Source organism: Neoarius graeffei, chromosome 11, assembly GCF_027579695.1.
Source record: "Neoarius graeffei isolate fNeoGra1 chromosome 11, fNeoGra1.pri, whole genome shotgun sequence".
Classification (NCBI taxonomy): domain Eukaryota; kingdom Metazoa; phylum Chordata; class Actinopteri; order Siluriformes; family Ariidae; genus Neoarius; species Neoarius graeffei.
This window is the reverse complement of record NC_083579.1, coordinates 66,852,299-66,913,246: the sequence shown is the minus strand read 5'-3', so window position 1 is coordinate 66,913,246 and position 60,948 is coordinate 66,852,299. Positions and strand designations below refer to the sequence as shown.

At 41.3% G+C, this 60,948-nt stretch overlaps 1 protein-coding gene across 1 annotated transcript; it reads right to left on the bottom strand.

Annotated features, from left to right (window-relative positions):
- Positions 1–593: 593 nt before the first annotated feature.
- Positions 594–35,187, bottom strand: spred1 (sprouty related EVH1 domain containing 1). The gene is made up of 6 exons (XM_060934620.1): positions 34,303–35,187; positions 14,247–14,427; positions 12,177–12,345; positions 9,735–9,781; positions 4,649–4,804; positions 594–4,501 (listed from the first exon to the last, which is right to left on the bottom strand). The coding sequence occupies exons 1-6, from the start codon at positions 34,332–34,334 to the stop codon at positions 3,848–3,850; spliced, it is 1,239 nt and encodes a 412-aa protein (XP_060790603.1). The 5' UTR covers positions 34,335–35,187; the 3' UTR covers positions 594–3,847.
- Between the last annotated feature and the right edge of the window lie 25,761 nt (positions 35,188–60,948).

Here is a 60,948-nt window from a genome sequence, read left to right as displayed (position 1 = left end):
TTTTGCTTCGTTCATCACAGACTTCATATTATACTTACAGTTTATAACCAATTAATTAATTCTAAATCTTTATTCAAGAAAATTTTTTTAGGTCCTTATTGACCTATACCTACCTCTATTTCCCATTCACCAAAATCAACCACGGGCGGCACGGTGGTGTAGTGGTTAGCGCTGTCGCCTCACAGCAAGAAGGTCCGGGTTCGAGCCCCGTGGCCGGCGAGGGCCTTTCTGTGCGGAGTTTGCATGTTCTCCCTGTGTCCGCGTGGGTTTCCTCCGGGTGCTCCGGTTTCCCCCACAGTCCAAAGACATGCAGGTTAGGTTAACTGGTGACTCTAAATTGACCGTAGGTGTGAATGTGAGTGTGAATGGTTGTCTGTGTCTATGTGTCGGCCCTGTGATGACCTGGCGACTTGTCCAGGGTGTACCCCGCCTTTCGCCCGTAGTCAGCTGGGATAGGCTCCAGCTTGCCTGCGACCCTGTAGAAGGATAAAGCGGCTAGAGATAATGAGATGAGATGAAAATCAACCACTTCTCAGCACGTAAATGGGTCAAAATATACTTTTGTCACTTGAACACAACCACACAGCCAAGAATACATTAAAACTCACCTTTTATTATGGTAATGTTATTTTATATGTCAAATTACAAGTGTATGATGTAACATAAAAACAGTTACAAACATTTCTATGCATATTTACATTATATATTTATGAAACGTAACAAGCTACATCTGTATAAAGAAAATACAACTATGACATGAGTTACTGAACTATAAATATTACATCATATACTTGGTATTTTTCAAACCATGATACAAATACCTAGACGTGTATAAATCAATACAACCATAGCAAGAGCGGTTAAGTTTCGGATGGAACTTCTGATGGACGTGAGGCACTTTTTCGAGGTTGTCAGTGGGTAAAGCAGATGGCACTAAAACTCAGAGAAGCAGATAAAGAACCAGGCAGTGTTCATATCATAGTGGAATCATCAGAGTACCATTTATACGGCATTTACTAGAACACAAATGTCTTCACAACTGCAAACTAAAAATCACGTGAACTTTACATCATCAAGCGCTACGAAAGGGGGAGAAAAAGCCTAGCTACATGTCAGTGCACCAAAGCGTCAAAGAAACCACTAAACTGCTGTGAACATAGCTGTTTTTGTTGGGTTTTTTTTCTTTTTACATCACATTGAAATGACAGATTTACATTAGCATTTCTCTAAACAGTAAAGAATGTTCATCTTTTATGCATTCCCGACTTATACACGAAGTCCAAGAGTTCAAAAATAAAAGACTAGCAGCAAGTGGTTAAAAACTGAAGACGGATAAATGCTAGTTAACTGCAAAGTGGAAAAGGAGCAAAGAAAGCAGACAGGTTGCATATTAAATACAGCACATTACATGTGGAGTCACCGTGCTGCTTAATGCAGAATGAAACTAGGCATTACAGTATCTGTCTACAATATAATTGTATGGATGTGGCCTATTCTACATGTCTTCTCAGCCAGCAAGTTTTGTTAAGGTTCATCAAACCTTGGTTCAGCTTGCGACATTTAAAAAAAAAAAAGTAATCCAATACAGTATTGGAAGGATAGACTTAAAGAAAAAAAAATGGAAAAAAATAAATGGGTGTGCTTAATGAAAAGACGAACACAAGAAAACATTTGCGATCAACAAATCCAAAAGAACGATTTTTAGTTTTAACAGTCGTCTATAGCTAAATTTTATTCCTCTCAGCGCAAAATTAGTGATTGTTTCTAGCAGCTTCATATGACGAAACCTCTGAGAAGTGGACTGCCACTACTGTACCTTCTCTAGCCTTCTTTCTGCAATACAAAACCAGAGAGAATCTCTAGTAAAAAAGCTCGATCTTTTTCATCATGTACGCCCTCTACTTTCAATGTGAAATAATACTAAAAGGTGACCTATGTACATAATGCTGTCAACTCAAGCTATAGTATATACCGACAGCAGTGATAAATACAACTCTCTCTTTAAAAATTTGAATGGGATTATTATTGTTGCTTAAATATAGTGTTACATATTTACATAAGGTTTTTGAGTTTGGTACCAAGATTAACATCTTAACATCTACAATATTAAAGTGTCACATCACCAACTTTTATGTCGAGATCTAAGTGTTTCACATGGAAATATTTGCATAGAAAGTAAAGTGTGTTGATGGAAAATGCACAGGGAGGTCAGAGAACTGAAGTATGGAACGCCTCGGACTGGCCTTTAAGAAAGAAACTGGGAGCAACTTTCCTGCGAACAGGAAATAAACCATCTTGGCTGATTTTTTTTTTTTAAAGAAAATGCAGTGTCTAATACTTTTCTCTAATAATTACTGGTAGGCTTGCTTGACATTGGGTTTGCAGACCTTCCTTGAACCAGGAAGTGATTTATAGTGTTGAGAGAAATCTTGCATCTTATAAGATATCTCAGGTCAGTTTGTGTGCGGTTATTATTATTTTTTTTTGGGGGTGCATTTAGAAACGGAGAAAAAGTAATGCAGAAACTCTTGAAACTATGACAGAGACGACATACTGGATGGAATATGTGGAAAGCATGGACATGAAGCTGTAACCAAAGCTTGGAAGTGCGTGCTTTTATAAGGGCCATTTGAATGGAGAATCTCAAACGCAGGGACGTCCCATTTAAAACGAATACAAGTGCCTTGTTCGATAATAGATCTTGGGTTGAAACCCTTTTAATAACGATTATTAAAATACCAAAACGTGTCGCGTCATGTCATGTAAGGGAAAAGAAAAAAAAAAAAACACAACTTGCTGGTTGAGCACAATTTCAGCTTGAAATCAATTTAAAAGCTGAAAAAAGAACCCGGTTTCACTCTGATCAACGTGAGATGAAATTGAAAGAGAAATGTACACTTCCTCGACTTCCTGACTAATTGGTCTCTCAATCTCTTGCTGACCTTGACATGGAAATGATTCAGGGACAAACGTGGACAGCTGTATTACATCATTAATCACTCAATGCTGGAATGCACCTGTGGTGTGGTCCAAATAGTCGTGCCAATTAGAGAAGGATGCATTTTAAACGTTAGCATGATTCAATAACAAAGGCTGTGTCATCCTACCGTTTCAAAAGAAATGACATTACTGTCTCTTACAAAACAACGAAAAGAAAAGCAGGAGGGGAAGAAAAGAAAAAAAAAACCCACCCACACACACCTATTACATAAATTTAAATTTGTCCTGCTGCTAAAACTTGCCCGAAGTGTTTTAGTGTACGTACCATTATTCATGAGGGTTATCTTTCATGGGAGAACACTTAACTAGTGCAGGTTTTCTTTTGTCTAATAATTACAGTCAGCGAATGCTCCAGTTGAAAGAGAAGGCCACTTTAACCCTACTGCAAATTCACAAAAAGCAAAAAAAAAAAAAATCCCTTTTCGCATACCCATACAGCAGATCCTCTGTATGCACAACCAGTTTTGTTTTCTTTGTTATAGTTTTGATCTCTGTACAAAAAAACAACATTCCTTCACAAAGGTTACACGCTATTTGTAATGAAAGTCTGACACTTGGATGTCAAGTGATTTTTTTTCCGTCTCTTTTTTTTTTTTTTTGCTCATTTCGTGATTTGAGTTCATTCCGTAAACGCCTTCCCTTCCGTAACGAGCTCCATGACGTGAGCTCGAGAGCCCAAGAAGATCCGGTCATTGGCTTCTGCTGCTCTCGGCCAAATCAAATCTCCAAAGCCTCCAAGGTGGCGGGTGGAGCACCTCACCCACCTCGAGGGGTGAATGAAAAAAGAAAAGCGACGGCGGCTGTTGTTTCTTCACGTGGCCGTGTGTTTCTCCGCGGTCGGCTCGGCTCAGCCGGCGGCCTTGTGTTTGCCACCGCAGCAGTGGCAGGCCTCTCCGCAGTGGTGACAGGCCCGCAGTGGCGGGTAGCAGCACATGCAGGGCGCGATTATGGAGAGGCCAAGCAGCGCCAACCAGCGCACACAGAACTGCTCTTCGCTGGAATCGCATGAGCACGGGTCCGAGAAGTCACCCTCTGAGTCGGACATGCAGTGGTAGAGCATGCTCTCTGCGCACAGCATGCAGCTCACCTTGTAGATGCACTGCTTGATGGGGTCGGGGGCATCCTGGCACTCTCCGCGCCGGTTCTCCTCATGGTTGAACATCTCGCGGCAATATATGCAGCGCGAGCGCTCGCCGTCCTCCCGCCGCCTCCGAGACTTCTTGGACTTTAGCAGAGGTGAAGGCTGCTGAGTTTTGATCGAGTCCTTGGTGCCTGTGCGATGCTCAGAGCCTTCGAGAAAAGAGTACTCACTTTTCTTGCTGTCCAGTTTGGTGAATGTGGTGGAGAAATCAGAGTCATCACGCTCTGTGTCGCGCTTCCACATGACCGGGTGCCTGTAGTCCTCATACCCGCGGATGAGGACGTCCTTGCGGGGGTTGATCCGAACAACCTCTTCGTCATCCATGTGAAAGCTCACATGGCGTGTCGTGGAGAATGAGACCTAAAACAAAAAGGAGAACAGAAAATCGACAGGATTGTGTCAAGTACGGTCTGAAATACAAAAAAGTTACACGTGTAACTGCTGGAAAACAAGAAGTCGTCGTCCACCAAAGTCAAGAAATGCAGTCTGTCAAAGGCTTGGGCTGACCTGCGGCGGCAGATAGCGGTGGCTGGGGCTGGGGAACTCCTCAAACGGCTGAGCACGCACATAACAGCCATGGAAAGGCTCGGTGGACACCACTCGGCCATGCGGAGAGAATGGCTCTCTAATGGGCGTGCAGATAGAGGGAGGCTCCTGATTGACCTGCAAATGAAGAATTGGTAATTACAGCCTCTGATTACATGCACCTCCCCTCACAAACAGCAACCTTGAGTACAGTAACGGATTTATAAAAAAAAACAAACAAAAAAAAAAAAACACCACACCACACACACGTGGTGCTCTCTTTCTTTCCACCAGGTGGAGCCTGACATCCAGCAACAACATGAGCATGGGAACATTTTCACAAATACTTAGTTTCTGTTGTCCTTGCAAGCGTTCCCAGACACATTTTTATAGGTGCAAGTATGCCCTTATCAAACACAGACACCTCGAATGTGCCAGATAAAGGAGCTCCAAGAACAGGAATGGATTCTTCATCTGCAGCACCACAACTCATTGATTTCATCGTAAATGTATGGGTCCAATGTGTTGAAGATAAAAAGTACCGTCAAAACTTTGGACACCTAATTCAATGATTTTTCTTTCGTATTATTATTAAGACACATCGTGTCTTAAAGTAATGATGGATGTCGTTTCTCTTTACTTAGTTGAGCTGTTCTTGGCATAATATCGATTACTACAGTTGTGGAACAGGGCCATTTACTGTATTTTTATTATTATTATTATTATTATTATTATTATTATTAACTATTCAATCTCAAAAAACATTAAGGCGGCAAGAAATTGCACTAATTAACTTTTGACGAGGCACCTGTTAATTGAAAAGCATTCCTGGTGACTACCTCATGAAGCTGGTTAAGATAATACCGATAGCGTGCCAAGCGGCAAGGTAAACGCTGGCTAGTTTGAAGAATCTAAAATACGAAACCTATCGTTAACACTTGTTTTTTTTTTTTGTTTACCACATAATTCTACACGTTCCAGATGTTATTTCATAGTTTTGATGTCTTCAGTATTGTTCTACAATGTAGAAAAGAGTCAAAATATCAGTAATATCACTTGCAAAATACCTGCACACTCATACTGTCATTCTGTGCTCACTGTTACTTCTATTTATACTTATTATTTAAATTTACTATTCATCTTTGCACTATGCACCATATTGCACCAAAAGGGAAATCCTTTCTGTGATGAACAGCTAAAATCCAGATTCATATATCAGTAATATCACTTGTAAAATATCTGAACACTTATACCGTCATTCTGTGCACACTGTATACTTTATATTTATTTAACTATTCCATACTTGACTTACCAGGATTACTTTGCACTATGCACCTATTTTTGTTGTTTGCTTGATTTTGTGTCTACGCTTTTTTTATCTGTTTTGTACTATGAGAGCTAAGTGAACCGGAGTCAAATTCCTCGTGTGTGTCCACATACCAGGCAAATAAAGTGTTTCTGATTCTGAAAATATAGAAAAACCTATGAATGAGTAGGGGTGTACAAACTTTTGATGGTACTGTGTATGTGTAATATTTTGTTATATCATTTTTTTTTATTGCAATGTAGATATACCTTGTTGGTCAACCTTGTAAGTGTATAGTTGGAAACTACTGTGTTTTTTAAATTGCATTCACAGTTTGTAATTATTGTTCAACTTTTCATCATCAGTGTCAGTTACTAACTGCATTACTGCTGTTGTTGGCTGGACATTTTTGCTTGTTCGAGTTTTTAACCTTCTTTAAATGGTCCTTAAAATTCCAGCAATGCTGCGGCATCCAATACACTCCTTCCAACATCCATCTCTCTCTCTCTCTCTCTCTCTCTCTCTCTCACACACACACACACCACTGCCATGTCCATGTCTCTGCTGTACTACCATCTGATCAGCAGCGGTTCTGGGGTGGTCCCTTTCCACTGATGGATGGGGTCAGGGGAGCTGACAAATTGTGCATAGCAACAGATGTGCTACAGTGAGTAATTATATACCTACAAAAGGAAACTATTTGGTAGGTGTAGCAGATAAAATGGAAACTAGGTGCACCTCAAACAGGAAATGGACTGTATACAATTCAGAAACGTATGCTGTCTAACAGAAGGTCATTCATCTTCCGGATACGCTTGGAATGTTGCTGAGATGCAGCCTGTAAACATGGCACAGGCAACAAAAGAAGCGAGCAGCTTTGAGAGTCTGGTGCGAGTTAAACCCGACCACCTCCACCGCAACACAGGAGGAGGAGGAGGAGGAGGAAGTTCCCAAAAAGCTCATGGAAGTGGGGAGCTATCATGAGGCTGGAAAACTGATATCTAAATTACAGTGTGCATATCGGTGAAGCCGCACGAGCTTGCCACCGTTAGGACAGGCATCTCTCTCTCTCTCACACACAAACACACACCCACCCACCCACATGCGCGCACACACCCACCTATATCCAGGTTTTTTTTTTTTTTGCTCTCTGCATGTGGGGGAGGCTGCTGGCACTGGTTTGTCAGTGCCGTGTGTAAAGTAGCCCACGCCAGTGTTTTAACACACAGCGGAAATCTGGTTTGCTCCCAGCTGCTGCTACAGTAATTACTGTCCTGTGGTTGCTAAGAGATGCTTCCTTTGACTCCCCCCTGCCCCCCTTTTCTTTTAACGCACACACACAGTATGAAGAAGGGCAAAAAGGGAGTGAAGTGAAAAATGGAGTGGAGAAAATGTTGCATGCATGTGTATGTTTGAGAGAGAGAGAGAAAGAAAATGCACAGCCAATGGGTCTGCCGGGGGAATGTCATAAACCAGCTCCAGCTGGAGAAACGCAGTCCAGAACTTAAAAAGCCAGATGACAGCTGTGTGTGCGCGCGTGTGTGTGTGTGTGTGTGTGCACGCGGTGGGAGGAAGGGAGGAAAGTTAGGCAGTTGAAATGAGAACCAGACTTGGAGTTCCTTTTAAAGCCCTTGCTACAGAGTGGCCTGAGCCCGAGCATATGCAGGGGCAAATCTGGTTGTGATCTACCCACAGAGCACTGTGGGAGATAAGAACTGAGGCCTGGCAGCGCACCAGTAGGAGTAGAATGCACATTCGCTTGCTCTCCTTTTCTTTTTCCTCTGCTTTGCAGACTTGCTCTCTATTCACGGCATGTGTGCACAGGTCTGCTTATCAAATATAAAGTCATGTAATAGCTCTTTTTCTCATGCTCTCAAGGACTTGCAACAGTTTGAAGGGTTTCCCCCCCTCTTTTTTTTTTTTACACTGAACGTAGCCTTTTGTCTTCAGGATCAAACCACTTTAAGGAAAAGATTGAAACCCAATGCAGAGCGATCATGCTATTTACGCTGCATACCCAAGAAATCTTAAATGTGCCGCTCTACAAAAATATACTTAACAACATTGCCAGTTAACATAAAAGACAACTTTTATGGATGGGAAAATCTGCTTAATGACAGATTTGGCAAGACTTGTTCTCCTTTTCCGAGTTTACTGCCTCCCCACAAGATGATTTTCCTGTACACAACTTCCTTACTTAGGGAGGGAGAGGAGACGGCAAACAAATTCTTGGCTCAAACTAAGATGGCTGCAATCACACCAGGAAAGCACACACTCGGTTCTCAGAGGCCAAATCTTCAGGCATTTCTATCTATTCAAGACGAGGGAGCAATTTGTCTCATCTGTGCACTCTTTATTCTGAACAAGCGCATCAAGATGTATATATATATATTTTTTTATTTATCCTATTTCTTCTCTGCACCCAGAAGCTCTTCAAGATGTCTGCAGTAAATGGACAGATCCTGATCTACAACTTGGAGACAAAATAATTACAGCTAATTAACTTAAGCTTAATTTTCAGGAATACCACATAACACGTCTTTAGTTTTGCTAGTCGCAGTGGATCAGTGCAGGTTGGTGCTTTGCCGAATGTGTAATTGTTTTGTCCGTGCTGTTCTGGAGGCTGAGGCGTGTGAATGACTAAGTGTTGTGCTGCGTCCTGGCTCTGTAACCCCAGCACTGTGCTGGTGAATCACCATGGCTACATCCTCAGTGGCTCCCCGCATCCCTCCTCCACTCTCTTGCCGCTTAGCAACAGCGGCGCCATTGGAGCCGACGCATCACTGATCCCAGGTAATCTCCACAGCCCTTTTCTCTGTGAATGAAGTCAAATTCCAGCATGGTTGAGAACTGGGGCACTTAAAAAAATAAATAAAATCCCACCATAATCTGCCTAAACGTATTATGTTTGCTTGAAAATGTTTAAACACTGTAACGATGTGATAAACCTACACATTGACGGTACACAATTTACAGCTTTGTGGTAAATGGGCTGCAGTGGAAAAAGCTGCTTTCTACCGAAAATGAGGAAATCTCTTGGCACATTTCAGAAGTTCACTTCTTGCTTCGCTGGAAATAGATCTGTTTTGGTACAGAAAATAATAAAAAAGGAATTTATGATTTTATGAAGTAATACCTTGACATGCGATGGCATGAAAGACAGTCATATATTTCTGGAAGTATAAAAAAAAGGAATATTTAGGAATAACTAGATGGGGGGGATAGAAATAAATGTATCAAAAGAGAAAAAAATCCATTATTTAAAGTGGTCTTAAAAAAAAAAAATCAGGACTGTCCAACCTTTTTGAAAAATCTACACTGCAGACTTCTGAATCTGGACTCCTCCAAAATAGCAGTTACATGCGGTCTTTTCTGGAACCAAGTTGCGCAGATACAACAGAATGAAAACAGTTTTCTTCAACACACTGTACTGACCCATAACCTATCGAGCCCATAAGGAGCAATGCACTCGAGATAGAAGATTAGGCCCGTCCACGGGGAAAATTTCATCACCGCCCGTTTGCAAAAATGAGTCACGTATCTGTTGACTGCTACACGCTTCTGCCATACCAGGTGCCGATTTCGTTTCACACAACATTTGCTAACGGAGGCTGGAACGTTCTTTGATTTTTTTTTTTTTCAGATGCCGACCACTCAAAACGGGTGCCAAATGACTCAGGGGCATGAGGCAGGCATTTTCACCACATCTCAGTCTGCTAAGTAAGTCCTGGCTACTGGGCATTAACCTTGTGCTCGACTCACCTGTAATCCATCTTCAGGACCCTCCGAGTCACTGTACACCGGACAGCCTGTAAAATCAAGAGAGAGAAAAATGAGTGAGGTGTTCATGGACAGAGCAGTCCTGCTAACACGTATTCTGCAATCGTGAATGTAACGGGTAAATACGAGCTGTATTTTTGAAAAATAATTATTGATACATGCACTTTATTGAGCCCCCACATGGAAATTTGAGTAAGAACTGCTCATGTTTGGAATATGGATTATCAAAATCGGTCTGTTGAGGATTATGCCTTTAAAAATGGAGAGACAGCAAACCGGGAGAAGGTATGAAATTCAGGGAAAAAGATTTTTTGCACAGCTCCAGTGAGTAAAAACAAACATCTCCCCAGGTAACTACACAGACTCAACCTAAACCTTTGCTGTGATTATCAGATGTGTTATAGGTACTGTGACCTTCCGTTGTCCGCACCAGAACCCTGAGATATAGAGGAGAAGACGATGAGGGGGAGAGCGCAGCTTGGACGGGAAAGGCTTTGAGTTTCCTGCAGCACGACTCTGCCGGTGCCAGGCCACTGTGCTGGATGAGCCATGTGCCTGGTTGCTATAGAAACAGCACCCTGCAAAGCTACCATGCTGCGGTGCGGGCAGTGGAGCGATGCAACAGGAATACAGAGGAACCTGAGTGAGGCATTACACAACACAACCGGGCCTGAAATACATGAGAGCAGCCCACCCCATCTGCTGAGTGTGCTCTGAACCGCAGCCTCCAGAATATTCCACCAGAACCAAAGAACAGCTCATAGACATTACAAGAACGAAAGGACAGACCGGACTAACGCTTAGGTTAGTTCGGTGTCGTCTGCCGAAACAGACAGGATTCCTTAGTGCAGGCTACTTTAGGCCTACGAAGACCCTTTTCTGCCAGTGAATATCAACAGGATAAAGGTGTGTAAAGCAGTGAGGTTTACAGGAGGCCAATCTTGCTTCTTCCACCATCATATCCAAACCAAGACTTGTGTAACATCAGGCTTTCGTCTAAACGGGGGAACAGGGGCGCTGCGCCCTCTTGCTCTCGGCGTGCGCCCCCTTACCGACTCCGTGAAAACATCCCAGCAACACTACGTGACAATGTGTCTGATCATCAAATACGTTATAATTGCTCCAAAAATATTCCAATCATAGTAGATACACCGCCAGACGGTGCAAAAACAATCCGAATTGGCGTTTTCCAGACTGAGGCGCCATGTTGTTTAGTTGTTTACTTGTCGCGGCTGCTCTCGCGAGATTTGACATGGGTTACGTACAAGGTCAGCTGACTTGTAGAACGAGATTTCTCGAGACTGAATGACCTTTCACCCACCGGCGCGGGAGCTTTTGACAGAAGTAGTTCGTGAGTTGTTTTTGTTGACACTTGGGCATTTAAAGATGTCATCCCGCGGCACGAAACGGAAGAAAGCCAAAGACTGTCCGGGGCAGAAGAAGATTACTTCTTTCTTTTTCAATGTTGACAGACAATTTGTTACAATTTCCCTCTCAGACAGCCTCAGAATGTCCCATTGGAGCATTTTTCAAAGGCTTTGCACGGCGGGGGGGGGGGGGGGGGAACAACCGGCACCATCCCCCCCGCTTCGCTCCCTCGCCATGGTGAGCGCCCTCATACTAAATTTTTCTAGAAAAAACCCTGAACATGCAGAGTTTTTACTCACAGCAAGTGTCTTTTGGTTACTAAAAAGCATTATATAAAATCAAAAGCTACTGGACCAAATGCCCCTCCCCAAAGTCAAACTGGTGTTCCCCTCTCCACGCCACAGATTCTGGTCATCTCCCAGATGACCACACCTTCTTTGCCTGCCAGCTACCCTTCCCTTCATGGTTACCTGCTCTTGGCTTGCTTATATCTGATTTAAGATAACGCTGCGCTAATCAGGTTCCTGAAAGTTGTGTCATGCTCTGAAGGCATTTTAAAGTTAATTAGGCAAATTCTGCTATCTCGGGTTCCGATCTCGTCTGGGGTTAGACAATGACGCCTCCTTCCCTGCCACTGGACTGTGACACACATTCATATAGAATGAGCATGCGCACATGCACGCTCGTGTGCACACACACACACTTGTATTTGAAGGTAAAAGCTAGCTGCAAGGATGACCCTGGCCAAAATAATAAACAACCTAGCTGATTCCAGGGGAGAGAGAGAGAGAGAGAGAGAGAGAAAGAAAGAAAAAGGAGTTTACAAAGCTTTTCATAACAGGAGGACAGCTTGACATTTGGATCAGATGAAACACTGGTTCATCATTCCTGTTCTCATTTGAACTCACCGATTCCGAAACCTTATACAATAACTCGAGAACGTGAGGTGATGAAACAAGTAGTAGTTCAGAAACAGGAAGGACACAATGCTGCATATACTGCAAGTCTACACACGTTTTGTTGTTGCTAAGAGATTAGAAAGGAGCCAGGCCAAACCTTGCTTTATGTCCTCCAGGGCTCGCCGTATCCCTCGGTCAAAAGCTCTGGCATCGGCTGGACTCTGGAAAGTCAGGCCAAACTTCTTGTTGTTGATTCTCCAATGGTGGAAGATCGGGTTGACTTTGTTGTAGACCAGGTCCCTCTTTATGATGCACTCCAGCACAACCTGATAAGAGATCATGTCAGATTTAGAAAACATGCGCATGAAAACTTATGTATTATTTACAGAATGTAACAAGGTGTAATATACTGGATTAATATGATATAAGCACTCCTCATTAGGAATAAAGTTACTAGGAGCTCCAAGCATACAGACAGTGCAAGTTCTCCAAATCAGAGACAGAACACGTGCAGTCACAAAGTGCGAGTGCACAAAAAGAGTATTAATAAGGGTTTTTGCAGGAGCACCAGCCCTTCCCCTGAGCAGATTAAAGGAAATGAGAAACACCCATTAGTCTCTAGGGTTTAAGTGCCAGTGGGGGAGTCTGGGAGTCAAAGAGAGAGAGAGAGAGAGAGAGAGAGAGAGAGAGAGAGAGAGACTGTATACAAGAGGAACAGAAAAGATGTGAGAAAACAAGCAGTTTAGTGTCACAACATCTAGAACAACTCTTTTCTTAGCTCGCATTCTGGATACCCGTGGAAAATCTCCATACCAAAAACAAACAAACAAAAACAAAAAATTGCTTACAATATCATGCTACGTAGTGTTATTGTTCAAATTGGGCTGGGTTTGCAAGTCAAGGTGAGGCCGAGTCAGACCATCGCGAGTTAAATGCATGCAACGTGAGCAGAGAAGGAAGTATCGCTATTACAGGAGAAGACGCCATTCAAACTGTGCATTCCAACAGGCAAAGCATGGCACGAGACGACAGCAAGGTGAGCAAAAGCAGATAAACAGTGGGGGAGGGTCAGCGGAAGAACAGCAGACAGAAAAAAGAATGAAAGGCTGAAAGGAGATGAAAGGTAGAGTGGTTAAAACCGAGATATGGATAGAATTCCAGTTGGTGTGTGGAGGACTCGTTTTAGAGCCACCGCCAAGACACTGAGATCATTCTCTTTGCTTGATTGACATGGTGAAAGAAGAGGAGGAGGCAGATGATGACGACGACGGCGACACAAAACGCATGCGCGCACGCAAACGCACCACGAGAACTTCAGGGAAAAGAACTATAAAGCAGCTCGGATTCACTCATCTCCATTAGAAATCGAACCGATCCCAAAACGAGTCCTACACCCTGTGCGAATCCTGATCCGTTTTCCCCCAGCTTTCCGAATAGTGGTGTAATTCAGTGGCAGATTAAAGCTTGTCTGAATAGAGAGCGCAGAAGCCCATTGGTGGGCTATATTCAGCCTGTGCTGACTCATCAGGACACTCTGTACCGCATCGCTACACTTGTAGGCAGATTCTCTCCAACATCACCGTTCCTGCCATCTCTCGCTCATTTCAGACAAAATGCAGATCAAATCTAAAGTCCCAACCCGCCCCCCAACCGCACTCTCCTCCTCGTTCAGCTAGAACACGCGAAGCCTCTCACTACAGAACGGACCGGAACGCATCCAAACGACAGGAAGATAAATTAAAACTGATAACATAATAACTGCTTAATAAACAGTACTACTTTACCACACTACATAGTGCACTATTAAATACTCCTTTCTTTATATTTAAGTAATCCTATATTGACAATACTGACTTGTGAATTTATTTTTTAACTGTATGAACTAAAGGATTTTGTCTTGTCGTTCTTACTGATTTTAAAAGGCCAAAAGCTTACAATGTGTAGACAAAAAACAGGACTTCTCTAATCATCTCGGTGTGAATACACAGGACTCCTACATTTTCTCTTTCTCTAAACAGCTTGTCTCTATTACTGATGACATCAGCCGGCGTCATGCGGTGCGCTCCTATTTTGAGCTACCTGCCCTGTGGATGAGTGCTAAGCAGCCACTTCCTGTGAGCGTGGAGCATGAGGATCTCGTCTCTCAGCCCCTTTCCAGGAGGATGTGCGTCATACGGACATAAAAGTCCATAACGGACCAGGCTGAGTTCCAAAAGCGGATGCTTACCAACTTGTCTTTGAGTCGCTCCCCCTGGATAAGATAATCCATGCCGTTGGGGCTGTCCGAGTCTGGCCGGCTAACCTTGTGGACCGACACGCAGCTGAGGCCTCCGCCTCCCAGAGGCAGCCATCCACCGCTGGAGTCATCGCGAGTCATGACCACTGCTCTCACACGCGCATAACTGTCACTGCAAAGGCAAACACACACCAACACATCATTAGTAAAACATTCAAGACTGCTCCAGAATCAAGATGAATAAGAAAATGGCTGTATGAAGCATGAGCGAGGTTTGTAATCATGATAGGTCACTGTACACTGCTTCTGAATACCATTTACGACCAAAAAGTGCCTCACGGTACATTTTTTTTTACACGTGTACCATAAAAACCTGGTAAATTATCCACAGATCAACTTTTTTTTTTTCCTTCAACTTTCACCCACTACATGTGGGAAGCAGTTTGTGCTCTCCGTCTATTGCTCCTTCGATTAGATAACAATGTGAGCCCGGAAATGACAAAGGTCACCGTTTGACAAACGCAGCTCTTTATGGATCTTAGTCATGTATTAAAAGACAGCAGCTACTTTGTGTGTTTTTTTTTTTTTTTTTAAACAGCTCTGTAACATTTATACTTTCTCCAGTTAAAGCCAGTTCTCTAGCGGGGCATTCAAATGATTTAAAACAAATCCTAAAATTTGTCTCAATGTCATTTTGGACACTAAATTTGCCACTTGTGATTTCCTGGGAACAGAACTGCTCTTTTAACCACCGAATGAAACCGGTGATCAGCATTTTAAAGGAACAGTCCACCGTACTTCCATAATGAAATATGCTCTTATCTGAATTGAGACGAGCTGCTCCGTACCTCTCCGAGCTTTGCGCGACTTCCCAGTCAGTCAGACGCAGTCAGACGCGCTGTCACTCCTGTTAGCAATGTAGCTAGGCTCAGCATGGCCAATGGTATTTTTTGGGGCTGTAGTTAGATGCGACCAAACTCTTCCGCATTTTTCCTGTTTACATAGGTTTATATGACCAGCGATATGAAACAAGTTCAGTTACACAAATTGAAACGTGGCAATTTTCTATGCTATGGAAAGTCCGCACTATAATGACAGGCGTACTAACACCTTCTGCGCACTTCGGCAGCGCATTGATATCTGAGCTCCGTATCAATGCGCTGCCGAAGCGCGCAGAAGGTGTTAGTACGCCTGTCATGTCACTGGTCATATAAACCTATGTAAACAGGAAAAACGCGGAAGAGTTTGGTCGCATCTAACTACAGCCCCAAAAAATACCATTGGCCATGCTGAGCCTAGCTACATTGCTAACAGGAGTGACAGCGCGTCTGACTGACTGGGAGGTCGCGCAAAGCTCGGAGAGGTACGGATCAGCTCGTCTCAATTCAGATAAGAGCATATTTCATTATGGAAGTATGGTGGACTGTTCCTTTAAGGGGAAAAACAAACAAACAAACCCTGTCCACAGAACAAAATACAGGTTATACACATCATTAGTGTAAAATATACTCACACCAACCAATCCTCATAAGAACTAGTAAGATCAGTTACTAATGTTCCTTGAACTTGCAGCATCTCATATTAATCCTCGTTTTCTGCTTAATAAGCTAGGTGATGTAATCAACGCACAAGCATTGGTTCACCATTTAACATATTAACATCAAAGAGGTTATTATTGATCGGTCCAGGAAAAATAAATAAATAAAAAGGTTAAATAAAGACAAAATCCCCCCCCCCCACACACACAGACTGGAAATTTCTTTGAAACACTATTACCCCATTCACAAATCACGCTGAAATCTCATCTCATCTCATTATCTCTAGCCGCTTTATCCTGTTCTACAGGGTCGCAGGCAAGCTGGAGCCTATCCCAGCTGACTACGGGCGAAAGGCGGGGTACACCCTGGACAAGTCGCCAGGTCATCACAGGGCTGACACATAGACACAGACAACCATTCACACTCACATTCACACCTACGCTCAATTTAGAGTCACCAGTTAACCTAACCTGCATGTCCTTGGACTGTGGGGGAAACCGGAGCACCCGGAGGAAACCCATGCGGACACGGGGAGAACATGCAAACTCCACACAGAAAGGCCCTCGCCGGCCACGGGGCTCGAACCCGGACCTTCTTGCTGTGAGGCGACAGCGCTAACCACTACACCACCGTGCCGCCCCACGCTGAAATCCATACACTTAACAGTTATTCCATGAAATCGAGTCGTACATGAGCTGATAGCCGACGAGGCACGTGGTGCCGAGTTGGCTACAAGCCATGTACAACGAGACTGAGTGGAATAATTGTGTTATTATATCTACATTTCACTGGATTTTGAGAAAGAGCATTTTTATTTTTAGCAAATTCAATTCATAAGAATTTTATGCAAAATGTCTGACAAAATCATTTCCACTTAGAATGTAAACAAACTGGCAAAATGACAGTAGCAATTTGTGAAAAATGCTATAATTCTTGAAAAATAAATTTTATTCCATATTTTGTTGCCTTTTTTTATATTTTTTTTTTGGGGGGGTGTTCGTTTTCGAGTAGAGTTTTTATTTTGTCCTCGGTTGGTTCAGGAACATGCTCCGCCATTTTGTTTTTTTCTACTCACAGTATATGAGCTGATAGCATAGTAGTAGAGTAGCCAATCAGAGCACACGATTGCTTGTATCCAGTGAATGTGGATAGAATTTCTGTTATTATGCTGTAGTCATGTAAGGATATATCGTGTGATGATAAATCGTGATCCAAATTTATTACAAATTGAACTGATGAAATTTAAAAAAAAAAAAAAAACCCTGCTATTATGTATCTGAACAATCTTAGTTTTTCCTAGCAGAGGGCGCAATAATGTACCATAGTGTGAAATCACATGGTTTCACCATAGGCAGAAGTAACACAGCTTTAATGCTGCTTTAAAAAAATAAATAAAAATTAAAACCCACACAGACTTAAAATGGGAAAAAGCTGTTGTGCAAATGACTATACAAATAGATTTAGCAATTAAACCATAGCGCTTAACAGACTGCCGAAAGCTAAAGAAAAGAAACAAATGGTAGATAGCTGAAAGTTCATAAAAATTCATTTTTAAAAAAGTTAACTTTTTACATTTTTAATAAAAGGAATATTTTTGTGAATAGACTATTATATATTACTCCACCCTTTATAAAAATGTGGGTAAATAATTACTATTTGTTAAGGAAATTAAAAAGTTTGTTTTGTAGTTAAATTTCACAAAAAGTTGATAAAGAATAGGAAAATAAATGTTGCATTTTTTGGTGATAAATTTTTCATGTAATTTTTTTTTTCCAAAAATAACCCAATATCATTAATCATTACGTCTATTATGCAGTAATGGTGTCGTGTGTGAATGGGAGCAAAACGGCAAAGTTGAAGCGTTAATCTACTCCCGGACAAGCTCGTAACATTTATGGTAATCTTTTGTCACAGCTCCAGTGGGAATCGATACCGTTGGATTTGTGTGTTGTGCCCAGTCGAGATGTTGCTGGCAGTGATGTAAATGATGTGTGATATTGAGATGGAACTACTCATACTACCGCAACGTAAAGAAACCCGCGGCGAACTCAAAGCAACAAGCAAAGAAAACATCAGTAGATATAAGCCAAAAGAGAGAAGTTAGAAAACAGCCTTTACTTGAACAAAACAAATATTCAGAAACAGGAAGACAACTCTCAACAGAGCTGTGATGCAGATTGATGCCCTGTTGCTAACTAGCTAATGTCTCAGCTTGGGATTTTCACAACAATGCACTTGCCACCTCATGAATTATACGTCATATCCAGGCTTGTGTATTTTACGTCTCGCAGAGGTTTGCGCCCTGTAGCATTCCATTAAATACAGTCAGGTGGGAATACGCGATATCCATTACTTTTTCGTTATGTAAGAGCAAGAATGAAAATTTGTTATCTATCCAGTGTTGTTTTTACCTCATACAATAACATACCATATGCGAAAGGAGCTTATGTCTCTAAAGCGAGTCAGTAGACGAATAACAGCTGTGGTATAAGATGGAAAAAAGAAACGAAAAAAAAACCCTAAGAGGAAGAAATGGTAGTTTCAGCATCAAGCATGGTTTTCATTTTAAAACTTTCACTTTTCAATCAGACAACCCTTTATTTGCACGCATACAGAAGTGACTGTGACCTACAATGTTTCAGAAACGCATTTGTATTTAAAAGCATACGACAAATGTTTTAAAAAGCACTCAAGGAAAAGAAGTCAAGCTTGACTGGACACAAAAAGCAGAAGGCAAAAAAAGCCTGACTTAACCTAATGGGACACACTTCCTTTCAAACCCGCCCACCCTCACCCCACCTATCTCATGAGAGCAATCTTTTTGCGTTGCACCACACACACACACACACACACACACACACACACACACACACACACACACACACAGACAAAAGGTTGGGTTTTTTTCCCCCCTCCATGTTGAGAGGGCAGAGTTCAGACGGAAGAGGATCAGCCAAGACCCAAATTCCCAAAGATTCCAAGCTCGTCTGCTGGAAGAATGACTACATTTCCGAGAAAAAAGGAAACGACTATTATGAGCTGGAATATGGGCCTCTGAGAAGTCTGAAAATATTTTACACCACTGCTCCACATCCATATACTTAGAATGTCCATAGGGATCATTAAAATATTTAATAAATTGTGTAATATGTTTAAAATCCTCAAAATAGGACAACAGATTTTTTTTTTATTTTTTACAAAAGGCAAAAGGTGAGCAAACGCTGAAGTAGTAGTACGGGGAGGAGGAAGAAAAAAAAAAGTATGTACATGCTCTGAAAAGAGAGACAAAAGTCTGCAGAGGAACTTTACAGGTCACACACTACCCTGTTTTGTCCTCAGCCATACCCTAAGAAAATTATTTTTCACATATTGACAGTTTCAACTTCCCTAAAGAGCACATGTGTAATGTAGCTGAAAACGCAAAGCTACAGACTCAGCAAGAAGCGGCACAAGCCTTCTATAAAACAACCCTAAAGGAAATATGCTGGAGGTTTCACGTGCTCCATCACGGTCATTTTTATTGGGTTTGAAACAGATTGAGCAAAACAGTGAGTTTGTATAGTTTCCACCTTAACCAGCTCTAATGCACAGCTTTGGCGAGGTACATGCTCATCCTTAACAGCTAGAACTTACAGGGGGGAAAAAAAAAAAAAAACAGACACACCACCGGTGCGTGGGCGGCTTGTGTGACGCACCCAGGCACTGGTGTACGTGTTCCCCACCTAATGAGTGAGAACTGACGACTTCCTCCTTTATACAGCAAATTAAATAAGGAAAAGAAACTCTACAACGATTTTCAGTTTATCTACACGCAAAGAGCATTCGGTCTCAGCATTTACAATCATGTGCAAAATCTCCCAGCGTGTGAAGCACTGCTTGAGTGCATGTGTGTGAGGCCTGACCTGGGAGGCAGGGGGATCCAGGGCCAGCCGTTTCCTGGCCTGATTTAAAGAGGAGGAGGAGAGCAGTAGGATGTGGCCTGAGCCCTGGGTTCCTGCCAAGTCAACCCCAGCCTCTCCCCCTCCCACTCCACATCGCACAATGGCCGCTTCTCTGCTGAAATTTCACGTTATTGGATACCAGGCCTGGATTTTTGTGCTCGCACAATGTCCAGGCAGTGGAGCATGCTGCAGAAGAGACACGCTCTGCAAGCTAAAGCTGAAAAAGCTCCTCTTTTCATTAGCATCAGAAAAGGGGGGAAAGAGAAAAAAAAATGTCACCCCTCTTTCCTGCACCAAACCAAAGAAGGCCTGTTCAGCTCCGCTGGCCTATTTCCTTTATGGAAAAAAAAAAAAGGGTAGAAGAAGAAAAACACATTGAATAAAAATCACCATGAGAGTAAATAAAAGGTATTTTCAAACTCATCACCGATACTTGTGCACTTGATTTCCAAAGAGAAAACTAAACGATGACCTGCTTGATTTAAAGGCATCTGCTCTTTACACTGTGCATGTTGAGATACTAATCAAAAGACTTCCATTTTGAAATGACAGAACTGGTAGTTTATAAACTACCACTAAACAGATGTTATTGAAGGTTCCAAGCAGAACCTTTTTAGAAAGCTTGAACTGTCAACCATCAGAAAAACCCTCGAGGTACCATTTTCTTCCATTTGGTGGAGAACACGTACACACCAATGCCCGGGAGCATAAATTGCTGGTGCGTCATTCAATCTGCCCACACAGTGGTGGTGTGGTTTTGCCCTGTACGTTTTAGGTGTTAAATATGAACATGTACCTCGAGAAAGCTGTACATTAAAGCTGGTCAAGATGAAACCAATACATATACACAGTGGTTTGATTAACTGGCAGTGCCCCCCCACCACCAACCACGGTTTCCCAAGGTGCGCTTCTTTCCCACAATTCTCTAAGCTCAGGTACTTTGTGCTGCTTCTTGCTGAACATGGAACCTCCATTTGTGCTTTAGGCAAATTTCAGAATGCGAAAAATATTTTCCGAGTAAAGAAAATAATGGCTTGGACATACAGTTAAAGCTACAGCATATTCAGCATGATGTCACATAGGGTCATGTGACCTACAACCACAAAAAGTTTCATAAACTAGTGAGGAATCAGACTGGACTGTGACGCATAGTCGAGTCATGGAGCACATCCGGTCTGCCTCTAAATGATGGTTTATTCTTCTATGTTGATGCGTATTTGCATATTTGCATCGTGACACAGCCAGCGTCACGGTTTGTGTGCAAGTGTGACGAACAGAGAACTGTTCACTACACTTGGAGATAAACCAACAGGCTGATGTGCAGTCCTCCAAAATCCGAAGTGTGTCGAGCATCAGCAAGGCTTCAGGTGAACGCTGGTTTAGATGGGAACTGTGTAAACGTTGTGTGGGTTTTATGAAGGGTTTTGTAATAATATCGCCAATGTAATTCTTTAATCTGACTGCCAACCTGCCTCTAATATAACACTATAATGAGAGCAAAGCATCTGAAAAGTTCTTATGTGCAGCGAGATAAGAGAATGAGAGAAGGGTCAGAGGCTGCATTGCAGGCACAAAAAGTATGTTCACACAACTAGAAGTTATATAACAATATAAAACTAAAAAACACTTTCACTTAGGGATCATGAGCTAGCTAAAGTGTTGTAGTAGATAACAGGAATGTTTGCGGAGTTCATTAGTTAAAAACACCTGCATTTTAGAGGCATTATGCAGTACAGATGTATTAAATACTTTTTTTAAATATACAAAATTCATACTGGTCTTTAACACTCTCACACAACTAGTAATCTTCAACATTAAACACCCATTATGGTGCATGTGTTGTTTGCCTGTTCTCCCCGTATCTGCGTGGGTTTCTTCCGGGTGCTCTGGTTTCCCTCACATTCCAAAAACATGCCTTTGGGTTAACATGGGGGCGGCCTCGGGCCGAGGTGCCCTTGAGCAAGGCACCTAATCCCAAACTGCTCCCCAGGCGCTGTAGCATGGCTGTCCATTGCTCTGGGTATGTGTATGTGTGTGCGCTCACTGCTCACGCGTGTGCGCATGTGTGTGTTCACTGCTTCAGATGGGTTAAATGCAGAGAAGAATTTCACTGTGCTTGAGTGTGCATGTGATAAATAAAAGTTCTTATTTTTTCGCGGTCCGGTTTCCATCAAATCCTGCGCTCTGATTGGCTGGATCTGATCTACGGACCTCTGGCGACTCGCTCGTTCACAACAAACATAGTAGCAATTTGTGTCAACGTTTATCTTTTTTTTTAAAATAAGATTTATAAGATTTTTATCAAAAATCTTATACATTTTTGCCAGCATTTCTCAGGAGAACAGCATTAATTTTACATCATGGATAGCGATAACGACAGTCTTCACAGCGAAAGCGAGTTTTACTACCCTGAGGAAGAAGAAATAAAAGAAAACATTTCAGGAGAAAGCTAAAAACTGTAACTGCTGCCAACGCCGAGCAAAAACATGGCTGAATCCTGAATGACTCAAGTTTGTATAAATAGGGGACTACATAGGCAGCAAAATGTAGTTTTTTTTCCCCTGCCATGGAAGTGCACTTGTATACCGAGGAGGAAGCAATTTGCATTACAGCTGTGAACGAGGATTCAAAATGGCAGCTCGGCTTTCCCTTTGTTCAGCTTTCCCTTTCGGGCGCTCTTGTTTTCTTTTACAATTTGGTAAAGAAAAAAATAGATATATTATTTACCAGCTTAAGTTCGGTCCGTATGGTGAAATACCGTGACCTTGAATACTGAAGGACCTCGGTCACGGTATTTCACGATACGGACCTCCCAGCTGGTAAAGAACATGCATTTCTTCTTCTTATAACCTGATCTGCAGTTTCAAGAGTTAGACTAAGTCAAATTCAAAGCTTCTGGAGGAAATAAAGTTAAATCTTGATTCAGCCAGCAAAACTTGAAGTACAAGTTAATTTAAAGTAACGAAATGGAAAGAAAACGAGTGGGACATAAGGGTGACAGAATGGCGTTGTGAATGAAAAACCGTAAGTGAGTTCAACACCGTCGTAAAATTCCCCATTAACTATTTTACGACATTTATGATTGTTAATGTCTACCATGCAAAAGAAAAAAAAAAAAAAACACAGTAAATGTCTGAATGAAATGAAGATTCACCACAAATAGATATTTTATTGAAATATTTGAGCGCCATTTTGTCGATTTCAATATCGATCATTATATTTTACAACGTGGATTTTTTTTTTTTTTAAACACACACAGTACTTGGCTTCCCCGGAATTTTGTAAACAATAACACGGCCGGATCACTGAGGGGATTGAACTAGTCTTGTTGGAACTTCTCATCTCATTATCTGTAGCCGCTTTATCCTGTTCTACAGGGTCGCAGGCAAGCTGAAGCCTATCCCAGCTGACTACGGGCGAAAGGCGGGGTACACCCTGGACAAGTCGCCAGGTCATCACAGGGCTGACACATAGACACAGACAACCATTCACACTCACATTCACACCTACGGTCAATTTAGAGCCACCAGTTAACCTAACCTGCATGTCTTTGGACTGTGGGGGAAACCGGAGCACCCGGAGGAAACCCACGCGGACACGGGGAGAACATGCAAACTCCACACAAAAAGGCCCTCGCCGGCCACAGGGCTCGAACCCGGACCTTCTTGCTGTGAGGCGACAGCGCTAACCACTACACCACCGTGCCGCCCAACTCTTCAATCATTACTATAAAAAGACAGTGATTTTCAACAAATATTCAACTTATCCTGTTGAACAAGTCAAATTAGCATCTGCTTGACTGGACCAAACATTTGATTGTCCCGTACAGTCGGACTACCATTAATGTCGAGCCCTGCCACTGCTTCACTTCTTCGATATTCATTCTCCAGAGTGGACATATTCACGTTATGTGTACATATGAATACAACCACCCGTGCATATCGCCCTCATGTGTTCACAAATGCCCTGACGCAGAAGCAAAAACAAGGTGCAAGTCATGAGCTCCTATCCAGTGTACTTTTTTAAGCATCCATCATGATCATATTGCTTCTGTAGACCCTGACTTACAATCATGTTAACGCAGTTAGTAATTCACAATAACTTAACTAAAATAATAAAGTTGTAATAATTGCATGCGCTGTATGTTAAGCATACCTGAATCGATGCAATTACCTTTAGTTTGAAACAAAATGTCATAGCTGCATCTTATTTTACTTCTAGTAAGCTAAAAATAACTTGCTAATTAAACGACAAGAATAAACAACTTTTTTTTTTTTTAAACCTTACTAGCAGTTTTTGAGCATTGCAGTTTTAAGCTTGGCCAATATTTACCGTACGAATATGGTTTAATGTACACAAATAATAAAAGAATCTTGTACCCCTTTTCCACCAACAGGGAACGGGTGGCGTTCTGGTTCACACCTTACATTTTAAATCATTTGGAGCAATTCTTCCAAAAATAAACTGATGATTCAGAACCTGAAAAGTTGGTTCCCAGCTAGAACCAAAATATAATGGTTTTCCCAGTGCGAATCGTGAAGACATCAGTGGGTGCGTCATTATTTTAGAGAGGAAGTAGAGCATAGCAATGGAAAAAGATACATCCAGAGTATGCAACACCTTCAGAGAAAAAAAATGGAATGAAAACAAATATCTACACAAACAAAACAAATGCTTGCACATAATCAATGCGCACCACTGTCTTTGTACTACTTCTATTGTGCACCACCCTCCATTCATGATGCATGTTGGATTATGACGGTTCCACTCAAAAATGGTGAAAAACTGGGCTGGTTTGCTAGCTGGCACCAAAGTTCAAATAATCCTGAACATTTTGTTGTCCGTGTCAATCTCTCTTTTTATGGAAAAAGCCAACATATTTCCTAATTATCAGTAACAAGATCATAAGTCATCCAAGAACATCATTTTCTTCTTCAATAATGCTCCTGAAGTAAAAGATCCTTTGCTTTATTCTCTTATGGCACTGGAAATAAATTGAGGGGGGAAAAAAAAAAAAACCACTACAGAAACTCTTAAGACCATTAGCCACATCTGTATTAAATCAGTATTAAATGTCTGATAAAATACATTATTCATCTTGGCAATCTACACCTTACTAAAATGTTGGATAACTAGCTAAATTAGGCCTAAGATGCAGCTAAAATGCATTAAAAAAAAGCTGAAATAAAAGTTTAAGATAGCCACATGAATTACAACAAGGCTTTCCATACGAAGCTATAACGAAACAGCAAAACAACGGCCAAAAGGACAGTACACCCAAGGGGTCCGCCAGATTTGGCGCCATCGATTTTCTGTCGCGCTCTGATACTCGCCCATATTTTGGGAACACGATCCCAACAACAATGCTTTAGTGCCCAAATGCTGTGGTATCTCAATAAATCAAGTCCCAGGGTTTGTGTATCGAAAGCAGAAACCTCTTCTCAGCATCAATCAAGCCACATATTGAGATGATCTTAATTTAAACCGCAAACATTCAGAAAATTAAAACCTTGCACTACGTTTACAGAAAAAGCCGAACCGCAAGTTTGGACTGCAGCAGCGTGGCTCCGAGCTTTGATGTTAAAGTGCTCTCTGGGGATGCAGCTCTAATCGACGGAGTAAATGCACAAAACGCGTTGCGAGCAATGACGAACCGGGTTCTTCCACCATCACACACACGACGAAACTCTCCTTAAAATCTCTCTTACTCAGGATTTAATTAGCATGACTCAGCAAACTCCAAACTTTTCCTATTGCATTTTTCCTGTTACTAATGTCAATACTTATTAAGCTCTTGTATCATCATCATCATCATCATCACATGCTTATATTAACTCTACTGTGAATGAACCAGTTCAATCTTCCAAACCCACAAACCAGAGTTGATATACTATATGTAATAGAGGTGCAATAAATTCTACTATCTGCTTGGTACTCAAATATCTGTGTTTAGATTTAAACTCAAAGTGGACATAGGCTAAACCAGAAGCTTTTTTTTTTAAACGAATACCAACACTATGCCCCATGGAAACACTAGAACAAACCACAGGGGTTAGAAATGCCAGTACCATCAGCATGATCCGTGAATTCGGACTCTGACAGTTTATTTACCTTCGACTGAGTTCATAATCAGTCTCAAGTAGAGATGTGCAAAACCTTTTTTAAAAAAAAAAACGCTTTATTTTGGTTTGAACGTGCTTTTGATATATTCTCTAACAAACCGAGTTGGTTCTATTTCTCAAAATATAAAGAAAAATAAATATAGTAGCCTAATTTAAACCACTGCTACCCTGACCAGGCAGTTACTAAAGGCCAATTTATGCTGACAACCCAGTCCTCGCAGATAGCGTCGCAGACAGTGTCTGCGTAGCCCCCCCACCTTCGCAGACGCTCTGCGCGCACCTCCCAAAAATTGTGACCACCGCAGAAGCCTCACAGACAAGAGGGCTCTTCCGCTTCCCTACTTTCCCGGTTTGGTTTGTTTTCACGACCGGCATTTTTAAAAACATGAGCGAAGATGGAGCAGCACGAAGAGCGGTTGATTGAGGAAGTACGTACATCTATACGACTCCAGTTCTAGTCATTATAAAAAAAAAGTTCTAGTCATTATAAGTAACCGGAGGATAAACACTCCACTAACCACACCCACCAACTACTCCTAGCGACTTCGCGCCCCCTTGCGTTGTGCCGGTGAATAACATCGCGCACGCCTATTACTCCCCGCTCAACGATAAATTACAACTGTCTGCGAAAAGCTATCTGCGAAAGCCTTGTCGCAAGAGCATGCAGAGGCCTTAAGGATGAATGAACAAAAACAGTGTAAACCCATAGTGCAGTGGTCTTTCGTATCTGATCGCTCCCAATTGCATGAGCTTTTGTTTTTTGCAGCTTCCTACAGGATCCCACTCTTTACGCACATCTGTAGTCTCAACCAGAGAACTGTGAAGTTTCCGGATTTTTTTTTTTTTTTTAATTGTCCCCCTCCTATTCGTATCCGTTCAGATCACATTATCTCTTCGTTCAAAATAATATATTCATATCCAGTTACATCCCTAATCGGTACAATATTCACTCGGCAGGCAGATTTGGTCCATCCGACTGCATACCAGGAGTGCCTTGGGTAAAGAGCATACCCTCGGTTGATTAATTATATGTTCGGCTTCTGAAAGACTTGGACTAATTAAATGCTCATGCTCATGAAACAACTTGGCAGTGATGCACAATTCACAATCTTCTAACAAACGCAAGACTAACACTGTAATACGCAACACTCTGTAATACACTTTTTCAGGCCAGACTGGCAGCAAGCATCACTGGCACTGATCTCACAACATAAAAGCTACAGTTTTTAGGAGTCTAAAATGAACGATGATGCTAATGATACGCCGGATGATTAATTACAGGACAGCTGTATTTGTGCATTTCCCACTGAGCTTCTTTGAACATCCACTGAAAACATCGTGATTTTATTTGTTCTATAATAAAATACACACATTATTATGGAGTGCAAGGGTAAAATGTGTAACAACTCCTGTTACAGTTGTTTGATAGAATACGCCAAGTATGTACATGCACACAAACATCCTCGCGCAGGCACACAGATTCACCCTCCTTATTTTCAAAGAGTTTGGGGAGCTGATGAACAGCACAAGGCTTTAGATTTACATCTGGAGCCCGTTATGCCTGTGGCCTCCTAGACAAGAACACAGGCTTAGCACAGCTGCAGCCTAATCAGGCACAACACACATACACACCTCAAGGAATCTACACACAGTTCAGAAAGCTGGAAGCCACTATGAGAGACAGCAAAACAGGATTTCTTGTCTGTAAGTAAATACAAAAGTGCAATCAGTTGTTTATCCCTTTCATAAAAAAAAAAAAAAAGGGTGGTGGAACTGCGTATGACTAAATCAAATCAGAACCAAGCCACGTCATTTTACAAAATGATATTATAGGCATGTGACATTCATGCTCTTTGCTTGCTCTGTTCCTTAAATACAAAAAGGAAATGAGAGCAACATGAGGGAACTGGTTCAGGTCTTACTCAGTATTCGAGTTTGACCATGGAGGCAACAAAATCCAACAATACATTTTTCAGGAATAAAACGAACAAACGCACCAGCTTTTATTCCTTACGAACCTTGAAAGTTGATGTTGCTTTAATATATGAGGATCCAGCAGTCACGCAGCATTATCAAGCTTCAAGGAAAATGCTGCAAATCATTCACTTCCTACACAGACATCATGCAAGTACATCAGTCCAAAAATCAAGCCTTCTCTCATGGGATTTCTTATAAACAGCACTTCTTCCACCAATTCCAATGGTCAGTTTACGTTTTACTAGAACACAACTACTCAAGCCATCAAATGGCAGGAGACCCAAGTAAAAAAAACTGTTCTCTTTCATTTTAATCAGGCCACACAACTGTCAAAACCTCCATCATAGGAAGGACACCAGTTACCAATTTAAACCATGGCATCATGAAAATTGAGCTGTGAAATGTGCCCTCAGGAAAGACTCGTGTGCAGACACATGCCTCGCTGTCTCGTCTAGATCAGGATGAGAATGTCACGGAGCTAAACAAAACCTAGCTGAAACGACAGAATTAAGAACAAAGTGACAGAAGCTGAACGACTGAACGAAAAACCGGTCACATTGTACACTTTCACGGTTGGTTCTTTTGTAGATTTCTGGCACCGTTTCAGAATTTTCATCCCAACACAAAACTGACGCGGTGAGGTTTTAAATAGTTAATAGCACGGCATAAATAATTAGCCTTACGTACTTTGGCCAACTCGTCACACATAAGTCATACTGTATACATATGACTCTGAGGAAAAAGGCACCTTCAAAAATATAAGAACTTAATACTAATCAAATTTCTTTTTGACCCTGAACACTACATTACGCTTCATCAAGTTAAAAAATGAGGGAATATAAATATCTTTATTCTATCCACATTCACTAGATACAAGCAATCGCGTGCTCTGATTGGCTACTCTACTACTAGGATATCAGCTCATATACCGTGAGTAGAGAAAAACAAAATGTCGGCGTGTTACACTGAACCAACCAAGGATGAAATAAAAACTCTGCTCGAAAACAAAACCGCAAAAAAATACCAAAAAGCAAGCAACAAAATATGGAATGAAAGTATTTGTTTGTTTACATTCTTCGTATTTAAGCAGTAAAATGTGTTGAATTTTAAGACTGGTTCAAAAGCTCAAAGAAATTTGAAAATTACATAACTGAAAAGTCCAAGGAAGAATTAAACAAATGTCTAAAACTATTCTATACCTCGGCACGACAGTAAGATAGCACTTTCTACAGGAGAAGGGGGGGAAAAACAACAACAACAACAACAACACCCCACTAAAGTCAATTCATACAGCCAGTGATAGGTTTTTAAGAAGTCCACCTCAGCGGAAATGATTTTGTCAGACGTTTTGTATAAAAGTTTTTTTTTTTAAATTTACAAAAAATAAAAATGCTCTGTTTCTCAAATTCCAGTGAATGTGGATCGAATAACAGTTATTCCACTCAACCTCATCGTACATGGCTTACAGCCAACTTGGTGCTACGCGCCTCATCGGCTATCAGCTCATGTACGACTCGATTTCGTGGAACATCTGTTAAACAGAGCTCAGGCACAATCACGTGGCTATCTGATCTGCGGGGACAAGGTAGGAGTGGATCCTTGTTTTTGCTTAGCAGGTTGTCACACTACTGTACATCAATATTGTTTTTACACCAAATTCATTTTTCAGCCCAACCAAAACCAAATAACCAAAGCCTGTATTAATGCTATGAACATGTTTTAAAAAAAAAAAAAAAAGGTTCCATCACTCATCAGTAATATGAATGAAAGGCTGTTTTAAGCCTGACCACAGCCAGACAACATAAATTACATGTTGGTCATTATCCAGCTTACAGACTCCATTTATTTCGGTCATAAACGTATTTGCAGTTTTCAAAACTTTCAAAAGGTGTCCAATGAAAGGATCTCGAAGAAAAACCTTTGTAATTTTGATCCAACAAAATTGTGGTATATAAAAAAGCATACAAAAATGTTGGGACAAGAAACTAGATGCATGTTGAACTGGTCACACACACCACAACTAACACACCTTGGTTTATAATATTGTTGTATGGTGCTGTAAATTTAAAAAGGCAGCCAGTGTTTACCTTGATGCTTTACACACTATTGGCATTATCTTAACCAGCTTCATGAGGTAGTCACCTGGAATGCTTTTCAATTAACGGGTGTGCCTCGTCAAAAGTTAATGAGTTTTATTGCCTTCTTAAATGCATTTGAGATCAACCAGTAAATAATAATAATAAAAAAATACAGTAAATAGCCCTATTCCACAACTGCAGTAATCCATATGATATCAAGAACTGCTCAACTAAGTAAAGAAAAACATCCATTCTTACTTTCAGACAGGAAGTGTCTTAATTAATAAAAATAAGGAAAAAACATTGAATTAGAAGGCGTGTCCAATCTTTTGAATCGTACCAACACACCCCCACGCGCACACAACCAAATAATTATGCAGACTGGATCAGGAAACAGGTTTGGGTTCAGTGTTTTTAAAACCTTCTTGTAGATCTTGTGCAATCAACAGAATAATAGTGGGGGGGTTTTCGCCAAAATGAATATGTATGCGACCTTCAAATTTGGAAAAAGTAATGCACCATAAAAAGCACCTTCCAAAAAGAATGCAGAGGGAATAATGATACCTGTGCCCATGAACAAAACCTAACCATTCTCGTGTGTTTAATTTGACTGATCTTCAGACGAGGCCTGATAGAGCCCATTTTCACAGAATTTGCATGCAAATTTGTATGAAAGAGCAAAAATAGCAGTACATCTTGAGAGAACGCTCAGGCTTAGTCGCAAGTATCTAAACTTGATCAGTCAAGGATGCTAATCACATGTAAAAGTTGTAAACAGGAAGTTTCATGCGTTTGTGTGTCATAGAAGTGGAAGGTTTCTATACAACTGCATAGATAGATAGATATAAATATAACTAAAAATAGAAATATCAAAGAAACCATCTGCTGAGCTAGTTCAGTCTAAACATGCCATGGACCATTTTTCTTGCGATGGCTAAAATGGAGTTTAGACTCACCATTAGTATTATAACACCACATCCTCTTCTTTAGACTAGATAGACGCATGCAAATGTCACAAATATCACCAAACAAACAAAGTTCAACTGCTGCTCTAGACAGAAATATTTAATAAGTATTTGGTTTACTCATGGGGCTATAAGCGGCTATATTTTATGTTGCAACTCCATTTATTACCACCAGAGTTGTAACTTCACCACTGTCTCTACTACTAGTATTCCAAGTGCTAACTTCTGCAGCACCGGTCCATTCAGAGCTATAAACGCAAATGCGACAGCTCCATTTTTTTCCCCCCAATTAACTTAGAAGGTCTCTAACAATCCCATCAAAGAAAGTCGTTGATGTTACCTTTATTTTGGGCTGAGCTACACCCTATATGAATTAGATACTCAGTCACTCAGTAAGGACTATTCAACTCATAAAATGAAGCTGCCAGGACATGTTCGGCGAAAAAGGTAAGTCTGACCGAGAACTCACAACAGATTCATCGAGTACATGACACGCCTGTGTAGCGCAACCGATTTTCCATTCAATCCACACCACACAAGTAGTACACCAGCACTTATGGGATTTATCAAGAAAACAAATGCCAGCATGTACAACAATGTCAATGGAACAGGAAAAATGGGCACAGTCAAATTTGGGTCAAATGTATTTACAACACTGTTCACTTAAACGTGACGGGAAACAGCGGCGAAGTGAATAAACAGCATGTTTATCCTGGTCCTCCATGCGGGTATCATGATGAATTATTGTATAAGCACTTTAGAAGAAGAAGCCTTTATTTGTCACATGCACACTCAAGCACAGTGAAATTCTTCAGCTGCATTTAACCCATCTGAAGCAGTGAACACACACACACACACACAGCAGTGGGCAGCCATACTACAGCCCCCAGGGAGCAGTTAGGGGTTAGGTTACCTTACTCAAGGGCACTTCAGCCCAAAGCTGCCCCATGTCAACCTAACTGTGAGGGAAAAACCAGAGCACCCAGAGGAAACCCACACAGACACGGGGAGAACATGCAAACTCCTCACAGAAAGGCTCCCGTCGGCCACTGGGCTCAAACCCAGAACCTTCTTGCTGTGAGGAGACAGTGCTAACCACTATGTATGGCACACAAACAAACACCACATTGGATTAAGTTATTATGATTTTAAGTCATGAGAATGTGAAGTGTATGATTTATTCAATAAACCTGAAAATAATAAATTTTTTAAAAATGTGATTTGGAAAACCAATAAGAGTCCACCGGACGACACTTTCATTTCTTGATGATCATGATTGATATGTGGCCTGTCCTGGCAGGAGTAATTTTTATTACTCCTGTCAAAACAGTGACAGGAGTAATAAAAATTACACTTTATCATGTTACCAATCCATTTCCTGTTATTTTGTAGCCTTTGGCCTACAGTTTAGATTAGCCTCCTGTGTCAGCAGAGCTCATGAAACGTCTTTGGTCTCCATGCATCTCATACACAAACACAGGGCAAACCTAAAACACCCTACATGCGCCTCTAATCTATTCGCCAACATCCGAATCTCAAAATAAAATATGATTAAAAAAAAAAAAAAAAGCACGATCAGTGCAGATTATTACTACTCTTACTAAACAGCTTATTACACAGTTGACTTCAGTAACACACCCCAAAAGACGATGCACAAACTGTAATAAAGACAAAATTGCAGGATGTTAAGGTTTGGGAAGCTAGATTGCATATGTACGGAGTGGAAATTAACACTGCGTCACAGATGAGACATGTCCTTACACATGCAAAGCGCACAGATGTATCCGCTTCCATTTGGTGACCAGCACTGAAATTGGAAAAGAATCGTCTTGTTTAGAAGAAAGAGGACATTTTTGCTAAAATTATCACATCGTGTCGTCTTTTTCCTGACCACACGAGCAGCATCTGCTGATCCTCAGCATTGCGCAAAAAAAAAAAAAGCCTCAACCAGGGATGAAAATAAAAATACTCCAGAAAACTGCAAAACAAAGAGTGACTGATATATTTAATCACTATCACAAGATGACTTGTGCGTTCAGTTGTAAAGGGGAAAAAGGAAAAAAAAAAGTCATTTTAATTTATATATATATATATATATATATATATATATATATATATATATATATATATGGCAGGACATGAGCAGTTTCTCAAGGACACGGTGTGAAACATGGATCTGATACATGAAGAAAAATGGCGAGAGAACATGGGCGCTCCACTGACATGAGGCACAGAGGAGGACAAATCTGCCATGTGCATGGGTGTCGTGCCGACCATCAGAACTTGAACTGAACAGCAAAGGTCATTAGAAATGGACGAGATGTGCCAAGGGAAATAATCAGCTCAGCAGCATGCTAGCTGTGATCTTTGTGTGAGCCTCCGGTCTTTACAGTAGAGCGGAGTGTGAATGAGCAGCCAGGTAGTTTATGAATGGAGGCGGTCACGTGACCGCAGCGCCTCCCGACCAGCTTTTCCTCACTGACTGTCAACAACCGATCAGCCCATTAAAAAAAACACACAAAAAACACGGCTTATACGCAGAAAAACACCACAAATACTCATCAAATACCGTCTCAATTTACACCAGATCCCGAACACAACCGTCTACGGTTTGAATAAAGACCGGTTTGAGGATCCAAAACTGTCATTTTGGCGTTTTTTATGAATGAGGACTGCGATATGCAAATGAGTGTGATTGAGAAAAATATGGCGTCCACAGTCTGTCCTGTCTGCGCGCGACACTGCGGTAATCATCCCGCACACTGAATTAAAATACCTCACATTCTACAAACCACTTCTTTTTAAGTCTTGGTAACTATACAAGGATGTATATTTTAGACCTACTAGACTGTCTAGTGTTTCTAGAGTATTGTATAAAATTAAAAAAATATATATATGCGTTACAATACTGACAAAACAGTCAGGCTCTGTGAAAGACGTCTTCTTTAATCGGTCGGATCATGTTTACATTACCCCGAGTTGCCTTGTAATCCTAATATATATATATATATATATATATATATATATATATATATATATATATATATATCACAAACCATAAACTGGCACGGATAAGAGTTAGACAGACAGACATTCTATTTAAGACAATGTGTATGATATATGATATATATTCTTCTGTACTGTTTTAAACTGAGCTCAAAGACAGTAATGTAAACAAACAAAAACAATGAGGTATAAGCTAATACTGTGAAGAAATGAAACAGGCCTTACAAACAAACAAAAACAAAAAGTGAGTTTCACTGCAGCCAGGTAAAAATATAATCTGATCAAGGATTATGAAGCCCTTTAAACCTCAGATATACGTACTGAATTCAACACGCCTCAGGTCGGTCTTCATAAAAACAAGAAAAATCCAAGACATTGTGTGAGCTGTGGGTTTTTAGTGAATATTGAAGGATAACTCACTCGTTATTTGGATTTGCCGGTTCTTCGCTCATTTTTTTCCTCACGGGGATCCAAATTCTGCAAACAGCATCGACGCGGCAGTCAAGGCGGGGAAACAAGTCGCAAAAATCACCATTTTGGTTCGCATCGAAACGCAGTTATTCACAAAACAGCGGCAGTTCGACGCGACTGAAGCGGCGCATTGCTGAGCTCGGCAGCTCCGACAAACCAATTCAGAAGAAGAAGGAGGAGGAGGAGGACAGGAGCCTCGGCCGCTGACTCGGAGCTTCCCAGGGAATAAAATCCATCTGCAACCGTATGATCATCCTCAACTTTGTCTTCTGTAAATCAGTCACAAATTCCACAAGTGTCTCAACCGAATAAGTGCACAAAACCCTGCTCGATTTTGGTTGGATTTTGTGACCGGGCAGCTAGCAGCCGAGCTACTCCCTCTCAGCAACTTTCTGGGAAAACAGAAAGCGCCTCACTGTGCACCAGCATAGACAGACCTGAAAAACGACCCGATGCAAAGGTTAATACATAAACTATTCCAAAATACACGCGAAACAATACGTGGACCAACGAAGAGTGGTGTGGAAGTTCAGAGGATCTGCTTTCTCTGCAGGAACTCCATTTTCAACTCGGCCGACGCGCATCGGAAAACTGGGCGGAAGCTTCGGCCGCATTGCGCCCCTCAAATCCTTCCGCCTCAAAGTATGAATAAGACATAATGAACCAAACTGTTTTTGATTAACTCGTATTGTTTGTCATTTAACCCGTAAGCAGGCATTTCGGCAACGTGCTTGTTTTGTCGCAGCGAATGAAAGGATTTATTTGTGAAAATTTCTTCCAAATAGTCCCTCAGTTCCCAAAAGAAGTTGAGGCGTGCAGGCGCGCGCGAGGAGGAAACTGCAGAAGGATCTCTCATTTCCAGCAGGCACGCGGCTATGGCGACTCCACAGCACGCGCTTAATCCTCCTGGACAGGCCATCAGTGCCTCTTAACCAGCAGCTCAAACGCGCCTCAGGATCAGATCCGGCCACTGGGTTTTCATTTTAATAGCCACACAGTGGTGCTTGAAAGTTTGTGAACCCTTTAGAATTTTCTATATTTCTGCATAAATACGAAAACTCATCAGACTTTCATGCAAGTCTTAAAAGTACGCTACCGTCCAAAAGTTTGGGGTCACTTTGAAATGTCCTTATTTATTTTTGAAAGAAAAGCACTGTGGGGGCGGCACGGTGATGTAGTGGTTAGCGCTGTCGCCTCACAGCAAGAAGGTCCTGGGTTCGAGCCCCGGGGCCGGCGAGGGCCTTTCTGTGTGGAGTTTGCATGTTCTCCCCGTGTCCGCGTGGGTTTCCTCCGGGTGCTCCGGTTTCCCCCACAGTCCAAAGACATGCAGGTTAGGTTAACTGGTGACTCTAAATTGACCGTAGGTGTGAATGTGAGTGTGAATGGTTGTCTGTGTCTATGTGTCAGCCCTGTGATGACCTGGCGACTTGTCCAGGGTGTACCCCGCCTTTCGCCCGTAGTCAGCTGGGATAGGCTCCAGCTTGCCTGCGACCCTGTAGAAGGATAAAGCGGCGAGAGAATGAGATGAAAGCACTGTGGGCGGTACGGTGGTGTAGTGGTTAGCGCTGTCGCCTCACAGCAAGAAGGTCCTGGGTTCGAGCCCCGGGGCCGGCGAGGGCCTTTCTGTGTGGAGTTTGCATGTTCTCCCCATGTCCGCGTGGGTTTCCTCCGGGTGCTCTGGTTTCCCCCACAGTCCAAAGACATGCAGGTTAGGTTAACTGGTGACTCTAAATTGACCGTAGGTGTGAATGGTTGTCTGTGTCTATGTGTCAGCCCTGTGATGACCTGGCGACTTGTCCAGGGTGTACCCCGCCTTTCGCCCGTAGTCAGCTGGGATAGGCTCCAGCTTGCCTGCAACCCTGTAGAAGGATAAAGCGGCGAGAGAATGAGATGAAAGCACTGTGGGCGGTATGGTGGTGTAGTGGTTAGCGCTGTCGCCTCACAGCAAGAAGGTCCTGGGTTCGAGCCCCGGGGCCGGCGAGGGCCTTTCTGTGTGGAGTTTGCATGTTGTCCGCATGGGTTTCCTCTGGGTGCTCCGGTTTCCCCCACAGTCCAAAGACATGCAGGTTAGGTTAACTGGTGACTCTAAATTGACCGTAGGTGTGAATGGTTGTCTATGTGTCAGCCCTGTGATGACCTGGCGACTTGTCCAGGGTGTACCCCGCCTTTCGCCTGTAGTCAGCTGGGATAGGCTCCAGCTTGCCTGCGACCCTGTAGAAGGATAAAGCGGCTAGAGATGATGAGAAAAGCACTGTTCTTTTCAATGAAGATCACTTTAAACTAATCAGAAATACACTCTATACATTGCTAATGTGGTAAATGACTATTCTAGCTGCAAATGTCTGGTTTTTGGTGCAATATCTGCATAGGTGTATAGACCCTTTTCAGTCACGTGACCTTCGTAAACGCGACCACCATTTTGGACATGTAGCGGACTTCGGCTCGAATCGGTTTGAATGCGAGGGAGGCGACAAACGAAAAACGTAAAAGAAAAAGGAGCGAGATGCAGAAAACACCTTCACTATCCAGCGACGTAGGGCATTTACAGGGCGAGCAGAGTTTGAGGTATTTGCAAAAATTGAGGTTAGCAGGCTTAGAGAACGACGTTTACCTGCTTCCACCAGGATTGTTCACTGAGGCCAAGTTTACATTAGACCATATCTGTCTCGTTTTCTTCGCGGATGCACTGTCCGTTTACATTAAAACGCCTGGAAACACCGGGAAACGGGAATCCGCCAGGGTCCACGTATTCAATCCAGATCGTGTCTGGTCCGGTGCTGTGTAAACATTGAGGATACGCGGATACGCTGTGCTGAGCTCTAGCTGGCGTCGTCATTGGACAACGTCACTGTGACATCCACCTTCCTGATTCGCTGGCGTTGGTCATGTGACGCGACTGCTGAAAAACGGCACGGACTTCCGCCTTGTATCACCTTTCATTAAAGAGTATAAAAGTATGAAAATACTGCAAATACTGATGCAAATACTGCCCATTGTGTAGTTATGATTGTCTTTAGGCTTGCCATCCTTCCACTTGCAAGTGGTAAGTGACACGCATGCCCGATATGCACTGGGATCACACACACAGCGGCTCAGTCCCGAATCGCTGCTCGTGCGCTTCACTCGCGCGCTCTGTGAGCTGCGCAGGGCCGGAGTGCGCACCCTCCAGAGGGCACTCGCTGTTCAGGGCGGAGTGATTTGGAGCGCAGGATGCCTGCGGAGCCGAGCGTATCCGTGTATTGGCGTTGCTGTGTGCACGTGAATCGTGTATTGGCGTTGCTGTGTGCACACTAATCGTTTTAAAAACGTTAATCTGATGATCCGCTGATACGGTCTAATGTAAACCCCACCTCACGTACGCTCCGGCTTGCTCCCCCTCAAATTAAGGGGGAGCAATTTAATTTGAGGGGGAGCAAGCCGGAGCGCGCTCCGGAACCTCGGCCGGAGCACTCCGGGAGCAAGCCAGAGCGCGCTGCTTAATTTGAGGGGAGCAAGCCGGAGCGCGCTCCGGAACCTCGGCCGGAGCACTCCGGGAGCAAGCCGGAGCGCGCTCCGGAACCTCGGCCGGAGCACTCCGGGAGCAAGCCGGAGCGCGCTCCGGAACCTCGGCCGGAGCACTCCGGGAGCAAGCCGGAGCGCGCTGCTTAATTTGAGGGGGAGCAAGCCGGAGCGCGCTCCAGAACCTCAGACGTTGGCTCCGGCAGCTATTTGCACTGGATCCGGTGTAAATAGCTGCCGGATCATAATTACAGTAAACTAGTAAATACAGTAAAGGAAAAACTTGAGACTGAAAGGTTTTAACAGTCATCCAAATGACTGAACGTAAACATTGCTACAGTAACATATGTTGTTGACATTAGCTAGTCAACAATAGCTACTACAGAAGAACAAAGAGGTTACAATGGGTTATTTTAGCCTATTTGGTTACACTCGCCGCCACAGAATGTTAACAGCAATGTAATGCCTTTTCTGGCTAATTTTATTCGTCTTACCTCCAACAAAGTGGTCACTACACAAGCGTTGGTATGCCGAGGGCTGCCAGTCTTTCCTGTTAATGGCCGCTATCCATCTTCTCCGTCGGGATCCGATAAAATGATAAACCTTGCCTTGTTTGTTGATGGTTACTACATCCAGGTGCACAACAATATAGTGGCATGATGGAAGTCTTGCTGAAAGTAAAAACTTTCTTTGCTGCCGTTCCTCAATGTTGGCTGTGGTAAACTACTGGTAGTACATGTCCAAAATGGCGGCCACGTTTGTCGTGACGTCACGTGAAAAGGGTCCATAGAGGCCCATTTCCAGCAACTATCACTCCAGTGTTCTAATGGTACAATGTGTTTGCTCATTGCCTCAGAAGGCTAAAGCTGGGGATACACTGTGCGATTTTTTTCAATTGCGGTATTCAGCTGCTGCTCACACTGTACGAGTGAATCGCAGGGGTAAACAGCACGCAGCTTACGATTCCTGTTCTCACACTATACGATCCGATGCTCGGATGCAATGCTCAGGATTTCAAACAGGTTTGATTTTCATCCGATCGATCGGGAGGAGGTCGTGAGGTGTTAATTGCTTGTCGTTACCCCATGTAGACTACAAGATCCGAGACTCGGCCCAATCTCCAAAATAGTCGCACGAGTGAAAATCGTGTCAAAATCGGGCCAAAAATCGCACAGTGTATGCCCAGCTTAATGGATGATTAGAAAACCCTTGTACAATCATGTTAGCACAGCTGAAAACAGTTTAGCTCTGTAGAGAAGCTATAAAACTGACCTTCCTTTGAGCAGATTGAGTTTCTGGAGCATCACATTTGTCTCATCTCATCTCATTATCTCTAGCCGCTTTATCCTGTTCTACAGGGTCACAGGCAAGCTGGAGCCTATCCCAGCTGACTACGGGCGAAAAGCGGGGTACACCCTGGACAAGTCGCCAGGTCATCACAGGGCTGACACATAGACACGGACAACCATTCACATTCACACCTACGGTCAATTTAGAGTCACCAGTTAACCTAACCTGCATGTCTTTGGACTGTGGGGGAAACCGGAGCACCCGGAGGAAACCCACGCGGACACGGGGAGAACATGCAAACTCCGCACAGAAAGGCCCTCGCCGGCCACGGGGCTCAAACCCGGCCTTCTTGCTGTGAGGCAACAGCGCTAACCACTACACCACCGTGCTGCCCTCATCACATTTGTGGGGTCGATTAAATGCTCAAAATGGCCAGAAAAATGTCTTGACTATATTTTCTATTCATTTTACAACTTATGGTGGTAAATAAAAGTGTGACTTTTCATGGAAAACACAAAATTGTCTGGGTGACCCCAAACTTTTGAACAGTAGTGTACATAAACAAATGAGACAAAAATATTATCCATGGTCATTTATTTATTGAAGGAAATGATCCAATATTACATATCTGTGAGTGGCAAAAGTATGTGAACCTCTAGGATTAGCAGTTAATTTGAAGGTGAAATTAGAGTCAGGTGTTTTCAATCAATGGGATGACAATCAGGTGTGAGTGGGCACCCTGTTTTATTTAAAGAACGGGGATCTATCAAAGTCTGATCCTCACAATACATGTTTGTGGAAGTGTATCATGGCACGAACAAAGGAGATTTCTGAGGACCTCAGAAAAAGCGTTGTTGATGCTCATGAGGCTGGAAAAGGTTACAAAACCATCTCTAAAGAGTTTGGACTCCACCAATCCACAGCCAGACAGATTGTGTACAAATGGAGGAAATTCAAGACCATTGTTACCCTCCCCAGGAGTGGTTGACCAACAAAGATCACTCCAAGAGCAAGGCGTGTAATAGTCGGCGAGGTCACAAAGGACCCCAGGGTAACTTCTAAGCAACTGAAGGCCTCTATAACATTGGCTAATGTTAATGTTCATGAGTCCACCATCAGGACAACACTGAACAACAATGGTGTGCATGGCAGGGTTGCAAGGAGAAAGCCACTGCTCTCCAAAAAGAACATTGCTGCTCGTCTGCAGTTTGCTAAAGATCACGTGGACAAGCCAGAAGGCTATTGGAAAAATGTTTTGTGGACGGATGAGACCAAAATAGAACTTTTTGGTTTAAATGAGAAGTGTTATGTTTGGAGAAAGGAAAACACTGCATTCCAGCATAAGAACCTTATCCCATCTGTGAAGCATGGTGGTGGTAGTATCATGGTTTGGGCCTGTGTTGCTGCATCTGGGCCAGGACGGCTTGCCATCATTGATGGAACAATGAATTCTGAATTATACCAGCGAATTCTAAAGGAACATGTCAGGACATCTGTCCATGAACTGAATCTCAAGAGAAGGTGGGTCATGCAGCAAGACAATGACCCTAAGCACACAAGTCGTTCTACCAAAGAATGGTTAAAGAAGAATAAAGTTAATGTTTTGGAATGGCCAAGTCAAAGTCCTGACCTTAATCCAATCGAAATGTTGTGGAAGGACCTGAAGCGAGCCATTCATGTGAGGAAACCCACCAACATCCCAGAGTTGAAGCTGTTCTGTACGGAGGAATGGGCTAAAATTCCTCCAAACCGGTGTGCAGCACTGATCAACAATTACCGAAAACATTTAGTTACAGTTATTACTGCACAAGGGGGTCACACCAGATACTGAAAGCAAAGGTTCACATACTTTTGCCACTCACAGATATGTAATATTGGATCATTTTCCTCAATAAATAAATGACCAAGTATAATATTTTTGTCTCATTTGTTTAACTGGGTTCTCTTTATGTACTTTTAGGACGTGTGAAAATCTGATGTTGTTTTAGGTCATATTTATGCAGAAATGTATAGAAAATTCTAAAGGATTCACAAAATTTCAGGCACCACTATATATATATCTCGTCAGACAGTCCAAATGAACTGCCTGCTCTTGTAATTATGCAGTGGAAGTGGTCCGACAACTGCAAAAAAATAGCAAAAATATGCAACTTCCTAAGGAAGCATGAAGTATTCTCTGTCTTACTGGGACTGTTTACTCTGTATCCATATTTGCATATACCATATGCTCATTGTGGATTCTCTCTGTCTGTCTCTCCCTCACATATATATATATATATATATATATATATATATATATATATATATATATATATATATACACACATTTGCTTCTTGGACTCAGTGCAAAATGTATACTGTTCCTACTTATTCAGGTGACATTGGGCATACCTAACAACCTGTGTTTTCTCTCTCTTCCCCCCTCCCCATCTGTCCCTCTGAGTTACATGTCAATCCTGAGACTGAGATCCTGACCTCTTCTGCTCCTTAGACCTGCCTGATCCATCCTGATGCCCTGCGTCTGGCTGGAGTCTCATCACATCGCTCCTGTAGAGGACGGCTCCATATTGACAGTTGAAAGTCACACTTGGAAGACGCTCTGGATACTTACAATAATGCTTTTATGGCTGAGGACTACAGTTGACTTGATAACTTTAGGACTGCAGTCGTCATGAACAGTTTTGCACTCAAGTTTCCATCAGTGAAGAGTTTAGAACATCAACGAAACTGACTTCATGTTAAAACTGTTAATGTTAGTCATGTTGTCTGTGGTTGCCCAAATGAGGATGGGTTCCCTTTTGAGTCTGGTTCCTCTCAAGGTTTCTTCCTCATGTCATCTGAGGGAGTTTTTCCTTGCCACCGTCGCCACAGGCGTGCTCATTGGGGATAGATTAGGGACAAAATTACCTCATGTTTTAAGTCATTCAAATTCTGTAAAGCTACTTTGCAACAATGTCTATTGTTAAAAGCGCTATACAAATAGACTTGACATATGAGAGAGATAATGATAATTGGCACCCCTTATAAATATTAGTAAAAAGGGTGAGAAAAAATCCACCTTTTCTTGAAGTAGCTTCATCTCCCACTGGAAAAAAATATCCAACCTTTAACTGAAATATATTTATTCAGAGAAAAACAAATCCCTCATCAAGAAATAATTATTTTTGACAAAAACATGCGTTACTATTATTGGCACCCCTGGAAATGATAGTGAACACAGTGTAACTGAAGCATGTTTCCCATTAAATTGTACATTTTTGAGTTGATTGGAGTGTGTAGGAACTTTCAAGCTGTAATCCATAACTTCCTGATTAACTGGGGTACAAATATGAGGTGACACAAAGGCCAAATTCCCTTAGTCATCCATCAAGATGACACATAAACTACATGAGGGAGAAGTGTGTTTACTTTCATAAGTCAGGGAATGGTTATTTAAAAAAAAACCCAAGCTGCTTGTCTGAAAATGTCAGTTCTACTGTTAATAATAATAATAATAATAATAATAAAGTGGACATCTACTGGAACTGTTACAAACTTGCCTGAAAGAGGACCCAAGTTTATTTTGCCCTCACATCCAGTGAGAAGGAGGGTAAGAGATTTAAAAAAAAAAAATTCCCAAGGATCACTGTTGGTGAATTACAGGAAAAAGTAAAATCTTAGAGTTTCCAAGTCTCCAAAACCACTATCAGACTCCACCTCCATGCCAACAGATTATTTGGAAGGGTTGCCAGAAAAGGGTTTGAAGTAAAAAGAAGGATGACCATAATGAAAAGAGCCCAATCCCAACTGTAAAATATGGTGGAAGTTCTGTGATGTTTTGGGGCTGTTTTTCCTCCAAAGGCCCTGGAAACCTTGCTAGGGTACATGACATCATGGACTCCATGAAACACCAGGACATTTTAAACCAAAATCTGGCTGCCTCTGCCAGGAAACTAAAACTGGGTCATCACTGGATCTTCTAAGAGGACAATGATCTGAAGCACATGTCCAAATCAACACAAAAATGGATAGCTGAGCACAGAATCAAGCTTCTGCCATGGCCATCTCAATCCCCTGACCTGAACCCCATTGAAAACCTGTGGGGTGAGCTGAAGAGGTGGACAAGAGAGGGCCTTGGATCCTGGATGATCTGGAGAGATTGTGTAAAGAGGAATGGTCTCAGACACCCTGCTCTGTATCTCCAACCTTATAAAATGTTATCGGAAAAGACTTAGAGCTGTTTTACAGGCAAAGGGAGGTTGTACAAAGTATTAAATGCAAGGGTGCCAGTAATAGTGGCACATATTAATTTATTCAGTTTTTATCTGAATAAATTTGTTTCAATTAAAGGTTGGATTTTTCGCAACGCGTGATGAAGTTACTGCACCAAAAAGGTGGATTTTTCCCCCCAAAACCTTTTCACTAACATTTACAAGGGGTGCCAATAATTGTGGAGTACATTGTATTGATGATGGCTACAGTGTTTTAGTGGACGCTGTTTAGTCGATGCTTCTAGGCCTAAAACACAATGTCTGACATGTAGCTTATGATTGGCAAGACAATTATGACCAATTATGTAGGTTTATATGCTTTTGCAGTTCTTTTCTGTAGGAAATCAAGCTAAAATTTTCTGCCTGGTTGTCATAGTGACAGTGGGTTATATGAGGTTAGGTCTCTTTTTATCTGGCTAAATATGCTACTGTTTAAGCCAAAACCCTAAGTTGTGCATGTTTGGCAATACTAATCATATACACATCATAGAGAAAAAAAATACATGGTGTCCCACAAGTCTCCATACATCAGGGAAATTAATACTTTTTTCACACTTAGTTTATATATTATACAACCCCAATTACATAAATTTGGGACACTGTGTAAAACGTAAATGAAAAACAGAATATGACAATTTGCCAATCTTGGAAACCCTATATTTCATTAAAAATAGTACAAAGACAACATATCAAATGTTGAAACTGAGATGTTTTATTGTTTTTTGAAAAATATATGCTCATTTTGAATTTGATGTCAGCAACATGTTTCAAAAAAAGTTGGGACAAGGACAATAAAAGACTGAAAAAGTTGTGTAATGCTAAAAAAAAACAAAAAACACCTAATTTGGTTCATTGTCTACAGGTTAGCAAAATGACTGGGTATAAAATGAGCATCCCAGAGAGGCGGAGTCTCTCAGAAGTAAAGATGGGGAGGGGTTCACTGCTCTGTGAAAGACCGCGTGGGCAAACAGTGCAACAATTTAAGAATAACGTTCCTCAATGTAACTGGCAAAGAATTTGGGGATCACATCATGTGTGGTCCATAATATCATTAAAAGATTCAGAGACTCTGGAGAAATCTCTGTATGCAAAAGACAAGGCTGAAAACTGACACTGGATGCCTGTGATCTTCAGGCCCTCAGGCGACACTGCATTAAAAGCAGACACGTGTCTGTACTGGAAATCACTGTATGGGCTCAGGAACACTTCAGAAAACCATAGTCTATGAAAACAGTTCATTACTGCATCCACAAATGCAAGTTAAAACCGGATATAAACAATACCCAGAAACACCGCCACCTTCTCTGGGCCCGAGCTCTTTTACGATGGACTGAGGCGAAGTGGAAAATTGTTCCGAGGTCTGAGGAATCAAAAGTAGAAATTCTTTTTATAAATCATGGACACTATGTCCTCCAGGCTAAAGAGGAGAGGGACCATCCGGCTTGTTATCGGTGCACAGTTCAAAAGCCAGCATCTGTGATGGTATGAGGGGACATGAGTGCACATGACATGGGTAGCTTGTACATCTGGGAAGGCATCATTAATGCTGTATGATATATACATGTTTCAGAGCACTATGTTGCCATCCAGACAAAATCTTTTTCGGGGAAGGCCTTCCTTCTTTTAGCAAGACAATGCCAAACCGCTTTCTGCACATATTGAAACTGCATGGCTCTGTAGTAAAAGAGTCCAGGTGCTAAACTGGCCTGCCTGCAGTCCAGATCTGTCTCCCATTTAAAACATTTGGCGCATTATGAAGCGCAAAATACGACAAATGAGACCCCGAACTGTTGAGCAACTCAAATTGTATATGTGTATCAGGCAAGAATGGGGCATCATTTCTCTTTCAGAACTACAGCAATGAGTCTCCTCAGTTCCCAAACGTTTACAGAATGTTGTTAAAAGTCGAGGTGATGCAACACAGTGGTAAACATGCCCCATCCCAACTTTTTTGAAACGCGTTGCTGACATCAAATTCAAAATGAGCATATATTTTTCAAAAAACAATAAAATTTCTCAGTTTCAACATGAGATATGTTGTCTTTGTACTATTTTCAGTGAAATATAGGGCTTCCAAGGTTTGCAAATTGTCATTCTGTTTTCTTATTTACCTTTTACACAGCGTCACAAATTTATGGAATTGGGGTGGTATTTTTTTTATAATAGCATTTAAGAATGCTTTTGACAAAAGAGGAACATATTGAAATCATTGTGTACCAGGAAAAGATAAGGCATAAATATCTTTTAAAGGAACTGCAGTTTAAATGAAGTGCAATTGAGGTGGCACGGTGGTGTAGTAGTTAGCACGGTTGCCTCACAGCAAGAAGGTTCCGGGTTCGAACCCAGCGGCCGGCGAGGGCCTTTCTGTGTGGAGTTTGTGTGTTCTGCATGGGTTTCCTCTGGGTGCTACGGTTTCCCCTACAGTCCAAAGACATGCAGTTAGGTTGACGTGGGGTGGCCTTGGGCTGAGGTGCCCTTGAGCAAGGTACCTGAGTGCTGTGTGTGGCTGCCCACTGCTCTGGGTATGTGTGTGTTCACTGCTTCAGATGGGTTAAATGCAGATGATGAATTTCACTGTGCTTGAAGTGTGCATGTGACAAATAAAGGTTTCTTCTTCTTACAATTATATGCATCACATGCATGTATAGTTCATTATATTGTTTCTAAAACGTGTGACAGCTTGTACTGTAGTTTTATGATGTTATAGGGTACTGTTTAGTAGTTATGTTATTTGAAGAAGCAAGTACCCTGAAAATGTATTTACCTTGGGAAATAAATGGGTAAAATGCCATTATGTTAAAATACAGAACATCGCTTTTTTTTTCTTCCAGAATTTCGTTTCCCATCGTGATCTGAAATTAAGTAGCTCTTGCCTCCTCTTAACAGAACTACAATGACCATCTTTGACATATCTAAACAGCATGCTTCTATCCTTAGGAGTATTCAGAGTTCAGGAAGTCAGTCTGCTTTCTCATCCCACAAAAATGGATGTTCATGCATTTCCTGTTTTTTTCACATCGCACCATGTTTTACCAAAGAGAAAAGCAGTGGTCTGTTTCGCTCAGAGATGTGCAGTAGAGATGCTGCTATCTTGACATTCTTTGCACTTGATTCAATATTCTTGTTGGGAGATTTTAACATCCATTTTCTCCTTTAAAATCGGGATCTCAAATTTTATTTCTGTATCTTCTACAGATTTTTTTGTTTTTTACACAAACCTCACTATTTGAATCATTTCAGGCACAGGGCTGCATCCCCCCGTCATATGTTTATTTGCTACCAAAAACATTAAATAGAAATGTTTATGTTTGACATTTTGCCTTAAGAGGTGACAGGTCTCATTTAACAACAGGAAGAAAGCCAATCAGCTTATCTGATTAAGTGCAAAGAGTCAGCCTACACAAGAAAGTCCCATTCATCAGAAGTGTAGGGGCTTAATAGCTCAGTCACCTGATCACAACATACCTGCTATTAGTGTGAGTCTGGTTCATGAGGAACGCCATTTTGTCAGGTATGCTAATCGCTGGTTGGCAAGAAAAAGGTGTTGAGGCCTGGAATTGTGGGTGCGGACTTTGGTATTTATACAAACTTTTATTTACCTGCACAAGCAGCAAATGTCTATAATGATACTTACAGTTGTTCAATGTTGAAATATAGAAATAAATATAGAAATCATTCAGTACTGATATTGCCTGGACCTCAGGTCTGTAATTTCCAAGGTATTTGAAGAAAATAGGTCATTAATATGGAAGAAATAATTATGGGTGGGTGTGTGCATGTGAAATCATCTGTAATTTAAGTCAATGAAAACAATTAGCGATCATGAATGTGTCTTGATACAGTTCTCATTTGTAAATATGACAAGTCTTAAAGCTTAAACAATATTTATTTGATTTGAGGATTAAAAAGTTGGAAACTCCCATTTAAATTATTTGGCATGACTGTGAAATGGGTGGGAAGCTTAGGCACTGAAAACTAAGAGGATATTAACAGAGCAAGAGGAAGTGAAATTGACCTCAATGACACTGTCAGGAAAACACACATGATTCCTGAAAGATATGGTCTTTAAAAGACTGTGGGTTGTTTCCCAATACTTCGAGACTTCCTATTTGATTCTGTGTTCCACTGAAAAAAACAAACAAAAAAAAAAACCCAACTCTGGTGTTATACAATATGTTATTCCCTCTCCACACACTCAGCTGTGCAACCCTTCCACCCCCCACCCTCAATCTCCCAAGATTCTTCTGGGAGCAACCAGCAGTCCTCTCTCATAAAGAGCAGCATTGTATCCAGATTATTTGATTGTGATCAGATGTTGGAACATCCTGCACAAAATAGGATGGCACAGGATGGTTCAGATTATCAAGGCTATGTTGTATGGGAAAGAAAAAGAGATCTATCAAGGCACTGGGGAAAAAGTATATCCAGCTCATGCAGTCACCCCTCCAGTGCTTGATTATGAACAATGTGCTCTCTCAACTTCTGCAGCCTTGGAATATACCATTTGCGAGCCAGCTAGAGGGGTGTTAAGGACGGTCATTACTTCCCTTTTACATCAATTTTAAAGGGGAAAATGGCTAGAAGTTAAGTGCCGAAAGGCCACTTGGAAAAGGGGGGAGAAGGAGGGAGGGTGGGTTTCGCCTGCTCTTCTTGTACACATGAGTGAGGTTGGGGGGCTGTGGGAGAACTTGGAGGCAGCCGGAGCGTAAAGGGAAGGAACAGTCCAGCACGCTGGAAATAATGGGTCTGATTCAAGCCTTTCAAGCATATAGTCCCATGCCTGTCAAATAGCATGTACAAGTAGACTGTGTGTGTGTGTGTGTGTGTGTGTGTGTGTGTGTGTGTGTGTGTGTGTTGCTGGGGCTGAGTGTGCACAAGCACGATACTGGAGTAGTGTGGAGGGGAAGCAGCTCCACACGCTGAATGGTGCTTTTGTTCTGGGAGCGGCTGTGGCTTTTTTACATTCGGCAAACCCTGCAGATACAACTGCCTCTGCATGAGAGGAGCATTGAAATGAGTTTCCTCCACCCTCCTCCCTTTTCTCACCTCTCCCTAGTCCCCAGCTCTCCTCCTCCCACTTGAGAGTCACTTATCCCCTCCAAGTGCTGCTTGCGTGCGTGCGTGCGTGTGTGTGTAGTTGAGACAGGTACGAAGCCACAGTGTGAAGGCTTTTCTGGATTTGCTATGCTTTGTGAGTGATGAGCCACTCCAAAGACCCGGATGTTCCACCCACTGTTCCCTCCTTGCTCTCCATCTCCCCGTGAGTGTGTGTCCCACTGCAATGAGTGTGTGTGTGTGCATGTGTGTGTGTGTAAAAGAGAGCACACTGAGTGCAGTATGCACCTGGTCTGATGGACAGGTAGAGGAATGCTGCAGGTCTGTTGACCGCCCAGGAAGGCAAGATGGAATGTGGCCTGGCTTTACTTGTCTTTCCTCTTCCTCTCCAGATGCAGTTTTCGCTTCCTTTCTCAATGAATATAAAAAGAGCATGAAGTTCTAAAGTACACCCTCAGAACAATTCATTTCCCCCCAGGCCCAGAGACTAAATAGTTTTTTATTGATTCATGAATTGTTAAGTCGTTTCATAATGTTAAGCATTCCAGCCTAGGAAAAACAGGACTATAAATTTTAAGTTAGTTTGACATCATTTGATCTTCTCAGTTTTCAAATTTCCAGATGTTTCTCTTTCTCTCTCTCGCTCTCTTTTTTTTAAAAATCTCTTTAATTAAACAGTCATCATATTAAAGCTAGACGGCCTTTTGATTTCATAAAATCAGTGAAATTTAGTACCCTCTGAAATTTGGTCATTGTGATATATGCTTATTTCTGTAATATCTCAAAAACAACAACAACAAAAAAAAAAAACCCAGGCCATTCTGTGACTGGGAAATTATTTAATTTGAGGGAATTCCCAAGCAAATAATGTGCATGAAATCACTCGCTTCATTCAGCCAACAGACAGAGGAAGTCCGTGTGCGCATACACAGGTTTACCTTCTTCTTTTTCCTTCTTTTTCTTCTTCTTTTGGGTTTTACAGCAGCTGGCATCCACAGTGTTGCATTACTGCCATCTACAGGTTTACCTTTGACCGTGCACTAACAGTTCCATCATTCTGTCGCTAAACGAACAGCTGATCACACCAAGGTGCTCGCTGACCGCCGATATTTATTAATTTTTGTCCTGAGTTTCCTTTCTTTCACAACATAATGTCTTTTCTTCTCACTTTCTGTTACTGTAGTCAGTCTTTCACGTTTCATTCACACAGTCACATCCGCCATTTTTCTCTCTTGTTTTAAATTTGTATCCCACAATGCCTTGCGTGAACGGGGAAAGCCCACCATGTGATGCATGATGTAATATTTTATTTACTTTGTTTATTTTGTTTATTTTCTATTTTGTTGGTACAGGTAAATATGTTTAAATTACTTGTGTTTAGGAGTATGTGATTTAAAAATAGTAAATAAAAATAATAATAACAATAAAAATAAATAAATAATAAATAATATATATATATACACACACAGGAATTAAATAGCAAATAGTATTATTAATTAATTAGAAAAGGGGTAGGATTAAATAAGCTAATGCTTCTTCCTACTCCTTTTCAAACATGTTAAGTTAATATTGTTCCATTGTTTTTTAATTGAATTAAGTGTTTTTATTTGTTCTTTTGTTTTTGCTTCTTGTGTTTGTTTTTCTTCTCTTCTGTTTTGTACTACTTTGATATGTTTGAAATAAAGCCTTCATTCATTCATTCATTCATTCATTCATATCTTGAATTGGGTCATGGTGAAGCAGGAAAAAATACCGGCGAATTTAGGGCCATGTGTCCCTAAATTAATTAATTGTACTGTTTAAAAAAAACTAATAAAATTGGAAGTCTGTGATTTGAATTCAGTAGCTTTTGGTCCACTAAACAAAAATAATTGGGTGTCAGGGAAAATTCTTTTTATGACCTACACTTGAAAAATCTGAAAGGCAGTCTACCTTTAAGCATTTTCTGAGCTGAAATAACACCAGGGTCATTGAGAGTGTTGTGAGAAACTGTATCTGGAATAGAGGTTGGTGTACATTTGCTGGCTATTTTGGACACTATTTCACTGTTCTGTATTTAAAGTTAAATTTTGCTGGTGTTAGAGTTTGCTTATGATGACTATTGCAAGGAAACCTTATTTAGAACATTTTCACATTTCCTTCCTCAAATTTAAGAAAAAAAGATGTTGTCTCAGTAATCGAGTCTCTTTTTCAACCATATCGTTCACAGGTTTTACACAACCTGTGAATGATATGGTTGGAGGTTTGGATGGATCCCATTCCCTCTTCAGCCAAATCGTACTGCATAAAACAAGGTTGGAAAGAAGTTGTGGGCCCTGTTCTAAATTACGAAATGCAGGACAGGCGTAATTTATTAAAACTTAATTCAGCCTTTCTTCTACATAAAACAAAAGCGAGATTTGTATGCAACTGTATTTCAAGGGCAATTTGCTGAATGCCAATCCTTGAGACTTTGTAGAACTAATTGATTTTTGCATTGTGGTTTTGATCTCCAGAACTGCACCGGGATTTTAGAATTTGTTTTCTCATTTGAGCAAATAAACACAGCCTGTCAGCTTGTTTGGGTTGAGAGCGAAACTAACCGGCACTTGAATGGATGGCTGCATACAGGACCACACCAGAACAGGCCCATGGGCTTTACTGCCAGTCCTAGGAACCCCTTTTTGTTTCTTCTCTTTTCGAGCACACACATTTGCATCTTGACTCATTAGATATTGACTGTGCACTTTGAGAGTTCTGGAAAGTGTGTTAGAGCAAAGAAAGCATACTGGAAGTCTTGAGGAATGGGACAACTGTTTTCAACCATCATGCTGATTCATGATGGTGCAGTGCTTAGCATTGTCACTTCACAGCAAATGGGTTCTCGGTTTGAACCTGCCAGTCAACCTGGGGCCTTTCTCTGTGTGAAGTTTTCATGTTCTCCTCGTGCCTGTGTGGGTTTCCTCCGGGTGCTCCAGTTTTCTCCCACCGTCCAAAGACATGCATATTAGGTCAACTGGCTACTCTAAATTGCCCATACATATGAATGTGAGTGTGAATAGTTGTTTGTCTCCATGTTAGCCCTGCAATGGACTGGTGACCTCTCCAGTTTGTATGCCACCTGTCACCCGAAGTCGGCTGGGATTGGCACTTGCGACCAGAGGTGGACAAAGTACCCAACTTCATTACTTAAGTCAAAGTACAGATCCCACTGGTCAAAGGTTACTCCGATACAAGTGAAAGTTGTCCAGTCAAATTTCTACTTAAGTTAAAGGGCTCCTGACAGCAAAATTATGCTCTAAAATAGGTTTCTGTAATAAAACTACAAACACCACTGATCACTTTCATGATAGAACTAACCACCAACGGAACGAAATCAGTAGATTTGTCTTTGTGCGAAGTTGCGTCAATCTGGCCAAGCGCTAAGCCGCTGTCAGTGGCCGCCATATTTGCCATGACGTCACATGCAGAATGACTGCTCGGCCTTCAAGGCAGCTATGGCCGACGAAACAGAGCAATTTTCTGACCACTCTTCAGAAACTGAGGCCCTTTTTGAGGTTGACACTGGACATGTCGGATTACATGAAGATGAAGCAGTGGGTGGCATTTTGCCTTATCGTTTTGAGCCGTATCTGGACGATTTGCCTGCAGAAGGCGAGATTTCCGACTCGGACACAGACGACGACGGGCCCAATGCAGAGAACGTCGTGATCCCAGCTGACATCGGGAGGCTCCAAAACACTGAATGGTAATATAATAATAATAATAGATCTAGTCCTCTGGGGGGGGGGGGGGGGGGGGGGGGGGGCATGCGGACAATATTACCGCACTGATTTCCTTTTAAAAAAATATGCTCTCTTGAAAGTTCATGGTCTTTTAGATTTGGGCCGTTTTCTCACATTTTTATTTGATAAGAATAAAAACTTCTATGAACTGATGAAATTCAATTGCATGTTAGGCCTATAAGGTCCAGCCAACACGGTATTGCAGCGGAACTGTGGCAGAACTTTGAATCATTAACAAATTCACCTATTACTATTATTTATTAGTAAATATCTCATTACAAGATAGAGATCTACACCGAAAAATCATCAATCAACAACTAATCAAACAAGTGCCACATGTCTGTCAAACAGAGGCCCACCTGTCATTGGGAGTTCACATGTCCCGTGTCTGGCGCACTTGTTTTGCCCACTCTTCACGTCTGATGGGATCCTTGGGAAAGGTATACAGACTATACCCGGCTTCCCTGGTGTTTGAGCAAAATCCAGCCACACAGCAAGCAGGCATATTCACCAAAATAAATGACTCAGACGCAAAAATATTCACTTGCAAAGCACTGGTGAACAACGAGAAGTTGAGAAAATGTCTGTCAGTGGTTCTGCATGTGACGTCATATCGCCTTCTTCCTTGGTCGTGGGTTGGCTCGCTATGATATTGATTTATCTGCGTGGCGGGCCATTCAAAACGATGTTTGTTACTATTCTGTTGCGCGATGTGTGAAGTAAATATGTAATTTTATTCAACTCAATATGGCTGAAATTAACAATTTAACATATTTTTTGCTGTCAGGAGCCCTTTAAAGTACTGCAATACTTGCTTTTAAAAATACTTAAGTATTAAAAGTACATTTTCTGTCAACGCATCGTTGTATTATTGCCACAACGCTTACAATATCTAATGCCATGACCAAAGACAGAAATGTGAATTCACAAAATGAACACATGCTGTACCATCATGGTGGTTTAACGTTAAGCTAGCTAGTCAATGAAACTCCACCTGACATGCTAGCAAACACTTTTCAAACTCGAAATCATATTGGGTAGCTAACGCTACTAGAAAAGAAAGATTTCTACATTCTGTTTATTTGGCAAGATAAGGCTAAAACATATTTCTGAAAGGACTTCAGATAAGTTAATGTTATTCATGTTAGCATAACTCTGTTTTTACATGCTAACTAACAGTGTCCAAGTTAACTAGCTATGTGTAAATGTTAACTGTGGACAAGGCTACGGCAACTTGGCGGGCAAATCCATAGAAAGTCATTTGACTAACCAGACTGCATAGGTATTGCAACGTCACCGCTAGACCTAAAAGCACAGACAACTTTGTTGCAAGCTTTCTCTCGGAATAAAACTTTTACATCCCTCAATATGCTTCCACAGGTTGGATGGCGAGTTTTTGGAGGCCGTGATGTGGTTCGTTTTTGGCAAACAAAACAAACATTTAAAACGAAATGAATCTTTAATCCTTTCAGAAAACTGAAACATGGGTTCATGGGCCATGGGTGTGTGCATTCCCCAGAAGAACCGCCTCCTTCCATTCTGTCATCAACAGATCGTGTTCAAATAATGCTGCTGAGAAAGCATTGAACTTGATTTTATCCAGTCTATGGACGTGACGTGACCCTAGTGATTACTGATAGGCTGTCTCAGTGTCACCTGAGAAAAAAACCAATCACGTTTTAGAAAAAAAAGAAAAACCATCCACTTTCAAAGCTGCTTCATAGTAACGAGTAACGAGGACCTTGATAAAAATGTAGTGAAGTTAAAGTCATAAGTTTCCAAAAAAAAAATACTCAAGTAAAGTACAGATACTCAAAAAGTGCAATTAAGTACAGTACTCAAGTAAATGTACTTCGTTATTGTCCACCTCTGCCGGCGACCCAAAATGGATAAGTAGTATAGAAAATAAATGAGGGAACATTTGGGATTTCACAGAAGCATTATATTATAAGACACAGATTTTTCAAATTCAATGATAAGAAAGACATCATATATTTAAAAAGTATGACTTTAAGTATACCGTAAAGTCTTTTCATAAGTTCACCTGTATGGTTTTGTTTGGAATATTTAATAGAAATGATTCTACATACAGGACACTTTTTCAATGGAAGAAAAACGTGTTCTATTCCATTCTAGCAGGTTTCATTCATGTGGTTTGATAGCATGCAATATTGTTAGCATATCGCTTATCCTACGTGTATTATGTCACTCTACCCAATGGAGAATGAGCGTTGAATATGGTTTATGATATTGCATAGTTGTCAAGACAACATGACGTCACATGTCAGAGACGTAAAACTTCTGCGCGAGCAAGCGACTGACAATTTGTAAACAAACATGGCCGCCAGGTTTGCTTTGTTAAATACAGAAGATTTTGAGAGAATTTTGAAAGAGAAAGACTTGTTGAACACTCAAAAGGAATGTATAATAATAATAATAATAATAATAATAATAATAATAATAATAATATTATTATTATTATTATTATTATTGGCTGGCTTTTTTCGTGGTATATCAAATATATTCCATTCAGCGAGCATGATACTGAAGTCGTCTTCAACTCGAATTAGCTGAATGGAATATATCTGATATACCACTCAATGCCAGTCATTATTATTTAATTATTTTATGTGTAGTTCTTCCAGGCCCATCCCCAGAAAACCTGACAGTGTCAGTCTGTTTCCATGAAAACACCTTACAATTATGTCTGTTTTATTGTTCTATTGAACTTAAAGTATATCATGTGTAAGTAGATATTCATTTTATATCTTTATGTAATGTATCAGTAACAGGGGTCGACAGTAACGAAGTACATTTACTTGAGTACTGTACTTAAGTACACTTTTTGAGTATCTACTTTACTTGAGTATTATTTATTTTGGAAATTTATTACTTTAACTTCACTACATTTGAAAGACAAATATTGTACTTTTCACTCCACGACATTTCTATCAAGCTCCTCGTTACTATGAAGCAGCTTTGAAAGTGGATGGTTTTTCTTTTCTTTTCAAAACGTGATTGGTTTTTTCACAGGTGACACTGAGACAGCCGATCAGTAATCACTAGGGTCACGTCACGTCCATAGACTGTATAAAATCAAGTTCAATGCTTTCTCAGCAGCATTATTTGAACACGATCGATTGATGGCAGAATGGAAGGAGGCGGTTCTTCTGGAGAATGCACGCACACCCATGGCCTATGAACCCATGTTTCAGTTTTCTGAAAAGATTAAAGATTCATTTCATTTTAAATGTTTGCTTTGTTTGCTGAAAACGAACCACATCACAGCCTACAAAAACTCACCGTCCAACCTGTGGAAGCATATTGAGGGATGTAAACATTTTATTCCAAGAGAAAGCTTGCAATGAAGCTGTCTGTGCTTTTAGAGCTAGTGATAACATTGCAATAGCTATACAGTCTGGTTAGACTTTCTATGGATTTTCTCACCAAGTTGCCATCGCCTTGTCCACGGCTAACGTTAACACATAGCTAGTTAACTTGGACACTGTTAGTTAGCATGTACAAACGGAGTTATGCTAACATGAATAATGTTAGCATAACTGGTGCCCTGTGTCTGGTCGGAGTTTTATCGCCCCACTCCTGTGAAGGACGCCCCCATGAGGACAGTTGAGGGTTATACCTGTTAAAACTGTTAATATTATAGTCAGGCTGTCTGTTGTTGCCCAAATGAGGATGGGTTCCCTTTTGAGTCTGGTTCCTCTCGAGGTTTCTTCCTCATGTCGTCTGAGGGAGTTTTTCCTTGCCACCGTCGCCACAGGCTTGCTCATTGGGGATAGATTAGGGATAAAATTAGCTCATGTTTTAAGTCGTTCAAATTCTGTAAAGCTGCTTTGCGACAATGTTTATTGTTAAAAGCGCTGTACAAATAAACTTGAATAATGCTAACTTATCTGAAGTGCTTTCAGAAATATCTTTTAGCCTAATCTTGCCAAATAAACAGAATGTAGAAATCTTGCTTTTCTAGTAGTTTTAGCTACCCAACATGATTTCGAGTTTAAAAAGAGTTTGCTAGCATGTCAGGTGGAGTTTCACTGACTAGCTAGCTTAAAGTGCATATCACGGGTAAATTCAGGAGCAAGATCAATGTAATTCTCCTATTTTATATTAAACTTTGGTCAAATATCTGTCACAATTTGCATTTTGTGCAATTTTTTTTACCTTGTGCAATACCAAAAAAATTCAGTTGAAATCAAGCCATTTGAGGCGAATTGGTCCGCCTCTGAAAAAACTTGGCATTTGGATTTCCCGGGAAACATTGATTTTCGTGACATCACGTGCGGGACGCCTCCCTCTGAATCCTACGTCAGCGCTGGTTTGTTTATGAGAAAACGACCTGGTGGTTTTCTGCAAATTTCTTCAACGTTATCATATAATTATTAAAATGGTGAACAGATGTATCGTAGGAGGGTGTAGCAACACCAATCTTGATGGGCTTAGTACTCATCATTTCCCACATTGCACTCAGGTGACAATTCCATATTTCAATGCAAAATCGCTAGCTGCTAAACTTGGTCTACACAGGCTGTGCACTGAAACCGTGCAAGCTCTCGCAGCCTGCTGGCGCTTCCGCAGGCAACGTCACGAATCTGGCTCCAGACTCCCTTGGGATTTTTCCAGACGCTTTTTGTTATTTTATTTTTTTCTGCTGTAGACAGATGGCCTTGTGCAAAATTACCCTTCTGAATGAGTGTGTAAAGGGACATTCTTTCATATAAAAGAATTTGGTCCAGGATCTGCACTTTAACGTTAAACCACCATGATGGCACAGCATGCGTTCATTTTGTAAATCCAGTAGATACAGTTGGTCGCTTCAGAAGCATTAGGTTTTGTAAGCGTTGTGGCAATAATACAACAATGCGTTGACAGAAAATGTACTTACACTACCGTTCAAAAGTTTGGGGTCACCCAGACAATTTTGTGTTTTCCACGAAAAATCACACTTTTATTTACCACCATAAGTTGTAAAATGAATAGAAAATATAGTCAAGACATTTTTCTGGCCATTTTGAGCATTTAATCGACCCCACAAATGTGATGCTCCAGAAACTCAATCTGCTCAAAGGAAGGTCAGTTTTATAGCTTCTCTAAAGAGCTCAACTGTTTTCAGCTGTGCTAACATGATTGTACAAGGGTTTTCTAATCATCCATTAGCCTTCTGAGGCAATGAGCAAACACATTGTACCATTAGAACACTGGAGTGATAGTTGCTGGAAATGGGCCTCTATACACCTATGGAGATATTGCACCAAAAACCAGACATTTGCAGCTAGAATAGTCATTTACCACATTAGCAATGTATAGAGTGTATTTCTGATTAGTTTAAAGTGGTCGTCATTGAAAAGAACAGTGCTTTTCTTTCAAAAATAAGGAAATTTCAAAGTGACCCCAAACTTTTGAACGGTAAAGTATTTTTAAAAGCAAGTACTTCAGTACTTGAACTTGAGTAAAAAATTTGACTGGACAACTTTCACTTGTATCAGAGTAACATTTAACCAGTGGGATCTGTACTTTGACTTAAGTAATGAAGTTGGGTACTTTGTCCACCTCTGATCAGTAATATCTATATGATACATTTTTGATAAATCGACAGCTGAGGTGAAATATAGTGGTGTATTGTCCCACCTGCTGGCTGAATCAGTGAACTGATGCACAACATTTAGAAGTAGTAAGGACGAATATGATGTGTGCTAATATATAATATGTGGTAAACCAAGACAAATGCTCATGTGAGCAGATTAGAGTTTAGAACCAAGTAAAAATTTAATCAATTTAACATTTGTATTCTGAGAGCATCTCTCTTATGAGGCTCTATAATCAATTTCAGTGTAAATCCATCTTGATATGGTTCATCGCCATCTACTGGCCAATATATGTAAATTCAGTGTCACCAACACACACACACACACACACACACACACACACACATATATATATCTCATCTCATCTCATTATCTCTAGCCACTTTATCCTTCTACAGGGTCGCAGGCAAGCTGGAGCCTATCCCAGCTGACTACGGGCGAAAGGCGGGGTACACCCTGGACAAGTCGCCAGGTCATCACAGGGCTGACACATAGACACAGACAACCATTCACACTCACACCTACGGTCAATTTAGAGTCACCAGTTAACCTAACCTGCATGTCTTTGGACTGTGGGGGAAACCGGAGCACCCGGAGGAAACCCACGCGGACACGTGGAGAACATGCAAACTCCACACAGAAAGGCCCTCGCCAGCCCCGGGGCTCGAACCCAGGACCTTCTTGCTGTGAGGCGACAGCACTAACCACTACACCACCGTGCCGCCCTCTATATATATATATATCGTCCAGTTTATTAAAAACACCTGTAAATCTGCACATTGCAATTAGTCTATCTAATGGCAGCACAATGCTTAAGACCATACAGATACTTCAGTTAATATTCACATCAAACATCAGGATGGGAGAAAATGTGATCTCAGTCACTCTGAAAGTGGCATGCTGGCAGGTGTCAGATGGGATACTTTCAGAAACTGATGATCTGTTGACATTTTCCACACACAACAGTCATTGAGTTGGTGTGGTGTGAGGAAAAAAAAACACTTCCAATGAGCGGCACTTCTGCTCACTGTTGATGAGAGATGTCAGAGAGGATATCGGAGGAGAATGGCCAGATTGGTTAGTGCTGACAGGAAGGCTATGCTAACTCAAATAACCACTCTTTACATCAAAGGCCAAGCTGGCTAGAGAGCTGGCGAATAGTAAGCTTGGTTTTTCACTGTAGTATCAAAGGACCCTTGTAACAGGATTCATTTCACTAATCTCTAGTCAGACAACATTTCCCTTTCAGAACATAATAAATTTTCTGAGAGACATCTGACAGAAAAGTCGTTTTAGTGCAAATCTTTACAGATAAATAACCACGAGGTTCTCATGTGAAATTTAGACTCATCACATAGTGCTTGAGGTCATGTTGTGTGTTGTCCCCCCCCACACACACACATATACGATATCAACCATGCAGATTTTAGCCAGCAAGAGAACAAACAGTTCTTGAAGTTGATGTGTTGGAAGCAGGAAAAATGGACAAGTGTAAGGATCTGAGCAACTTTGACAAGGGCCAAATTATGATGGTTAGACAACTGGGTCAGAGCATTTGCAAAAAAGCAAGTCTTGTGGGGTGTTCCTGGTATGCAGTGGTTAGTACCTACCAAAAGTGGTCCAAGGAAGGACAACTGGTGAACCTGTGACATGGTCGTGGGCACCCAAAGTTCACTGATGTGCATGGGGAGCGAAGGCTAGCCTGTCTGGTCTGATCCCACAAAAGAGCTGCTGTAGCACAAATTGCAGAAGATTCAAGATTCAAGAAGTTTATTGTCATATGCATCGTAAAAACATGGAGGTTCAGACAATGCAATGAAATTCTTACTTTGCTGCTCGCCTTACACACAACAGTAACACATACTCAATAAACACATGACAAAAAGGTGCCTAAAAAGGGAATAAAAGTAGTAAATGTAAAACTAAATAGGTAAAAGAAGAGCCAGAAAAACCTGAGTTAATTTGTAAAGTGATATGAAGAAGAGGTTCATGCTGGCTGTGATTTAAAAGAAAGAAAAAAAAAAGGTGTCAGAACAGCATAGCCACAGATCACTCAGAGTGCCAATGGCAAAAGTTTGGACACACCTTCTAATTCAATTATTTATTTATTTATTTCATGAATTAATTACTTCATGTCTTAAACTGATGATGGACGATTGTTTCTCTTTACTTAGCTGAATGATTCTTGACATAATATGGAATAGGGCTATTTACTGTATTTTTATTATTTACTATTTACTGTTTGATCTAAAATGCATTAAGAAGGCAAGAAATTGCACTAATTAACTTTTGACGAGGCACCTGTTAATTGAAAAGCATTCCAGGTGACTACCTCATGAAGCTGGTTAAGATAATGCCGATAGTATACAAAGCATCATCAAGGTAAACGCTGGCTACTCTGAAGAATCTAAAATATGAAACATTTTTTGTTTTTTTAACACTTTTTTAAAATGTACTGCATAATTCCATACATGATCCATATTTTATTTCATAGTTTTGATGTCTTCAGTATTGTTCTACAATGTAGAAAATAATCACAATACAGAAAAACCTACAGTGGTGCTTGAAAGTTTGTGAACCCTTTAGAATTTTCTATATTTCTGCATAAATATGACCTAAAACATCATCAGATTTTCACACAAGTCCTAAAAGTAGATAAAGAGAACCCAGTTAAACAAATGAGACAAAAATATCATACTTGGTCATTTATTTATTGAGGAAAATGGTCCAATATTACATATCTGTGAGTGGCAAAAGTATGTGAACCTTTGCTTTCAGTATCTGGTGTGACCCCCTTGTGCAGCAATAACTGCAACTAAACATTTCCAGTAACTGTTGATCAGTCCTGCACACCGGCTTGGAGGAATTTTAGCCCATTCTTCCATACAGAACAGCTTCAACTCTGGGATGTTGGTGAGTTTCCTCACATGAACTGCTCACTTCAGGTCCTTCCACAACATTTCGATTGGATTAAGGTCAGGACTTTGGCTTGGCTATTCCAAAACATTAACTTTATTCTTTTTTAACCGTTCTTTAGTAGAGCGACTTGTGTGCTTAGGGTTGTTGTCTTGCTGCATGATGCACCTTCTCTTGAGATTCAGTTCATGGACAGATGTCCTGACATTTTCCTTTAGAATT

What these genes read in the sequence shown, in the direction of transcription:
- spred1 (XM_060934620.1), bottom strand. Translation starts at nt 34,334, where the DNA reads ATGAGCGAAGAACCGGCAAATCCAAATAACGA. An exon ending in AGCGACTCAAAGACAAGTTG is followed by an intron (nt 12,346 to 14,246) that starts GTAAGCATCCGC and finishes ATCTCTTATCAG; the next exon opens with GTTGTGCTGGAGTGCATCAT. An exon ending in CCTGGAGGACATAAAGCAAG is followed by an intron (nt 9,782 to 12,176) that starts GTTTGGCCTGGC and finishes TTGATTTTACAG; the next exon opens with GCTGTCCGGTGTACAGTGAC.